At 40.8% G+C, this 72,089-nt stretch overlaps 1 long non-coding RNA gene across 1 annotated transcript; it reads right to left on the bottom strand.

The window, feature by feature from the left end:
- Positions 1-34,006: 34,006 nt before the first annotated feature.
- LOC109144814 lies at positions 34,007-41,769 on the bottom strand. The gene is made up of 3 exons (XR_002045810.3): positions 41,615-41,769; positions 40,727-40,814; positions 34,007-36,796 (listed from the first exon to the last, which is right to left on the bottom strand). It is a non-coding gene; the product is annotated as an uncharacterized LOC109144814 (long non-coding RNA).
- Between the last annotated feature and the right edge of the window lie 30,320 nt (positions 41,770-72,089).

Genomic DNA, 72,089 nt, shown 5'->3' with positions numbered 1-72,089 from the left:
GGACAAAATTAACTTATAATCTTAACAAAATACGATGGTATCTTCTTTCTTTAATGGCTCAATTAATGCAAAGTGCACTTTTGCAAGACAGAAGGTTCTAATGAGTCAAGAAAAATTGCTTGAAAAATGAATCATGGTTCATACTTCCAACAATAACTGCCTTTATTCATGCATTAGAATCTTGGATCTACTATTTTCTTTGGGTTTTCTCCTATGCACATTCCAATGCACCTGACAACAGAAGGAAGGACAGTACTGTCCAGCCATTGTGTGGGCAGATGTTGTGTAAATTTCCACAAGAGATTCTGCCAAGCCTTCCTCTTACACAGACCTCTGACACCTGCATTATTTGGAAGGATTAGTTTCTGTATCATTGAATTTCCCCGAGGGACTGAGGCAAGATGAGCAACTGAGAACCTGGCTGCAGAGCAGTCATGCAGAGTAGATATGAACACACTTATCCTTCCCTATTTAAGCAAAATGCAGCAGCCCCAGGTTCCCAGAAAGACAGAAGTGGTTCACCTCATGCATCTCCTAAAGAAGTGGAGATTAACAAAAGTCTATTAAGTATCCTGTCTACAGTCATTTAAAAATACAATAAAATCAAAATAGACTGCAAGAATAGTCTGTGTTGTAATTGCAATTGAATATAACACAAACTGCAAACTTGGCATTTCTGTTGATAAAAAATATATATCAGTAATTCCACTGGGCTTATATATATTAAATTTTTAACATCTCAGTAGCATGCTCTTTTTGATGCCTTTGACACCTGCAGAGAAATTACATCAAATCTGTAGCAGCCGTATTAGGTAATGCACCAGAGTTCAATGTTCAAAACATCCTGTTCTTTACATAGCCTCCTGTCTTACACAAAAGCAGTTAAAAATAATAGAGCTTGTTCAAGAGCCAGATTTACAAGCTTATGTTCATAGACTTTTAAGGCTCATCCTGCAAGGCAGTTTTGTTATACCTGTGGACTGGGAAAGGGGAGGCAGGAGAAGGTGCATGAGGGAGGAAAGATTTGTGAATGGATTGTTTCAAGCTTTCAAAAAAACAAACTTCAATCACTCTGCATTTATGGCAGTTAATTTGAAAAGCAATATGAATAAGGAGTGAAACTTGTAAGAAATGAGTAACAGAATAAGTACCCTGTAGCTGGACTGGAGATTGATTAAAGTCATGGGATATTTATATCTGTAGTTTGAAATGTGGAGGTTTGGATCAGCTAATTAGTAAGATAGATACCATTTGCAAAACTTGGATGTTGATCCTGAAGCAGATTTTGAGTTCATCAATCGTTTGGAACATTTAGAGGAGAGGAAGCTTGGCTCTCCTCTCAAATTTCACACTAGAAGGCTCTAGCTGCCTTCAGTGATGAAAGGAAAAATGAATAGGAGAAAAAAAAAAAAAAAGAAAAGAATGGCTCTATGTAGGCTTCTACAGCCTTGCTATGTAACATGTACATTGTAATAACCTCAGTGCTGCTGTTACAAAACTACTGCGAGTAATCTGCCACTCCTCACTGGCACCTTGGGTTCCTGTTGTTGTTGAGGGAAATTGGAGCAGAACAATGCAATCCACCAGTGCCTTTATGTTCTTGTCACATTCATGAGTCCTACGACCAATCTTTCTGCAATCAAGATACAAAGCTATAATTGACTGCTTTATTCTTGTTTTCACAATCTGTTGAGAGCTGTGCTGTTCTTCAGTCTGTTTATGAAACACTCATTTACACTGGAAAGGAGTCTATTGATAGCACGTTGAACTGGGGATAAAGGGACCTGGCTCAGCAAATCATTGAAGTCTGCTACCAGTCCTGGCCTTCGAAGCACTTCTTAGGCATGGATTGTATTTACTGTTACCAAGTCTAAAAACTGTAAACACCTTCATTCTTGCTTAATAAGGTTCTTTGAGATCACAGATGAAAAGCACTAGGAAAAAAATAACAGTAATTTGTACCAAAAAATAACCAGTGCTGCAGAATGAAGCACCAGGTCACAAACAAGTTGAATTTCATACTTCCTTTGAAGGATCTTCAGTTTGTACCAGATCAGATTTGAGCCCAGCTATTTTGTTCAAACACCTACATACAGTCTATTTGTAATGTATCCCTCATAAAGCTCTTCCTCTTACTTCCTGTGAATAGGAATATTGCAAAACTGCACAGAGGAAGTGGAAGTTTAAAAGCTTTGCAGACACCAGATGGAAAATGTGATAGGAAACTGAAAAACAAACATTTTGTGTTTTCAGATATATTAATTACACTTCAGAAAAATTAACTACCACTCATATCTTTCCCTCAATTTTTTTACCCGGAACTTTTCATTCTTGTATTAACAGTTATGCACTGCAAGGGCTTCTACCAATAAAAATAATAAGAGTCTGGTATATGTTTTATTATCAAAGGCAGCAAAAATTCTTCTTTTATGTAGAGGAAATAAGCCAGAATCAATAGAGATATAACCTGTTGCCTTTATTAAATCACTGCAACAAGACTTCTCATTTGACTTCTACCAAAGTGCAGTCCCCTTTACTGAGATTCTCCGGGTGACTTTTACCAAGGTTTTCTCTGCAGGAAATAGCAGACAAACTCCAGATCTCCAAAAGAATGACAAATAGTATGAAATACAGAGTCTTCCACAAGAATGCCAGGGACTTCATCTCTTATGGACCTGGGAAAGACCAAACAAAATTTACAAATGGCCCAAATCCAGACTGGGGTCTGGCATTTGAATCATCCTGGCGTATTTTCAATCCATCTCACCCTATCCTAGGATCTGCTTCCTTTTCTTTAAGTCATTTAAGCTCAAAAGGTCTTACTTGTACTGTTATATCAGCTGATTTTGAAATTCTTAGCATCCACCAGCAAATCTGGAAACTAGAATTCTTATTTTGCATTGTAATTGTGAAATAAAAATTTGAACATTTTAAGTCTGTAACATCAAATTGTCCTGAATCGTTTGTCTTTTGTATTTACTGACCATTAAAGATCGATGTTGCCCTGTAACTCCTTGCTGATGAACACATTCCTCTGAATGCCTAATTTGTGAGAGATTTACACTGTGCAAACATTATCTACAGAGAGCACTTGAATCTCTCTAAATCAATTAGATATGCCTTTTCAGGCACATGTCTGTTGGAGGCTGACAGAACAGGGTTTTCCTTTTTACCTGAAATGGGGATTCCAAAACCACATCACCTCTGAGAAGCCACAGGGTGGCTTGGAAATAAAATGGTCCTGCAAGGGCAGCCTCCTGTATAATTGAAATGCAATTTAAGGGGTCTTCAGAGGAATTTCTCCAACTCTGGAGGAGGCCAATCAGCAATCTGACCTCCAATAAAGACAACAGAAGGAAGCTCCCTTTGAAAGATAGAGGAAACTTTTTCTTTGAAAAGCATTCTTGGGTGCCGTCTGCTGATACAGTACAGACTTATCTCCTGAGGTCCAGACAAGTCTGTGTTACTGATTATACCAATATACCTCATGTGGTCCTCACTGCCTTTATCTAAGAATGGGAAAATTCAAGGAGAGCAAGTGACAAACAAAACAGAACCCTACCTAACAGAGAGGTTTATCATTAGAAGTGTTCTCAGAGAAATCTTCCTGCATATATGCATATATTGGGAATTTTACCAGTTTATTGCTTGCTGGAAACCATGAGGCTGTCAACAAAAAAAGTGGTAAAATGTGTCTATAAACCTATAAACCTGATGGATACATGTACCAGCAGATAATTGTATTTGCAATAATGCATTGTGTGTGCAAAATGAGCATCTGTTCCTACAGGTATGCATGACTTCATGATGTTCAACAAAGGCAAATACTAAGTCCTGCATCTGGGATAGTCTAGAGACCAACTGACTGGAAAGCAGCTTTGCAGAAAAGGACCCAGGATTCCTGGAGGAAAAACTGAACATGAATCAGCAGTGCATCTTTGCAGCATTAAAAGCCAACCTCATACTGGGCTGTTTTATTAAGAAAATAACCAGCAAGTCAAGGAAGTGATTATTCCCCTCTATTCAGCACTTGTGAGACCACATCTGGAGTACTGCATCCAATTTTGGGACACTGACAAACTGGAGTAAGTAAAGCTGAGGGCCACCAAGGTGGACCAAGGGCTGGAGTACGTGACTTGAGAGGACAGCTGAACAAGCTGGGTTCTTTTGGCCTGGAAAAGGAAGAGCTGAAGGAAAGGGTCTCAACACCATTGTCACAACCTAAATTATTCAACAAGCTTGTATTAGTACACAGAACTCCTCATTACCATGGCTAGCCTGTCATCCATCTCACATCAGAAAGAAAGTGCATTCTCTGTGAGTACACAATTTGTGGGACAAAGTGACCCACTGCTGGGGCAGAGTCAGACTAAAGAAGACCTGGAGTCAGGCCAACCAGCACGCCTCAAGCAAGCTAGACCAAAGCAATAAAATAACCAAATCCATCCAAACTACAGTAAAAATTCCCATGACTCAACCGCCTCCGTAGCCTGTCAGCTCTACCTCCCACCTCCACAGCCCTAACACCGGAGCCTAAGCTGACAGATGCTTCAATTCAGACATTGTGGTTATACTGGCCCCCTCCAAGCCCAAGGCCCATATCCATGAATCCTGCTTTAATCTGCTCCTGAGAATGTGTGTATTTTTTGGTCAGAATTTTGGTTGTCTATATCTGGAAAGTTTCACCCACAGTCTTGAGCTAACTGAAGGAAGCCAAAGAAAATTCAAGATGTAGTCATTACCAAAGCTGAAATCCTCCCTCAATGTGACCATTCCATATGTATTTGTACAATGTTTATGTGCCTACCAAACCTTCAGGAACTCAGTCTTCTCCTTAGTTCATTTATAGGAAAGAGATGAGAAAGATTCCATTTCTACAGAATTCCCCAGACAGAATCTACTGCAGAATACATCATTAATAAAGGATTTTTCTATTTATTTGTTTCACCCAGAGCAGCTGGTCAGTCATGTCTCTCTGGGGCATGTCAACTAATACTTATTATTTCATAAGTCGAACATTTTTGAATAATACTGTCTTGTCCCTTCCATTTGTATTCCATTACATGTGAGTAAGGAATTATGTTTGCATTATACTGTAGAATTTTAAGGGGGAAATATTTATGAAATGTTAGAAAAGGATTGAGCAGTTATAAAAATCCTGATAAACCTTTGTATGAGAGGTTTTGTTTCATACTGGTAAAGAAGCAGGCTAAGAATAAATCTGAATCATGGTCATGTGAGGTAAAACTAATGAAAGACAAGCAAGGAAAATTTATTAAAAGCAACAATTAGGGTTTTTTCCCCCTCACAAATCTCAGAGCACTGGAGTGCCACTGAACTCAGTAAGAATCTATTATTGATTTCAGTGAGAAATGCTGGCACACCAGCCTCATTGTCACAGTTGGAGAAACTGAGACACGAAAACATTAAGTGAGTTGCAGGATATTAGCCAGCAAATGGCAGAGCTGGGAATACTACCCAGCTCCCCTGGAGGCAAGTCCATGCATCATCCACTGCACCACTTCCTCATATTAGAAGACAGCAACACAGCACAAATTCCAGGGATTTTGTTTAATGAGAATGGGAGATGGAGAGATCTGGAGGCTCACCTATAAAGTAGAGGAATGCTGGGCTTGTTTGACTTTATATCCATGTGCCACTACTGACTAAAATATGAGCATGCCTTTGCTCAAATGCAGACTATAAAGGGAAGAGTCAGAGAATAAGGAAGGATCCCATGAAGAAAATATATTACCCAATTTAATTTAAAGATAAACATATAGCAATGCAGATTCTGTGCACTGAGTCAGGAGTCAAGTTTGCAAGTCATAATCAAATGTGATTTAAACACTGTTTCTGCTAAAGCAGTTGAATCAACTAGTTGGTTGATGTAAAAGGAGTACAAAGCAGGGGTCTTAGCTTAGCATCAGATGTCTACAAATCCTGTTCTTCACAGATTACTTCTCCTCAGTTTGAAACAGGTGATATCAGGCTCTTTAATAGAAGACATGACTTGTAGCATGATTATTTATGTCTCACCACTGTATGGGTGGCCTATCACTTTACTCCTGAGACAGATGCACCAAGTTTGCAGCTCATTCCAACAAGGATATTGTAACCATTTAAAATTATGAATACAAATCTGTTTTCATGGCAAATACTGTTTGATTATTTCCTCTCACTGGGGTCACTGCTGCACAGGATTTCTTATTTGCCTCCTGTTCTAGGAGGTTCTGCATCCTCAGAAGACCACAAGGGATGGGACAGGACTAAAAGACACCAACCTTTCATTGTCTTGCTGAATGGTTTTGTCCCCAGTACCCAGAATGTCAGTACACAGGATGAAAAAACGCTATTAGTTGAGAAACTGGCCAAGCACATGCTAGTCCCAGGTCCCAGGAGTCCTCTCCCTGCCCCTGGTAGGTGTCCCCATGTACTGGGAGAAGAGCGGAGGCACTGCTGACACTGGCTTGGAACAGACCCGGCCCCAGTGTTCAGTGTGGCTGATGGCTCTGCTCACTTAGTTGTGACGACCTGTGCAGCACATTTTTCCCAGGTTTCAAATCACTTCACCAAGCTGACTGCTACACATTATTATTGTGATGGTTTTGTGAAAAAGAAGAGAGCGGTTATGGCCAAGACTATCTGAGATGGTTGCTAATTTCAAGTGATTCAAATTGAAGGACATGGTAAATCTTTAATATGTTACCTCATGTGAATGGCAGAGCAGCAAGAAGATTATAGGATTCATATCTTACAGTTCAGCAACCTTTCAGATGGACCACGCCATGATCCAGGGGCAGAAAATTCCTGCTCTTCATTTCACTTCAAACCTTCTGACTTTGTTGATTTAATACAAACATAATCATCTTCATGACTGTTAATGGGAAATAAGTTTTACTGACGCTTCAGACTATGAACATTTCAAACATTTCCTCTGATTTTAATACTTGAAATCCTTCAGCAAACACTTTCTTCTTAATGACATTTTACTCACTACAGTGTTCACACCTACCAGGAGATTCACTTCTGGACTGGGTTTGGCTTTATTGTTTTGATTTTTTAAAAAAAACCTTGCCATCCTGCAGCTGTGTAATATATGACAATAGAGAGTGATAAACACTGCACAGCTGAAGCTGAAACCAAGTTGAGTTAGTGGAATGAAGTGAAGGTGATGACACATTTTTTTAACACAGAAAGTCACGAGATATTTTAAACAATATGTTTTAAACATATAAAAAAAAGAAATCCTTCATTTTTCCCTAAAGATTCTCTGGTGGAAAATTAATTCCCACTGGAGAATACACAAAAAAAAAATTCCTAACCTCTATTTAATGACTTCATGAATTCACACAAAGTGGGATAACATTTATGCTTCTAAAATCCCTACGAAGTAGCAGTCTTCCATTCTGCTTGCTAAAATCCTCTCTATTCATGGTGGCTGCTGGAAATTGAAGAGTTAAAATGGAGACCACTGGAAAAGAGTAAAGCATCTGTTACATGCAGCACATTACTTTCTCACTGGGCTTCCCATGGGCCAGTGAAGTTTGGGAACCACTTCTGTAAAGGAAATGTATATGGTGTCAAATTATTGACAGTCCTGTGTGTCAGCTCCATCTCTGCAACTGATTAGCCCCAGAATGACTTTGGCCTCACATAGTTTCTTACACACATTATTTAGTCAGGCTTCAAAACTTAAGTAGGCAACACTGTTATTCCCAGTTTACAGATTCCTAAGTGCAACAGGGTTAACAGCTACTGCAAGGGGACACATTAAAGGAGCATCAGGAGCTGGAATAAAATTCAGTCTCCCAACCCTTGCCCACTTAACCATAATGTCCACAGACTAAACCACTTAGATTAAAAAATAAAAATAAAAATTAAGCTCCTTCTCTGAAACCATGTCCCCTGAAGCCATTTCTGATGCCTAAGTAAGCACTGTAATTTTTAGAGCTACTGTGCACCTGCAGCTTCCAAATAGTTTCCAAAGGTCACCTACTTATCCTAATTTTTCCAAGCCTCAATTTCTTAAATCTTTCAAAACATGGAAAGAATAGCAACCTGTCTCCCAGTTTTCCTGCCCGCTTAGGTCAATAAGAGACTTTTCTTTTACTTTAGTAGCTGTAAATCTTCCCTCCCATATTTTTTTCCTTCAGTTTTGAGAGCAATTGTCTCAGGGTGGACAAATGTCTGCTTCAAGAGAAACTGTTGTGCTGAGAATCACTATCTAATCATTACCACCCATGCACTACACAATGCAAACAGTAAAAATGACAAGCAAATGAAACAGCATAAAACTAAAGAAAAAGAAAACAGTACGATTGCCCTAACAGCAATGGCTGGAAATTCATCTTGGAAGCCTTAACTGCTCCTGTGGCACAGAAGCTAGGAGGGATTGCTCTGTGCCACGATGGCATTGCCCAATAACCCATTCTGTTAAAACTAACAGAGCTGGCTAAACTATCCTGCCTTGTGTTCTTTTTTAATTGATTGTTTAGTTTAAAGGGAGGATAAAAAAGGCTGGCTGGCTCAATTTCCTGCTGCTAGGGCAGGAAAAAAAGTACTGATCAGAATATTTCTCTGCAGAATGAAATGTGCATCTCCTGGGTTTTTTGCAATAGCAAAACAAGTTTACATTTCTGTCTCTAATATGATTCTGTCCTCTCAGTCATTAACAGTTCCTTGATCCCTTCTCTTATTCCTGGTCCCTTTATCTTATTTATTGAAACTTGTAATATAAACAGCATTTCTTCACCTACTGTCTGTTTTAATTGTTGGTTGTCTGGAAAATGGCACCAGCGCAAGGTTTCAAGGCATTTCCTCTTCACAGCAGTGCTGTTTCATTCACATGTGATACTCTCGGACACCAGCTATCACTTGGGGCTATCAGGGGCAACTTTGGGAGCCAGACACTGGGTCAGTGTAAATGAACACAGTACAGTGTGACCTCAGGAGCATCGGGCAGATTCGCACAAGGCTGAGGATCTGACCATGTGACTGGTTCCAGCTAAAATTACATTCTTCCCCCACCACACACTGGAAAATTAGAGACTGCAGATCTTTCTAAACATGCTCATGGATGTAGAAAACCCTTTCATAAGGTAGGGAGGGCAAAGGAGGAGAGGTTTCTTCTGCAAGGCAGCATAGGATGGGATTGGAAGTGCCAGCACTTTTGCCCCCTCGTTGTCACATTCCTGTCCCAGGCCCGGACGATGAGGCAGCCTGTGAGCCACAGTGGCTGGGAAGGATTGCACTGCTGAACAGGGACAGGAAAGGGAATGTGGTTTCCTGAAAGGTTTCCAGCAAGTACATGGGAATGGAGCGCTTGAAAGAGACATGGAGCTGGAAGCACTTCCCTTCTGAGAAACACTTCCAATCTATTCCCAGGGCCAAACGTAATAACAGCTCTGACAGTATTATTACAAGGGGGAAAAAAGTCATTCTTTCAGCTTGCTGCTGTGATTTCTCCATTTTGAAACCACACCTTCTCTGAGACCTGGAAGTCATGTGGTTTAACAAGCAAGCCTGCTCACAAGGGATGCTTCTTGGGCTCCTCTACCACCACTTATCACCAACTCTTTCTGAAGGTGCCAGGAATGCTTCTGGCAACAAAGAAAATTAACTTATAGTTATGTTTTTCTGCTTAGGTCCCTCTCTTGATTTATGTGGAATACATTGACACAAATTGTCTGCAATACGTGCTTTTTCCTGTCAGTCATGAGCCAGTATCTAGACAAGAGGGAAAATTCTGCATGAAAACCATCTATTTTGCCAATTGATGTAGCAAATTTTGGTAGAATCCTTCTACAGCTGCAAACTGTCTCCCTTTCTCCACTTAATACACTACATTGCACAAAAAATTAAAAGAAACTATTTGAAGCATCTCCCTAAACAAGGTGATAGGAGCATACACTTACAGGAGAATACGCTTACAAGAGAATACACTAACGGACTTGTGCTAAATATTCAGACTACCTCTAAAAGGGTTAGGAAATAACTTATGAAGGAAGAAATGAAAAAGCAAAAGCTGCAGGGACCCGGTTTCTGGTTTACCATCCAGGAATATGCTGGAATATGCACAGAAGAGTTACAAAACAAGTGCTGTTGACAGCACAAAGGGGGAAATACAGCCATTAGAAACAGTATAAATTGTACTGGCATGAATAATGCTTCTCCCCAGACTTCATTCTAGAAAAAAAAAAGGTGGCATTAATTCAGCAACCTCTGTGTCTAAATAGGTTCAGTTAAATTGGTACCATTTTTGTTTAGATAAGGCCTCAGACTCACTGACTCTCTGGAACCCCCTCTTAGTCTTACCTCTAACCACTTTTTCCAGCCCATGGCAGGGAAAAATGTACCACAGAAGGCAGAGCCAGACACCAGCAGTATCATAAGAGCCTCAACCAACAGTGTCTCAGCAAACACTGGGCCAGAATCCACCCTCACACAGTGAGCAATTCATTTGTTTGGGACTACTTAAAGAGGCAACTTTTAAACTGCCAGCTTACTGACACCTGACAGCCATCAGCCTGCAGTGCCTAAGCTGCTATAAAACATGAGTCAGTCAATGAATTACATGATGTTTGGAAAATAATAGTAATTTAGAACATTCTTTTCACATTTCTGTGTATGCATCATTTAATCTCGTGGGTGTTTTGGTTTTGGGGTTTTTTTATTATTATCATTTTAACTAAGCATATGAAAGGAATAAGAACACAAAAGTTCTTATCAGTATCAGGAAAAAAGTTAAAGATCTTTTTTTACAGAGTTATATTCATATTTTAGGTTAGGACAGGAATCTCTTTTGAATTTTTTTGAGAAAAGAATCCTTTTTTTTTTTTTTTTTTGAGAAAATATAGGCCTAACTATACAGTCCAATTTTATCCCTTAAAATTTAAAATACAAGATTACGAAGAGTTGATGACAAATTTTATCTGATGTTAGAAGTTCAGGTAACAACTGAGAAAGCTATTTCTGTGGTATTTCTGGAGTTGTAGCTAACTCAAACATCCACACACTTCACAGCCTCATTTTCCATAGAATTTATTTTCTTAGGAGAAAAATCTCCTAAATCTTTGGATGAGAGTTTCTTCTTTCAATTTGTTTCTTTCAGTCAAATAGAAACAGCGAAGAAATCAAAGATTCATAATATGATATTGAAAATACTCTCCTAAGCCAAAGAACTCCTAAACTGCAGTAAATTTATGCAAAAAACTGTATAAATATGCCTTAGAACACACAGAATCTTGCAGTCAGAGGTGGGTGGATATGAGACACCCAAATGAAAAAGTTTGGCAAAAAAAGTGCCTAAACTTAAGGATGGCTAAAGTCACTGGAACCCTTCTTATTGATGTGAAATAAACTAGGCTGCAGGAGATTACTTCTACAAAAGTGCAAGATTGCCAGAATCTGCGTTGATAAACAATTTATTCCTGAACTTAGACATGATTTAGAAACATGGTTTCTAGTTTGCATCCTTCAAGGAAAGAAATTCAACAAGTGCTTTCAGGACAAGCTCAGCACACACTGATAAACTGAGGACTCCACAAAAAGTCAGTTGTGGACACTGCATTTAAATGAATCAGGAAGAGGAAATTGCATCATTGATATCTTTGTGCTTCTCATTCAACACCAGGTTAATAATAATGGAAGCCCAATAGAGGACCCTAAGCGCTAAGCAACAGACTCACACTGCTTTTTCCTTGCTTTGGTTTGATGAATCTCATGGTCCTTGCAAGCACCAAACAAGTGCACCAAACGGTGGCACAAACAAGAAGCTACTCCAGGTCATCCCATCTTGCACAGGGTAGAAGGACACCTGGGGGAGAGCCTAAGAGGAGGATTTGATTCCTCCCTCCTCCATAGAGACTAAGGAGAAGACGGAGCCCATGTCTACCCCATTCAGACAAGCACTCTAATCTGCAGGCCTTCCCTCTGCTTACACTGTGGAAGAGAAGTTACCCACTTGCTTTTGCACACTTCAAAGAGGATGCTGGGCTCTGGATCATGGCTAGATAGAGGAATCTTCCCACAAACCCTGCTGAGGCTTGGCGATGGCTATGACTTCAGGCACATCCTAGCTAAAGTTCAGTGCTTCCTCCTGGCTCACTCTAGACATCTGGCTATTCACTGTGAGGGTTTTCCGACTCATCCCTATGAATCACCGCTTTTTGGTGTACAGTCTAGTGCACTCAAACTGATGGTTTCCCATCTGGTGAAAAGATTGCTGAGCACATCAGACACAGCATTACTTAACAATGCAAGTTACAAACAAACTGTTCTGGATCAGTAAGCACCTCTTCACATTTGCCTTGCTTTCTGACTGACTCCTTTCCTGATGAAAATGCACTGGAATGGCATGCTATCGGCGTCCTCTGTTTTATTAGTATGACGGTCCTTGTGTACGTCAACAAGAGATTTACATGGCAGGCCAGCACGACACTGACATTCTGAATCACCAGCAATCCCATCTGGTTCTTGCAGGGTCTCATAAAAGCAGCATGTATGCCCATAAACCCAGAAATGCCATCAGCACCATGGAGGAAGTTCCCTCTCAGGCAGAGTTACCTTCATGTGATCTTCAGGGCTGCATTTTCATCAAACCAGGCTCAACAATTCTGACAGTGCAGCCTATGCACAAACCAGAGGAAGAGAACTAGAGGACAAGCCATCAATAACCATAAAATGCAAGATTAGGTGACCAATCAGCAACTAACTTGACCAAGTTTAGGAAATTTATGTCATCCACTTTGATGTCGTATTTGAATATTTCCTAAAGTCCTCTATAGTTCTACTTCAGCTCCCATCACGCTTTACAGCAAATACTCCTCAGAGACCTCACTGTTCTCCATCCCTGAGCTTGACACCATGTTCCATGGTGAATTAATGCAGAGTCCCTGCTGGCCATGCTGGGCTTGACACTCCAAATAACAAAAAAGGAGATGAGAGAATGCAGCCACCAAACCTAGCAGAAATATGGCTGAAATTATTCTGAAATGTTCCTATTGCCCCCACTGCTCCCGAGTCTCCCCATGCTCTGCTGTCATTTTATTCTCTCTTTTAAAAGAGGAAATGGATGCTAAATCAGCAAGCTAGGTTTGCTCTTTAACATAACAATTATTAACAATATGCCTTTTCCCCTTTGTTATAAATTACTTTAGTGTGTAATTCAGCCAAATGAGAAGACAGACACCACTTATACACACTGTCTCCATCCTTTTGTGTGAGGCTATGACTAGCTGCATAGAGATCTGCAAAACAGCAGCTGTTTCCTTCCACTCTAGTGGCATTCATAGCTCTCCTTCTGCTACTACCTCTCTTCATCCCCAAGAAGTGAAACCGCTGCATACAGAAAAAGGATGAGACTTCAGTCATTCAAGATGCTGAAGACTAGAGCTTAAGTTCCACTTATTCCACAGATTTTTTTTTTTCCTCATGTGAGGTTGGCCCAAAAAACATACTTAGCACTGTCCTACTTACACACCAAATACTATTTGAGTTAAAAGTATAAATACCTGTGGAAACTGTCCTTAGCTTCTTCAGCTATATGAAACGTGGCCTGTTAGGTCACTCCAGCAATGGTGGAGCACACCATTGCACAGTCACCTACAGCACACTTAGGCGTGACGCCAGTCCCACAGAATCTGGTGGCATCCCCAATAACCCTGTTCTAGTGCTTTGCACTATACCTTTCTCACGTGCACTATGCCTAACTCACAAACATAACATATGGCCCTACACGACTCACACCACCATTTGCCAACATTTTCACCCAGGAGAACCCAGGGAGCATGAAGGGAAAATGTGAGCCAGAGGAAACTGTGGGTCAAACAGCTTCCAGACTCCCACTGCAGCTTAATTATGTCAGGCAGCTCACATAAGAGAAAGGAGTAAACACCTGCCTCCATAGGCTTCATGTGCCTTAGTATCTTCATGGAAAAGGGTTGTCCTTTCCCAAAGACTCTGTACTGTGTTACAGAAGCAGGGTCTATAGGTATTTACCTTGTTTCCTTAACATATTCCCAAAGGCGTGGATGTTGTCTCCCTGTAAGAAGCCTACAGATCTAGACAGGATCAGGGGGACTCACCAAGACCCATGCACCTGGCAAAGCCCAGATAAAGAGAGAGAGCAATGGAGAATGTCCTCAGACCATTACGTGTGCATATGCAGGGAAGACAGAGACTGAAGATGTTGCAAATGGAATTCACACAAAGCCCTGGATAAGGGAAACAGCCTTCCAGTCCATCCTGACCTTCTTTGCAGCCAGGCAGCTCACAACTGCTTATGCTACTAAAACCCTGATATGTCAGCCTTGCAAAAGATAGGAAACATCAAGAGAAACCTCTTTGTTCATGTCTCTGCACAAATGTCTTGTCAAATCTCTGTGTCAACAGCATTTGTCTCGAAGTCTTGCACAATTCACTGTTAGTCCTGGGAAACCTCTAAACTAAAAGCAAGGAGTGACCGTCCAAGCTCTGGGGCAGTAGACTTGGAGCAAATAGCACAGAGGTCCCCCTGAAGTCCACCCCCTGGCAGAAGAGAAAGGAAAAAGAGATGCCCTACTCTGTCCTACTTTGTGGGGACTCATTTGCTCCAACACCTTGTGCGGAGGAGCCACCGCAGGGGCTGTGGTTTTGCCTGCAGGCCACACAAGAAACCTCAGAACAGCTGTGGGGAATTTGCCACAAGGCTCAACACTGATCTCCAGCTCCTGCCAGCCCTCCCAGCTGTATCACTCCAAATCTGTTTGAAACTTGCCAGCAGGCTGAAGAGGTGAATTTCACACAGCCTTGGGACACCAAGTGGGGGCCCTAACTGACACCATGATACTGATCTATACGAGCTAAAGAACCATCTATACAAATTAGGCAGATTAAAGGCATAATTACCCTCTTGAAATAGATCCCGAGAGCATGTTTTTCTGAGGACCCAGGCCTTGGGTGAATCACACAACGCTGCAGACACTAGCATGTCCCTGGCATGTTCAGATTTCAGGTCCTTCACTTCCATGTCAGAATTTAGTCAAATTTAAAGGCCATTGCTGCTCACAGTTCACTTGAGAGAGCAAGTCTGAGGTTCACAGCTGACCACATTTTCTTCACTCGCATAATGTGTAATTTTAAATCCCTCTTGACTTGGTCTGTTGCAGATCTATTATTTTAAAATGAATGTTCATTATTTTGAGATTTCTTACAGTATTAAACATTGAAGGCTAGTTCCACAATTGATTTGATCAGCGTAGCTGTGCTGAAGTCCTTGAACGATCACTAAGTTGCACCAATGGATAGGTAGTCTTGTACTTACAGTATCAAGATATTTGAAAAGCTTTATTTTATTTTTATTTCTCTCCAGCTGAACTGGTGTGAGGAGGGAGCAGTGTCATTGCTCTTGGCAAGACTCTCAGCTTTGTATTTGTTTTCATGAAGCTCCCAGTCAAGTTTTTGCAAACTCAGACATTTAGTTACTGTGGTTTCAATACACACCTCAGTCTATGGATGATTAGCTGAAGAAACCACCAATTCCAATTCTCTGGTAGATCACCTATCGTCATTAGTGTAAACCAACCAGCCTTTCCTCCACCAGCAGCCTAAATTCCCCAAAGCACTGTTTCCAGATGGGGAAATTGCCTTCACAGACACCTGTTACATCTCATAATATCAGATAGCACAACGTCTATAATTCTACCTCAGACTCATCCTACAACTTTGTGAGTCACACTGCATGTTTCATGTGCCCAGTGAACCAAAGCAAACAAACAGGAACTATTTGTATTCTTCTTACTTATGCCAGGACTTATAATAATCCCCTTTGAAAATACTTCCGAACAGGTAGCAGCCGGCACACAAGTTTTGCCAAGGATTTAAACTAGTCTTTACCTGTTGCAGCTGTTGGGAAATTTCTAGCTGTTGCTAGAAATGTACTTGTACCTGCATGCTGGGATTGGGAGTGTGAGCAGGTGTTTGCAAACCACAGTTACATTGCTAACCATGTCTCAGACTCAAAACCAATCACACCAGTAGTGTCTGGCACATTACCTTGCTGCAAAGATTCTCATTCAATTCGTCTTACAACAGTGATCAGAACTGCTTTAAGCTATAAAAGCTTCTCCAGCCAATTTCTGAGTACAGCGTGATGCTCCTTACCCTGAAGGCCCTTTAAGATCTGACCTCTTTCACTGTTTTTCCTGCTGTCAGCCAGGACAGCAAAAGAAGAGGTGGTATGCAGGCTGAAAAGCCTAGCAGTCCTCAATCAGCCCTTTGTCTTTCATGCTCAGCTTTTTATCTGGGGCAACAGTCTTTTTCCATTACCAGTAAAAATGAACCCCCCAGTAGGGGTGATGAAGAAACAATAAAACTAATCATTAAGCCGGCCTGCTGAGAAGTGAATTCCAGTCCCAGGTCAGATCTAATTGCATTCTGACACTGAAGTAATGGCCTGGTCATTTATATTAGCAATGTCGTGTTTCTTTTTATTTATTTGTCTCCATTCTGCTCTCCATCCCCATAAAGAAAGAAATATAAACGTGTAGATTGATGAAAAGATGTACATAGAGATCAAAATACACATATTGTCCTGTGGTGTACTTTGCAAGTTTTTAAAAAACTCTCTCTTTAGCCAAGATCAATTTTGGAAAAACTAGAAAATAATGTAGCATTTTGGAAAATGATGAGCAACTTTAAAAGGAAGACTTAGGAAAAATTACGGTGGTGTCATGTCCTATAACCAAGGAAAACCATGTACACAGGGAAGAAAAGGTGAATTTAATCATGCATGTAAGGACACAGAATATATAGGTATAGCTGTGATTTTTGAAACTAAGGAGATTTAGATAACTACCTTTGAGTAATTACAGGAGAAATATGCTACTTTTGAGTTCAAGTGCGCCACACGCATGCACATGGTATACACACACATCCACAAATATATTCCTGAAAATAAAACTAATTTTAGGTCTCTTTCCTCCCTTGCCACCTTCCTTCTATTGCTTTTACCATTAATGATGTTTTGTCCCTGTCTGCATCCTAAGCCTCCTCCCCTGCTGTTTTTTGCCCAGACTCCCAGTCAGCCTCACAGCCTATGACTTCTTCCTTCGAGAATCTAAACAAGATGGCTTTGCATCTGAGTGAACACAATGGGCCTCTCTTCAAAGCCAAGCAACATTTTTCCTATCATTGTTTGCAGGGGAAGAGTCACTCTGCACTCTGCTCACATGTTACGGTCACACAAGCCTTTTTAGCTTATGGATAGATTTGCTGTTCTAAGAGGGTTCGTACAAATAACAAGGTCTCTTAATCCCTTTCTAGGTCCCTCAGCATTTGTAACAAGTTTTGTAATCGCTTTTTAAATAAAATGTTCTGACCTTGCAAACTCACTTGCAAGCCAACTCAATCCTCTGGCTTTTTTCCCTCCATATAGCTTTTATGACCTCTCCTATCTGGATAGAAAGCCCTTTCCCAAAGTATCTTAGTCCAATCCTCTTGATGCTATCCAGAGTTAAAAGCCCTCAGCATGTGCTTTGGATCCGATCCCTACCTGGCTGCTGTGCTCAGAGAGGCGTTGATCAAATCTGGTAACAACAAATCAGGGCCCAGAAAAAGTAGTTGTAGAATCTGGAGTTGTTCCATCTAATTGCAAGCAGGCTTTCACAACTCATTTACTGAAGAAAACTTCCTTATCAGGTGAGGATGTGACTAACTTCCACCCAGATTTCATGCTGTGGTTTTTATCAAAAACATATGAAAATATTTTTTTCTTTATCCATAAAATCAGCTTTCCAAACTTGTCTTATCAAAAGCCGCAGGATGCACAGTGACAACCTTGCCTAGTATTTTCCACTCACTTCGTGTTCTAGGGTTAGCCCTGCTAGTGAAGCAAGCCTGCACAGGTATGCCACGGTTATTTTTTTGCATTTAAGCTCCATGCCATGATGAATACACTGCCACCAGTATCCTAGGTAGCAAGTTTAACAACTCATTTATTCCGAATAATTCCAAGCTTGTGAACATTCATCATTGTTAGCACAGGCATGCATTCCCTGTTGCATTTGTCTGCCCACATTGGCTCTTTTTAGTTACCTGTGGTGAATCTCTTAGAAGTCACCTACGGGTGTCAGGCTGTAAACATCTGTGAAGGTCTGGTGCAGTCCAGCCCTCGCTGTGCACACATGCCAGAAGAGCCAGGCTGAAACACCTGGGCCTGCTTCCACCTCTGCCACTGAATTGCTGGACAAATTCCAACAAATCACATTACTTGTGCCTACATTTCAGCCTTTCATCGAATATAAAGGAGTTCTCTAGTTCTCTAGGGTATTCTGTGGCTTTAAAAATGCTTACAGGGTGGGATGGATCAATGTGCAACAAGGTGGAAAACACTGGGAGATTTGCATCTAGAACTAGTAACCTACCAAGGATCTAAAATCGCATTAAAGCTAGAGGGATTTTATTCTCGAGAAGGTGAGCAACCAAAACATTACAGACAGTACTGAAATGTAATTAAATAGTAAATACTATTATAGCAATAGCTTAGCACTTTGCTTTCCAAGACTGAAAAAAACATTTTGGTAAACTCTAATTAAGACTCAACTCGTGAACCACAACTGCTTTGCAGTGGATAGCAATATATGTGTCATGGTGTTCAGCAACATGACCCAACAGATTAGAACAGGAAAGCGAAGAAAATGCCACATCCAACCTGCAAGTTCAGAAAGAATTAGGTAAACAAGAAGGATCCCAGGTGGAACCAGGATTAGGGCAACATGGAGTTGCTACTGCCAGGGAAATGATTAAGAACACTTAAGACCAGTAATTGTGAAGAAGGCACTTAATACCTTTTCTGAAAAATATTACCTGCATCAGCAGTGTTCCCTACATCCTATTGAGACGTGAGCACTGACTCAGGCGCGGATGTGCCGCCTCCAGAGGAACTACTGCTGAGTGCAGCACTTGGGAGCTGCAGGAGCTGCCCGCCAGCACATCGGCACGGCACTAGGCAGCCAGAGCCTCCTGCACAAGGCACTTCACAGCATCCTCTCTTCTCAGTATCAAACTGCCTGGAACCTTCTTCTTCCACAGTCCCACACATCTCAGATTAATTGCAAGAGGTTCCATTACTCTTTAACACATAAGCTGCTATTTCATTTTATACTTTGCATAAGTAAACTAAATTCATTTTCACCAATTATTTTCCCTTAATTTCCATGCCCTTCCCTAATCTTGATTAAAATATTTAAAACTTTTAATCCATTTGATTTTTCAGTCTTTGACTGTCTTTTTCCTAAAATAGCAAATTGTATGTTAGACTCCTATTCCTTTATGCTTTTTATTTTTATTTATGTAAAACAGTTTTGCACCAGAAATTGCTTGATTTTATACAAAACACACCACTTAAAACTACTATATATTATGTATCATAAATAAATGAAAACCTGCCATTTTGTTATATTTATTAAGCATATAACACATCACAACACAAATGTGCCCTGGTACAAAAATTGCAAATACCCCCAAACTCAACTCTTTCAGATCTTGATCCAAAGTTCTTTGAACACAGAGAGAATCCATTCATTGACTTTTACTGCTCTTGTTCCATACTTTTAAAGGTAGCACTAGACTGTCTGGAGATAGAGCTGAATTTTTACACACAGCTAACCCCAAAGCCTGGGAAAGCCTGAGCTTGGGAATGACAACTCCATTACTATTCATAGAAATGATCCCATGTAGCCAGAAAACGTAGGCAATTCCTGATACTGTCTTCCTCTTATCCCAAAGAAAAGGCTATTGGGAAGAGTTTCAATGTGCCATATAAAACCTGTTTCACAGAGCATCTTCTGTACAGAAATGCAGGACAGGGTCACATCACATTCAGTTTCAGGTGGACACCAGGCAAACTTGGTACAATGTCACGGCCTCCACCCTATATTAACGTATCAACATTAATGAGGAGAAAAAATAAACACGTGAGAGAGCTGTCCAACACATCTGCCCTCAATTTAGGGTAACTGCAATTAAAGGTACCAGCAATCAGGAGCTTTCTAAGAGTTCTGAGAACAAGCCTTCACTTACAAAAGCTTGGTTACAGCCTTCACAGTATTCCAAAAATCTGGTTTGTAGGACAGTTACTCCAAAGTTGTTTTGTCATTTATGGTTTTTATTAACATCCATATCAGCTTCAGCTCCTTGTCATGGACTGAATTTGCAGAAGCTCCACTTCATAAGGCTTGTTGGAGCCTATTGTACACAAGAAATTACTTGGATAAAAAATGCTGGAGTCAAGACAGAAAAAAAAATCTCCTCTCCTCTTCCATCCTCCAAATGATTTATAGAGACTTAGTGTAAGAGCATATTTTACTAGTAGTTTTCTTACTCAGGAGGATAACTAATTTAGTAATTCCATTGAACAAATGACAAGTCTGATTGTCTCTGGGAGGGAAGTGAAGGAACAAAGAAACCTTGTCACACTATGTTTTTCAGGATGATGTTATACAACCCCCGTACCCTTGCCAGCAACTTCTCGTGACTCATTCTCCTCTGAAAATGCTGTTATCGATCTCATATTGAGACAATGAAATTTGACTTATTTGGTGTCTGTTTCTGTTCAGTTGGCCTTTCACAGAAGCCAGAAAACATTTATAAAAACTGGAATGTAATAAGAAGATTTGGGGAGAACTTATTATGGATAAGTATGATAAATAAACAGAGGGCAAAAGCTACAGAGAAACTGAGGTTTCTTCCAATTCTTCCTCTTCTGAGGAAGCAGCAGAGACTTTTCATCCTCAGTCAGAGGAAACTGGTTTCAGTCTCAGTTATGTGTTAGGAACCAGCAGCCCAAGGCCATTATAATAGCAAATGCTCCATCACCACCAACTATGTATTACTCCACTGGGGATACCAACAGAGAAAAGGCAAAGCCTTGTTTACTGTCCTTGCACCAGCTAAGTACTCACAACCATTTCAACCAGTTATTGCAGGCCTACAGTAACACCTGAACAGGCCATTTTAAAACATGATCTTACTTGAACCCAAGGCAACAGCAACTTGATTTTGCTGTGAAGGCACTTTGGGAATCACTCTTGCTCAAAGTCACCAGAAACATACTCCAAAACTTACTTTGATAGGAATGAGGAATAATGAAAAAATGGGTCTTTAAGCCTAGGTGCTCTACCAAGATTTACCAGGAAGCAGGCAATCTGCCAAACACCCCTGTACTCCTTGCCCAGCTCCAAGCCTTCAGCCTTGCTCCAAAAGACCCAGGTTCCCTTCAGGCCCTTTCCACTGCCAGAGAGAGCTCTTGAAACCTTGCTGGAGCTTGCTCCCTCTCCTGCAGCACCAGTTTATTAAAGAGCCTGTATTCCTCTGCCTGCCCCCACAAACATAAATCCTTATTTTACATTGCCTCTCCTCTAACATTGAACATAAAAGAACATACTTTTTATTGAAGTTTTATCTTTGCCTGGGCTTCTAACAACCCACACTGAACACTCTTATTATGGCCCCTTCTGGATTTAGAGGTATATAAGCTGTTTGTGCTTGGCTGCATGCATTGGTATTTTTATGTTCTTATGTATCTTTATCTGTACAGTATCTCTGAATACGCTTAAAACTGTTTCAAAAAAACTCCCTAAGACTTCGTTCAAGTAGAAGTGTGGAAAAGTGATCTGCTACACACATATTTCCACGTCACTTGAACTTTCACATTCAGTGAGGGCTGGAGCGTTCAATTTTGGCCATTTGTTTTAATTTGGCCATTACAGTTTAAAGGCCGTGCCCCAGATTTGGCCCTGTGAAGACATATTTTTCTCCAGTTTAAATAGGTATGAGGCATAGCATTTTCACATCATAGAAATGCTTCTCTCTCCTCTTTTTTTTTCTTAATGTAAATTTTGCAATGCTAATTCCTTTCATAAGAGACATAGGAATAAGTGGTGGTTTACAGTTCAACCTTCCCCTGGTGCCCATAAATATTTATTGTTCCTTGCCCTGTTTCAAGGCCCAGATGAAATTCATCTTCCTGGGGGGAGGGAGGGGTGGTGGCGGTGGTGGTGGAAAGAGAAGGGATGTGGAGGGGCGAACATCATCTTTAAAGTATAAATGTGAAGAAAACGAAAACAGATGCGTGGAAAGGAAAAGAGAAGCTGGTGGGAACACGGCAGGGCTGGAGCACATTTTCCCTGGGAGACGGCCGTGCCGCGCACTTCCTCGGGACGCCCCGCGGGCGGAGGGCTCCCCTGCGGACACATTCCCGGGAGGAGCGGGGAGCCGCCGGGGCGAGGGGCGGGATGGCAACGGGCCAGCTCCCCGGCCAGGTCCCGGGCTACGCAAGTGCACCATCCGCCCTCCAGTCAGACCTCCATCCCTTACAGCCAGAGAGGAAAATGCCTCCCACCGGGAAAGCTGAGGCGCGGCCTGTGGCGCTGCCCTCAGCCAGGCGCTGGGCAGGGCCGTGCAGCGGGGCACCAGACGGGGCAGCCCAGCTCCAGCGGGCACTGCCGTGCGAGGACAGCCCTTCGCAGGCGGGCGGCGGCGGGGAGGAAGAGGGGGAGGAGGTGCCGGGAGGGGGACCGGGAAACTGTAACTCATTGTGGATGGGCTGGACTGGCCGGGGTGGCGAGCGCTCGCAGGCCAGCACATCCATCAACCTGCCGAGCGGCCGACAGGCTGGAGCCGCGGCTGCTCCCGCGCTCCCCGTGTCAGGAATGATCCAGCCCAACTGCGCCGCGCCGGCGCTGCCCGGCCAGCGCTCCGGCCAGCGCGCCCCATCCCGCCCGCAGGCCGCGCTGCCCGCCGGGCTCCCGCACGCCTGCGGGGATCCCCAGCCTAAACCCCCTCCAATCCCTGCGGCTGCACCCGAGGTTAATTTAATCCCGTCCCGTCCAGGCGCATTAAAGGCCGCGTTTGGTCTCGCATCGCCTCTAACTCAGCCGTAACACCGCCGGCTCCAGCAGTCCCCGTGTGTGCGCGGGAAGAACGGGGCCCTGGGGCTTCCTTCCTCTCCAGCGCTTCAAACGGGGCACACCAAGTGGTCTCTTTTTTTTCCATTTTATTGTTAAGGAAACTTCCCAGTCTGACGACTCACAAGACTCTCTGGTGGAGACACCCTCCTTGGAGGCACCAGCTCGAGCTGTTTCTCAGTTGCTGCGCCATGAATAAATGGCTTTATGGAGCTATACATCTTAGACCTTGCCAGGAAAAACCTGGGGTCGAACTAGTGAGAAGCTCCCTTGCTGTCCACTGGTAAAGCCATGACCTTAAGAGCTGCAGAAAGCCAAAATGCCTGGGCACGAGACAAATCGCCGTTTGCAGCTTGCCCCCCACCCAGCTGGGACGCTGGCACAGGACATGAAGGCGCTGGCTTTGCTGCGATGCCTGATAGGCATCAGCTGCAACACCTCCTCATGTCACGGGGCCTTCGCTCACAGCTCCCGCTCTAAACTTCCTGCACTTTGTCTGCTTCAAGCAGAGCCAGAGCTCTGCTTTAGTGAAGGGGGCGGTGAGAGTGATTTGTCTGATTTCAAAGCTTTTGCTTGAAGGAGTTTGGTATTTTTTACTTTTTTTAGAGGTTGATTTAAATAGGCACTTTGAAAATATAGATAATAGCACTTGTTAAATATATGCAATTTTCTCAACATGGCAGACCATTTATATATGATACAAATCTGTCTCTCACATATTTTCCACATCATTTCCAAATTTTCATCAATCTTTTTGTTTTGTTGGAGTTCGTATGTCCTAACATGCCAACATAAATTAATAGATTTCTTTATTATTTTTATTATTATTATTTACTACTCAGAAGCATGGCTGTTATCCTAAAGGAGAAGACACAATGAAACATGAACAATTCATTCATCTCTAAGAATACCAATGTAATTTATAACCTTAGGTCCTGCATTAGGAACACATTAATACTCAGGAGAGCAGTTAACACATTTTAGCTTTAGGTATGTTCTCGCACCCTTCTGAAATCAAAAGTGCTTAAGTACAGAATGAAAATAGGGGAGGGGAGCTTTTTTAAGAATAAACCTCAAAATATAATCATAGAATCATCAAGGGTGGAAAAGACCTCCAAGACTGAGTCCAACCATTAACTCAGCACCGCTGTGTTCACCACTAAACCATGTCCCCAAGTGCCACATCCACATGTTTTTGAAGACTTCCAGGGATGGTGATCCCATAACTACCCTGGTCAGCCTGGGAAGCAAGCTTGCAGTGCTTGATTACCCTTTCAGTGAAAAATACTCAAACTGCTTTCCTGCAGCTGCAACTTGAAGAATATTTCTGCGATAGGATTTATTATTCCACCATCACCAAAATGTTCTTTCTTTTTTTTATTGGATAAAATAAATATGTAGTGTATCGGGGGGGAAGTTAAACATGATTCTGTTTTCAAATGAAGTGACAGGGTGGATTTTAGATGGGCAAATACAATTATTCAAAGAGGAATTCTGCTAAGAAAAAAAGGATTAATATCCCTATGCTTAAAGAAATACACACTCAAGAGTTCAGCACAATATTTGTCCACAGTACTGAAGCTCTAATGGTACCATTTTAAGCTCTATCACTCTTGCAATACCAGCTCAGGAGGACTAGTACAGACATAAGGATGATTTCATTGTGATGTATGTATCTTGATCTAGCATGACAGTAATATGTATTTCTAGGACACAAGAAAAGGAGGAAGTACAGAAAATCTGATAAATTCACCTCTCAAATTTCATAGATTATTACTGAAAGCATTTCTTGCAATGTCGAAGTGTTTTCCAGGAACCCTCTGTCTCTGATACAAAGCCAGTCCTGTCCCTGTTCAATCGTGTGCTAGATCTGACAGGATAAGATTCCAGAATGATTCCCACTACCTCCAGTATGAAATACGACATGCACACTGTGAAAGGTGGCTCTCATCTTTATGAATGAGCACACCTTGGCAGAATCAGGCTCACCTCCAGCACTCTGATCTTTCTGCACATGTAACTAGCACTATCAGCCTGGCATTTTCCTAAATTATGCCTCTGCATTTTGAGGACTGCACTTTTTACTCTCAGCATTCCTGCAAGTGGAGGATTTTAAAGGATCTTGGTTGCAGCCAGCAAGGGCAACTGTTTCTGCAGCAAGGCAGGTGGGAAACTAGTAGAGGAATTAGCTCTAGAGTGGTGTCATTCCAGTTAGTGGTGTAGCTGCTGCATTCTTAAGAAATAACATCAGGCTTTCACTGGTGTCTGGAAAACATCATTTACTGTGCAGGTACTCTGTCAGCTGTTGCAGGACAAAGGACACTAGTGAAAGATTACATATGATGTGTCATGCTGAAAGACTACTGTTCCATCAAACTTTTCCACTTTCAGCAGTACATAGTGCTGGAAAACACAGTGAGGAAAAAAAAACCTACCAAAAAGACCTTGAAAATATGAAAACAAAAAGGTATTACTCTCACCAGCGCAGCAGTCTCACCAATGCAGTAAGTCTGCTAAAATTTACAGAAAGGTTGAGGTATTATACACGGGAGAAATTAATCTTGCATTAATTCTCAAAGGTGACCATGCATGTGGCAATTTTGTCAAATCATTCATTTTTGACTACAAGGAAGTTTAATATCTATTAGAAGAGAAACATGGTTTCCTCAGAAAATCTCTTAAAAAATTGTTGAGATTGCTGGTTTAAAGTGAACCTATTAAAAGATGAGTATAAGCAAGTCTTAAAAAATAATTTACTGAAATACCAGCAGTCACACAGCAGTATTTATGCTCGGTGGCTGCCCTGTATTAAATGATACAGATTAGAAAGGATTCAGCTACTCAGATAACATGCAAATTATAATTGAATCCGAGCCAGAATTCTAGATCCAGATACTCACGTAGATATTTATGGAATCCAAATCCAAATGTAACATGGTTTTGTAGCTAATGAAAGGATAACAAGTAGCTGTTGCTAGTTACTGGAAGTGTCATACATTATTAATTGTGGATCATCCTTGCCAGCTCTCATGGTTATTCTGTGCTTAGCTCTTACACTAATCAGTATTTCTCTTGAAGTACTAGTTCCTGGAGTCATATGAATATATACAAATCTCATCTTTCTGTCTGTATTCTTTTAGCATGTCCTAACAAATTCTCACAATAAAGTAATACATCTTGTGTGTACAGAGAGGGAAATTCAGAGCCTTGTCTTACTTCCCTTATAGTCTGCAGAGGAATTACAGGGGTTTTTTTCATTAAACTTTTGGTGCGTTACCTGGGCCTGCATCGCAATAGGTCTTACATGAGAAGACACAACCCAAACTGATCAAGATACTGCATATTAATAAGTAAGTATCAAGTAAGTAATATCTATCAAGTAAGTAATAGTAACTGCCTGGGGGAGTGTTCTTGCCATGTCCAAACTGTGAGGTACTTTTGAATTAAAATGCCTATTCTGCACTGACTGTTCTGACATCAAGAATGCCCCTGACTCAGGAGCTAAAAGAGATCACAATCATGGCAGAATTAACAGCAGAATCCAAATCCATTCTGAATCTATACTTTTTAATCTTTAGTTTAGTAGATAAATGCTCTGTAATCTAAATTAAGTACAAAATAAAGTACACCTGGCTTCTGGCCATGTAGAAAAAACTCTGCATATATTGGTCCACTGATTCCGCATCCATTTATTAAGGAAGAAATAAGCCCATTGTAACAGGAGAGTGCCATAGGATCCGTATCTCCAGCTTTGCAAATGAACATGCCTTGATGTTTAATTTTCCGTGAGTTCCTCTGCATTTAGGTACCAGCAGGAGACCATTATACTGTGACAGCACTCAGTTCTGATGACATTATCTTAAACTTTTCCCAGTTGTCTGTCCTCACCCCTGTTGTGCTGCCGTCATCTATTAACATTCCACTGACAACAATGAGAGATGTTAGAGCACAGCGCGTTAACCCGGTAGCCAGGCTGGGGTGCTTTCACCTGGACATACGTTTGGCAGTAGCTACAGAGATAATTAGCTGGATGACATTGTGCCAGTTCCTCACGAGACTCGTCTTTGCACTTATAATTCATGGATTTGTAAGTTTTTATGGCCAGAAAAAAATCATTAGGTCATCAGGCTCTCCTCCTCTGTTATAAAGGCCGTACAATTGCACTTGCTCCTGTTGTTAACCCAATTACTTGTGTTTCACTGTCTTCCAAAAAAGACATCCAAAGACTTCAAAAGATGGCAAACCCACTTCTCCCTTGGAAGTTTATCCCTACAGCTAATCACCCTGAGTATTACACAACTAATACAGGCTTGGCACTAATAAAGCTTAGTCCCCTATGGATTCGTGTTTCATGGTTGATTGACTTCGATGCCTAACAAGCTGTGAGCTCTGATTAAAGTTTCTTCCTATATACAGAACATTTTTAAGGTCCTTCCCCAACTCCTTGTGGATCCTCTGTGTGTTACTAATGTGACAACTCACATTATGGCCCTGACAGTACTTCAGATCACTACGGATCTCTCTGTCAGGATTGCTCAAAGAGATGTTTCACCTATTCTTGACCAAATACTTTCATGAAAGCTGTAGAAACATAATTGCTTTTCAGACCCCCCCCCCCCGACTGCAGAGAAACACGTTCAAAAGTTACTGGAGGCACCTGTACAAATAGTGCATGCACAAATACACATGGCATCATTACTTGCATTTTTTTCCTAAATAATTGTGCCTTATTTCTTTTTAATTGTTTGTTGCTCTCTTGCTCATTACGTTTTTATTTTCCTCCTCAGTATTACTTTCATCTCCAAATCATAGTGCCCCTTAGCACCCAGAATTTGCTCTGAACTGAAAACATTAATGCACTCAGTATTGTTTTTAATATGATGAACATCTTGTGTTACTTCTCATTCTCTTGGGGTTTTTTCACAGGTTGGAAAATTTTTATTTCTCTTTTCTGTATTCTTGCAATTTTTTCCTAATACAGACATCATGATATGAAGATGGGCCCATATGCCCGACTGTTTTTCTGTATTTTTCCAAACATCTGAGCTGGTCCAATAAACAAAAATGCATCCCTTGCTACAAATCTTTCTCATATTCTTAGACCACTGTAGTTACAGCAACATTGCTAAGAGACAGCAACAGTATGCCATGTTTTCAGTGTTAATCTCCCCAGTGTCAGATAGAGGTAAAAACACCTCCTTATGCTACTCACAACTCCCCTTCTTATATATCAAAGGACCACATCAGTCTTTTCCCAGAATATCTCACTGGGAACTCATGTTGAGTGACTTGTCTTCTTTGACCTCTAAATCCTTTCCAGAGCTTTCTAAGACACAGTCTTCCTATTGTTCAGAGAGAAACTGCTAATGTTCCCCCAAAATACTATACAAATTACACTAGAAGAAAGGTTTGTTGCAAACAATTGTTTTGGACAGCAAAAAAGAGTCCATAGCCAAGTTTCCCAAAATCAGTGTAAGAAATATCTAACAGAAAAAAAATTAAATTAGGAAGACTGAAACATACTACACTAATCTTAATATGTCAAAATACCTGCTCTGATATTGTGGGAGAGATAGAAAGAATAGAAATGGGAATTCACATGCCAATTTCGATGATTTCTATTTTGGACCAAAGAACAGAAAAAACTATGTTGCAAAGTTCTGTATTTTCCCCTCTTCTTTCCCCTATTTTAGGCAGGCTTTATTTAGTAGTACTGATAATCAAGCCTTGTGTGTCTGAAACTAGTGAACTGAAATGGTATGAAGCAAAATCAAGGGCTGTTTTGAAAATAAAGGGCTTGCTTTCCTTTCGGTATTTATAATAGTAAAAGTGAATTCATAGCTCATAGAGATGTTGAAACACTCAGATTAACTGCTTTGACAGTCTTCGAGAAAAACAGATCTATAACCCCTGAAACCGTGTTTAAATATTTTTTTTTGTTTTGCATATTACTCAACTAAATTATCTTTTTCAGAATTCTTTTTATTAATCAGTTTCTTCTCACCTAACCACTGTCAGTTTTGCTAATTAAAAGTCAACTGTTTGACACTATGTTCTTTTGCATCTACAATGAAATCTAATAAAGACTGAGGAGAAAACTAGTAATTTTCTTGTGGGAAAACCATGGTTAACTTCCACTGGGTCATCTGACGAGAAAATAGCACTAAGTGACCTTCATTTTGGTGATTACATACCAGTTCTTGAGACAACCATTCTGCTTGTGGACCAGCTCCTTGAAGAGCTGTCTGTCTCCAGGAAAGGACTGAGAATGCTCAGCTCCTGTCAGATAAGAAGGAACTTGCTATGCCAAGTCCTACCTTTGAGAAAATGTTTCAGGTGACAGTTAAGAAAAAAAATAATTATAAAATGACAGTTAAGAAAAGTTCTTGTAGAAAAGGAGCATTGATCAAGTTGCTTTCAATTGAAGCTTGCAGACAAGAATAATTTTCAGTTTAATCTTTATTTACAGTAGTAGTAATAAAGGAGTAGCACGATGCACTAATGATTTTATTTTTCTTTGTACCTTGTTGAAGAATATGCAGATGTCCTTCAAGGAAAATGAGAATCAAGCCTTTTAATTGTAAGAAATTAATGTCTGTTCTCTTTTCTGATGAATTTAATGGTTGCAGAGATCTGACTCTGAAAACACTAACACATAGAAATATATGCATCAAGTTATTTTCATTATCAGAACCCAATATTGGCTTGTTTATACAGCTTTTAATAGTAAAGCCTAAGGAAAAAAAAAAAAAGAAGTTAGAAAAAGTCTAAACCTCAGGCAATACATAAATCTGCTGATACTGCAAAGTCAGCACTCAGTGCATCCATGAAAGAAGAAAGCCATTGGAGGCAAACAAGGCTTCTAACTACGGAAGTTAATTAGCCCTATTTTTAGCTAGAAGGGAATTTCTGTAAAAAGCTAGATAAAATACTAAGGCCACCTTAAGGATTCATCCATATATTCCTTCCAGCCATACAGGAAAAAATATTTCCCATGAGATTACAAACAAAGAGGGATTAATTAGTAAGAGATAATTCTCAGGCATTGCACAATGCATTCATGTCCCTCAAGTCAGCACATTTTACTGGATGACAATGTCAACAGCATAGGTTCTTACTGGTCAAAATTACATATGCATGATGCCTCTCAATTTCAAGACTATCAAAATCTAAAGGGATTTGAATTTGTATCAAGGCACCGGAGACATCAGTGATATGATACAATTTCTAATGTGGGTTCATTCTTGACTTGAAAACTTTTTAGTTCAAACTACTGATAATGAACATGGGGGGATTTGCTTTTGATTTTTTCAGCTTTGGGAACAAGCCTGCTGGAAAGGTCATCAGCGGAAGCTGCAGGTGCACATCGCCTCTGAAGATGTTAACCTAGAAGTAAAGCCATGATCCCCCTGAGATAAATACAATGTGATAGTTATAGGAAGGCTTCTAAACAGTAAAGGAGGGAAGTTCTGCTACAATCTTATGACAGGAACGTAAAAATTTTAGCTTAAATTTTAGATGAAGCTCTATTGGTTCATGAAAATGCCCTGTGATTGTCTGTGACAGCAGAGGACTGCTGACCTAGAGGTCTCCTCCAGTCTCATATTCCTGTATTCATTGGAAAACACCCACTGACATCATTGTAGATAAGAGCTGAATTTGTTCTGAATTTGACTGGAAATCTGTCTCTTAGATACTGAGGTCAGATTTGGAAATACAGCCTTAAACTCTTTGCTTCTTTAGTCATGAAATAGGTATGCCACTGGTGTACTACAGTAGGCAAAATCTTAATGTGCACATTTGCAAAAAAAAAAAGTGATGGGGACAAAAGAATGCCATGTGTATTCCATGCCTAGACAGTGCCATTTGAACTCAAAACAAAATACAGAGCAGATGATGTTTGTGAAAGAGGAGCCAGTCCTCGCAGTCATTGACTGAAGAGAAATCTCTGGCAATCTTTAGTTCGAGTTCTCAGACAGCTTTAAGGAAATCAAGGGTAGATATCTTTATCATTAAGCAATAAAGCTCGAAGGAAAAAGAATATCCTTGTGAACACCATCTCTCTAACCATCTCTGATAAATTAACTGTCTTAATCCCTTTTCCCACTCCTTTTTTCCACCCATCCTTTTTTTTAAGTGACTACGCCCTTTCACCTGCTTCACTCTCACCCTTGCCAGCTTCAGGACTTGGAGCAATTCAGAAAGCCCTGCCAGCAAACCTCCCGCTCCACTTACTGCTGTGCTGCCCCACCTCCCATCTGCTGCTCCACGGCCTGTCTGAAGAGACTGGGATTGGCAAGGGAGCAGGTGAAACACTCTGGAAGGCAGACAGAGGGAAGCAGCAGGTTCCCAGCTGGTAGCAGACGGAATAGGACTTAACTTTTCTCCCACGAGACCCGAGCAACCCATAGCTAGATGGAGTTGCCCTGCAGTCACTATTCATTTTCCAGAGACATCAAAGGTCTAGCATGCTACATTTTGCACTGCTTCTTCAAAAAAAGTAAGATGCTATTGAAAAATCTAGTAAATGCACTGCATTTTCATGATAAAAATTGTAATTGCAACTGAAGTGGGGTTTAATAATTTTAAACAAAGCTCTGGGGCATTCTAAGAAAAGAAATACAGGACAAAGGATTCTTTTGTAATATAATACAAACCCCTCACTCAATAATATGTTAACGAAATTTATGTAATTAATTAGTGGATCTTAATGAACACTTAAACATACTGTGCCTCTGGCTATCACAGGGAAATATTCTGGTCAATGAATGGAATCAAATTAGTTAAGGAACAGTAAGGAATTTTTTTTCTTTAAACAACATGAAAAGTTATCTATTAAAAAATTATACCTAAAAATGAAGAATAAGTAATTGGTATGTAGTGTTTGTGTCTGAGATCACTCTCATTTAGAAGCTCACTAGTTCATTGCAATTAAAAATGAAAAGCTTTTCATTAATATTCATATTTGTGGAGCTAAATAGCTGCATTTCTGGCTCCAAACCAAACCAGGCTTTAGACAAGTGATTCCTGAGACCACAGCAGCAAAGTACAATATATAAACAATGTATATGTTGATAGCAACAACCATACATTTCACAGAAAGTCACATTTGCCTAAATTTTCCACTGCGCTGCAACACAGCAGGGATTTTTCCTGTGATCTTGAATTATAGATGTGTAGATATTTTGCCAAATTTTATTTTCCAGTTGAATTACTAGAAAACAACAGCAAAAAGTTGCAATGTATAAAGGAAAACATAATGTCTGAGTCCCATTGGGAAAGTCTATCAACAGCATCCTTTTGGGTAGGAATTTCAGCTAGGACAAACTTCCTAGCCTTTTGCTTGCAGCAACTAACCATCTCAGCTAAAATCATAAAACTTTCTGGAATGCCAAGGTACATGAAGAAAATTTAGATATGAATCATGTTTATTTAACTTTTATTTAAAGATAGCAATAACTCCTTTGCACTCTTTGGCAGCCTAAGGCTGCTTACAAGTTACACCTGTATCTCCCATTACGTTAATGAGATTATACCTACTCATTAACCTCTAGTGTATTAATGGCTAATTATGTGTCTTATTATTTAAAAGTGGATGCCCCATACAGGTTGTGTGGGATAGGGGAGGGATAGCTGAATGTGAGTGAAGGTTTAGGTGTGTGAAATGAAAAGGTAAAGCTGTATCTACAAAGGGTTCTTAGAGGTTAAATATTTCACATTAGGAGGGTATTCATTACACTATATTTAGTTTAGATGAATGTGCAGGTGGAATAAAGACAAAGCACTGATATTGTAACTTGCAGCAGGCATTTGCTTCAAAGATGCTCTTGGTATCAGGGTGAATTTCTTTAGTTCCAGTTTCATCCTCTCCTTAGAGCACTCACATGTGCCCTATAGCATGTAAAAGCACAAGATGTGCTAAAAATATATATATTCCTGGTTTGTCTTCTGAGGCAGTATTAAATTCAGGTCATTTTGACTGAACTGTACAAATTTTTCAGCTACAGTCCTTTTTCAGAATAGAGGTGTTTAAGTGTTCTGAGTAACATACAGCTATTTTACCCAATTATTTTGTGTAGAGGGGAGATAAGAGTATCTTTTAAAACATTTCAATTATCAATAATATTTACCTATTTAAATGTTTAACAATGTTTCAATGTGAAGCATTTTGATTCCTGGATTAAATAAAAATTTATTTTTAAATTCTCTTGAAGTTATTGTCATGCAATAAAAAATCTTCCTCAAAATCTTACCCACCCTCTTGTTACTCATCTCTTTTTGAAACTGCTAGAAAGCCAAACAACCCATTCTACACAAAGTCCTTTTTCTTAAACAGAACTTCTCAGACAGGGCTTAGCCTGCTGAACAGCATTTAATCACTACCACCAAAGCACAGTTATGGTGTCATGCAAAAGATAATGTCACTGAGTCTCTAGGTATGAGAAAGATGATTTGTTTGACTTGATTTTTTTTTTCCTAATAGCACTGAGAAATCCCTTTAGGCAAGACCCTTTTTTTTCCTTTGTTTTAATTTTTCCTTAAGCAAAAAGGAGTGGGACTCATTTGTTAGGTGTGTGAGACTTTGCAGGTCTGGTTTTACAATACACCCTTTAGTCTTTGGTGAGGCTTGTTAAACCCTGAAAGAAAAGTCATGCATTGACTGAGTGACGCCACCCTGAGGTTGATTCCCAAGGGAAAGTAAAGATTCGGTCCTGCCTTACAATCATTAGGGTGACCGAGAACAACTTCTAGCAAGTGATAGCGTACCCAACCTTGGCAAGCTGCATAATAACATTAAACCCAGTGATCTAATTATTCACTTCTAATATAAAGGGCAGGGTTCCCTGGGAAATCAGGAGCAGGGCTGAGAAATACATTTCACAATACAAACGGAGGCAGTTTGTCAGGATTCTAACCTGGGAAAATTAACTTATGAAGCTGTCCTATGCATCCAGTGTGCCCAGTTCAGAATAATTTCATATTTATGCAGGGAGGATCTTTAAAGCACTAAATTATCAGGCTTGAACACCTTGTTTGAAATATCACTTTAATTTGTTGTGGCTCAGAGATCTTTAACTTCTTATTAACTATGGAGATGCATAATATAAATATATACATAAGTTTAGCATAGCAGTTTAAACTAAGCCTTACTGACCTGTGAACATAAGAGAAATTTATAGGTAGAAAACATCTTTCATATAAGCCAGTGAGAAAGTTAGCAGAACTGAAGATAGCATATAAGACTTTTCTTCAATGTCAAACATCTTTTTCATGATCATTTCTTCACTTTTTCTTTCTTCTGTGTAACCTTGTGTGCTGCCAGGTAACAAATTTTTGCTGTGTAAAGGTACACATTTCCAAATATATCCTTAAATACAAACTGAAAATGTTTGCACGTTCATTCATTTGTACAGCTACAACTTTGGATTTGTTTGCAGAGGAATAGCTACACATGCCAAAGAAGTGACTGTTCTATACCTCTGTACACAGAAAAATAGATTTTTCTGCAAGTATATTTCAAACTGTGGAATATTTGAACTACAGCCTAAGCAATTACCTGAGCAGTCTACTGGGAATGTACATATTAGAACAAGTTGTAAAATAATCTCTTCCAAATTGCTATTAAAAACAAAATTACAGATCCTAGGCCAGATCCTCAGCTGTTACAAATTGGTGGCTGTTACAAGTCTCTGACTTCATGTGTGCGAAGTTTGAGCTCCAAGAGAAATTTTACAGTAAAACTACAAGTTACTGAAAAATGAGGTTCAGAGTAGAAGCACAGGTGGTATTTGCACCATCTCCTTCAAATTCCTTTAGGCATTTAGCCCGGCTTCTCTAAATCATGCCTGCCTCCTCTGCACTGGCAGTATGAGGAACCTGGGTTCCTCCAAACTGCACCATAACAGATGACTAAAGTAGAATCAGTCAGACAATGTAAATGCCCTGAATACCACAGAAAGGTCATGTCTTCTGTCTGTATAACTGAATTGCTAAAGAGACTCTGCTTTCAAGAAAAAAAAAGAAGTATCAAGCCATTTCATTGTAAAGGTTGTGGTTATTTACAAAAGCAAATCAGTTGTTGCTCCAATTTCTGCATCGCTTTCTAATTTCTCTGGGATTCTCTTAATTAAAAAGTATCCTGAATATTGTCTTGCTGTCTATAATAAGAAAGATTCTTATTTTCTTCTTTAATGATGGTCTAAATCTAGTGTAGTAACCAACTGACTAACATAGGGAAATCCCAATCTTTCAGCTCCATTGTATAATTTATACAATATGTTCAACACTTTCCCACATAATAAACGTGGGAATCCCTTACAAGCAGTCCAAGGTCTGAGGTTTTTTGTATGAATCATGTTCGCTGCATCCTGGCTTAACCACACCCCCAACTACTTCTGCTGGGAGCCAAAGAGTTACTGCAATCACCACTGGTAGGAGATATCATGTGCAAAGGCATTATTTACAGCAGGATGCAGTGAAGATGAGAGACAGAGACTGATAACTTTATCTCAGGGGTTACCTGGGAAAGACTGCTCTAGGTCTATTTAAAAGAGTAACTTTAAATAATGAATAAATTAAGAGATATTATCATTCAAATATTACTTCTTGCTATGACAAATCTTTCATGTAACCCTTAGCCAGGTTCTGTTTATTTAAGGTGATGCTCATTTGAATAGTTTGGGAAAGAAGTGCTTTCACTGTACCTGTTATTCAATTTGACAGTTCTTTGCAACATGGGGGAGTCATGTTTGAACTTGTACAGAGAAATGTCATTGTCTTGTCTTTAGAAAAGATATTCAAGATACCTCAGATAATGTTCACATGCATTTAGCCTCCCTCACTGGAAATTTAACGTCTGGGAGAAGTTTTTATGTAAGTGAGAGGGCAAATGACAACAGGTTGTCCCATTATTAATGCAAAACCAGCAATTTTAATCAACCTTCAAAAACTAATGTGTAGTTACTGAGTTGTGCTCAGTACTGAGAATCAAGCTAGACAGCTGCCTGTAACATAGATGTCTCCACTGTACATTTATTCCTATTGCTTAGAGCCCTCACATAGCATAGGCATAATCGCCTCTTCTGTCAGACATATTTCACTTCTTTTATTCTGTGTTGTCAGATGAATCCCAGCTCCACCTATTGCAAACAGGAACAAGAGTTTGTCAAGGCTTTAGGCACTCAGCTCAAATCTGACCACCTGACTTGGACTTTTGCTCTGAATCATCCTCTGGAAGAACCTCCTAGATACACACCTGTCTGTTGACTCCAGAGGGAACCAAATCTAGAGGCCAGTCGGCTAACTCAGCCACCTATGTCAGAAACCGGATTGTGAATGTTAAATAAAGCCACTCACAGTTATAGGGGGGTAAAAAGAGCAGAAAAGATTTGGTGCGACATTTTTAAGAGTGAGTTTTTTAGAGCGTTTTCCTTGTTGGAAGTGGGAGGAGGAATTCTTGAAAGGAATTGCTTTTGCACTATCATGCAAAGGTGCACTAGTTACAATCCAGCCATTTGTTGAACACTGAGAGTTTGCCATGTCTGCATTCTGTATGAAGCAAGGAAGTCAGAAATAGGGATCCTGTGTTTGGCTCTTATCTACATCACTGATTCAGTTTGTAATATTAAGCAAGTCAAGTAAGTGGTGTCAGGGAGGCAGCACAGGTTTTCCCACATCACAGAAATGCTGTTTGGCTGAATTAATTTATGCTTATGAAGCACTTAAACTTTTTTTGAGAAGTCAGTGTAGTAGTATGAAAAGGAGTTTCTCACAGGTTCCAGAGGTGCTGGGATCCAGAAGAACTGTGGCAATTAATCAGCGCTCTTACAGAGTGAGAGCACTGTGCCTCTCTGAAAGACAAGCATACACAAAAGTTAAGAAATTGTTTATTCCAGCTGTAATAGGAAACTTTTGTATATAATTTCCCTGCTTACTCAGAGGCACTTTAACATCTGTCAGGCCAGGCCTAGCACTTAGCACACAGATCTAAGGACAGAAACACATGCCCCATTTCCTGATAGCAGCTTGCCCACCACTGCTGCCAGACTCAGGGACCACGCATAAGACACCAGGCTCAGTTCCACCAGTGTGTAGCTGGGCTTCATGGACCAAATCCAAATTTGTGCAGGTGTAAATGAGAGCCACACAGTCTGTTCCATGCCTTTAATGAAATTTCAGTTCTCATTACATGGCACTCTCTTCCTTTTAACCATTCAAGAAGGTTTAAGGACTTCAGCCAAAAGTTGTTCACCTTCCATTCCTTGCTTCTTTGAGGCATGCAGCATCAACCAGCATCCTTATCAACAGCTCCAAACATCATTCCCACCTGTTTCCCATTCAGATAGTGCCAGTCAGGTCAAACAGCAATCACCACAAGATTTGGAGTTGTTCAGGGAAAGAATGTTTAAGGGGATCCACACTTTCCTTTCAGATCCCTGGTTTCAGTCAAAATCTCTTCAAGCTCTGCTATAGAAAAATCGCATCTTTCACCCAAACACCACCAACCCACTCTTCTTTCTTGTATTTAATCATAATTCCTGTTCACTGAGTTGTTCTTTCTCCTGGGTTTATACACTTGTGCTCCTCTCCACTTTTACTCAATCTTTGAGCATCTGGTAACATCCAATGCTGCCAAGTTTTCCTATGAGTGCAAGCACGCTCAGAGGCCAATAGTGACAGTAATCACTGTAACAGACAATTTCAAATATTGTGTGCTCCTCTTACACTACAGGGACTGCTTTCCCAGCCCAAAGGGAAAAAAATAAAAACTGAAAACCTTAGAACTATCCAAAAATATGTATTTTAAGCTGGTAAGGAAAGCTAATGCAGTGGTTTCATTTTTTATTCTTTACACCTACAGACCTCTACATGCATTCACACATCTATACTTCAGAGCACTTTATAACTTCAGTCATAATTTAGAATTTTTAAAAGGCATGCAATGCAAGGCATTGCAACAGATTGCAGTTTGTTTCTATCACCCAGAGTCTGGAAGCATAAGCAATGTTGCATTCCTTATCTGCTGTATTTCCTTGTCTCCTTTTGAACCCTGACAGAGGATTAATCACCTGATGGGAATACCACAGACTGCAGAGATCTGGTGGGAAATATATTTCTGAATGACTTCACACTAGTCAGAAGTTCATGATGTCTATGATTTATTGTCTCTAATGAATTTCTCATTTCTTTTGAGAATTTAAACTAGTTCAGCTGCTCCTAGTGATGAGGCACAGAATGCAAATACAAGGCCACGGTAACTCTGTGAAGCTCATATTTGGAAGGCAGCTTCTCCAAAATATGCAGAGAAATTATGATTTTAGACCTAAGGAGGAGAAGAGCAACTTACTTTTCAGCTGTTTCCACATTCTTTTCTGGCTGTGCTGTAAAGACTTATACACAGAAAAAGAAATGTAGAAGAACTGTGGCCAAACTCTGAAGTCCTCCTTCAATTTTCATCACATTTTTACATGGCAAACTACCTCTCAGCATACTTCCATGTAATAAGATACACACGTGGAAGAGCAGAAAGAAAAACAAGGCCAAGATGTCAGGACTGCTCTTTGGCATATTCAGGACGTACCAACTGCAAGGTGAAAACGAGAACAGCTCAGGTAACAGACACTGTTGGACAGATGGGGTTTATAAACCCCAGGAGGGTAGAACTGCTCAGTAGGATCATTCAAAAGCAAAGGCAGATGGCAACATCTTACAAATTCTACCCTAAATAAGGATTTCAGGTTCAGCGCCCTGATCTGAAGGAGCAAATATAGCTTGGCCGACATCACTCAATGTTTCAACTAATTCTTAAAGCATTTTTATTTCTTAATATCTTCCTCACTGTTCAGTTTTGATGTTCAGTGCTATGCCTCCTCTTCAGCCTTGTGTATGGCTAGTAATTTCTTTGGGATCAGAAAACTATAAAAGCAATGTTAATTGTTAAACAAACACTTAACATTTTGCCACCTCTAAATATACTTCTGAAAACATACAATATCTTCTTCGGCCCAAAAAGACTTTAAAGGCTGTCTTCACTGAGCAATGTGATAAAAAGGACTAAAAACATTCAAGATAGTGGCAGTGTTTTAAGTGTTAAAAAGTAAAACACATTTGAGCACGCATGTGAGCAAGGGTCTGACTCCTGACTGGTCTGCCCCTGTGTAAAGGGGCATAAAGTCTTTCTGTTCTGATATGAACAACTGCAAGTGACAATGCTAAGCAAAAGTACTGGAAAACTAAGGTTATCAATAAGTCAGTAAGCTATAACCAAGCTAGTAAGTCAAGCAGATGTTTATCCATAGTCATATTTATATAAATGCCATACACTTATAAGTTTGAGCTCACAACAAAGCCAGAGAATTGTCCTAATGCTTGACTTAGGAGAAAAGAGACACTTTAGAGATGAATAATTGGTTAGGCTTTCTTCCCTCTGTCATTCCCCTAACAGTCTGGATGTGCTTGTCCTCCATGTTGAGAATTTATGTGTTCCCTGCAACGAAGAGAGGTTTCATCTCCTTTCAGCTATCACATTCACCTCTTTCAGAAGTTTTGCTTTGCCCAAATTCTTTGACAAGGAGTGAGTGAAATCTCAACCCCGCTGAAGGCAGTGGGAAATTTGCCATTCACTATAACAGAGCCAGGGTTTCAACAGAAAGTTTACATCTGTAGAAGACCAGACTGAATCTAGTCCAGTGTTTGTGAAGTGCTTTGAAGTAGAGAGTGTTGCAGCACAGAAAGTATTGGTATTATTACTATTGCTATTGAGTGCAAGACAGAGAAGGTAGAAACCTGAGAGTGAACTGGGAGGAAACACTGATTCTGGAGATCTTTCTCAGAGGTCAGTACATGGCATTTTTCTAAACAGTTTCCTTTAAAAGTGTCTAGTAAAATTCTCTTTCAACTTAAATACTTTCTTGGCATGTTAATCAGAAGCAGATCTTCCTACCAAGCACAGCCATCCTGATGGAAAGCATCCTATCTTTTCCTTTCCATACTTTTCCTGGAGTTTTATTACTGGTCTCTAAAGATTAACTGAAATACTCCACAGAGAGTTTAAATTTTTTTCAGAAGCACTGCAAAAGCCACGCTGGAAGGGAGAAACTGTGTTTTGCTTTCAGCCTGTCTGTTCTTCCTCTGAACTACAGTGTGGCCCGTGCACTTCACTGGCCCATGGAAAAGAAAGCCTGGGATCCAGTATTGTTGGCAGTTATAAGCTCTTCCATTACTTGTGGTTGTCGTGTGTTTATTACCGCCAGACAAGACAACAGTTGGTCATCAAGGAAAAAAAAAGCCCTCTCCCATGATCTCATTAACTAGTTTATTCTGCCACAGACTCATTCAGAATTCTTTTCAAGTTACATGGACAACACTGCAGTTGGGAAATGTGTTAGCTGCTACCAAAGGAACTAACATTTGGGTCTTGGCTGTTGCTTCCCCTCAGTATTCTCAGATCACAGTCCCTGCAGTTCCCTCAAACATCTTGCTCATTGGAATAAAATGCTCCCCATAGGGTTCAGACACCCAGGGGCTGATCTTCAACTGGTGCAGACTGTCAGGGCTCCCTTAACCTCAGGCAACCCAAGGTTTTCAGCTTCAGAGGATTTATCAGCAACTCAGCAGCTGTGAGGAGAGCACAGCGTTAGGTCAGAGAAGGAACAGGCCAGCAGTTGTGAATCAGCCATTGGCACACTCAGCTCAGCTGAGAATTCCCAACCACAGCCTACAGAAGGGGGTTGTTACATCTTGATTAATTTCAAATCACACTGTCTTCTTTCAGTCTCTACCTTTTTTGGTTATCTCAGTGCACAGCAATGGTCCCAGTGGTTGAGATCTGCACAGTTGTGTTCTTGACTCTGATCTTAATCATGTGCCCTGCGATGGAAACAGTGACAAATTACTTTTACCAGTCAACTAAAAAGAAAGGACAAGCTGGTATAGTCTTCCAAATTTAATCAACTACATTACAATCCAAATAAAGGTGGTGATACAAAACATGCTATTAAATACTTCACTATTTAGCAGGTATAAGTGCAGCTACAAAGAACTTTGAAATACCATAACCTAGGAATCTTCCAAAAACAGTTTCTTCTTCTGTTTTTAGCCCAGATATCACTTACTAACAAGCTATTGCTGCTGAGACACAGCACATTAGCACTGAATTAATGCACCTATACATCTTCTGGAATGGAATCTGAAGTGGATCTGGTTTCTATATGAACAACTGTGATCACATCCATCTACATACAATCGTGTCAACACCTCACTTGATGCTCATACAATTATTTTTCAAGAAGTCTCTTAGCCTCTCAGTACTTTGGAAAATGAGACCACTTCTTAGTAAATTGAAATATGGATCTAAATGCCTAAGTTTATACAGATAGATTTTAAAACATTGGCAAAAGTGAATAACTGCATTAACAAGAGCAAACCCAAATATAACCATCTATTGAAGTATTTGCTGCAAGTATATATGTATTCCCTATTTAAAGTTACCAGTATAAAATGGTATGTTCAAATGTAACATTTCAACCAATAAACACATTCCTAAGGGAAGATATGGCATGCTTTTCCACCACTTATCACAGTCAAACACACCAGCTGCATCTGTTCAGGGCAGTTCATATCTCACTTAGAGCTACTTTTCATGGCCTGTGACATAAAAAAGAAAGTACCTGGGCTCACTCTCTGTTCTTAGGAAGATCCACAACACTGCGCAAATCAGTATTTCCTTCATGCAGCACTGCTCTTAAGCATCCGTGGGTGATTTCAACACCACATACTGGTCTTTGACTCCAACAGAACAGGCAGGGGGAGAATTTAGAAAAGGAGAAAGATAGAGTATTGATCCCTTTCTGTGCCCTCAGATGCCACACAGGAAGCTTGGGCTAGAGAGACTTAGCAAGAGGGGTAAGTTAATATTCTACCACTCTCTGAAATCAGCTGTAACATTGTTATAGATTTAAGGTGGTCAGGATTTCACTTGCCCTGTTTTTTCCTGACAGAGAAAGTCTACTGTTTTTGCTGAATTAACTTCTAGTGGGGCTACTTCTTCCTTTTCTGGAATTTTGGGCAGCAGAAGACCTGGTGCTGCTAAAGCCCTTTGATGAGCAGCCCTCTACAGCTTCCAGGTCCACTCTGCCTCTGGGGGTCACACCTGTTCACAGCCCTATGGCTGAACAGTACCTCACAGCACGTCTTCCCTGCCTTCCCTACTGGTGGAAACACACAGGCACCCTCTAGTCATGCATCTCTCCTTCTCAGCAGCTCTGGAGGCCTGTGGTGGGTCGGCTCCACTGATCAGCTGGAGATTTTGTTTAGAAGGCTTCTTTATGCTGTTTATGCTGCTGTCAACACCACAAACCCAACACTGCCACCTCGTTGTTTACATACCTCCGCTCCAGGACACCCTCTGCTAACACTGCCCAGTGTGTGAGGGTGCAGCTTCTCTTTATTATTTGTATAAGGTTTGTTAACCACATCGCTATAAGATATTCATTCAGATTTCACCCAAACAGACCTCTTGCTGTCAGCATTTAATTATGCTTGCATTCCTATGTAAATAGACTGTTAGCCAAAATAGAGCTTTTTATAGAAGATAAGGTCAGGCACATCTTTACAAGAAAAGGAAGCTTTGGAAGCTTCTGTACTTCTGACAAGAATAAATTTCTAAATGCAAGGGGAAAATGCATAGAATTGAGCATGTTCTGTTGGTGATAAATCACACTACTGAAAGTAGTACTCTTTATATATCTTTCTTTGGAGGCTTAAGAGTACATATTTAATGTGTGTATATAAAGTACGTCCTTGTAAGACTACGTCTTTTCAGACTTCCATTGAAAAACACTGTGCACTTAAGATCACTCTTTTTAAAGATTCACAGCTCAGAAAAGATTTCAACCAAGTTTTTCTCCCAAGCCGGGTATCAAATTATTTGACAATCTTTTTCTCAGTTTGGCTCATGTATGTAAACATCTTGAGAAACATTATGTTCTAAACTTAACCACAGATTTTATATTGTACGATAAGCATACATTTTAAATACTGATTTAAAGCTTAAAATACTGAAATCTCATAAATTCAAATAGGTCCCTAGTCTTCCAAGTATAAATGTCCATTACCCTTTCAAATATGTTTAGAAGAATAACACAATCCTTCAAACAAAAATACCAGACTCCACCGTGTTTAGACTGGTGGGAACTGCAGCAAGCCTCATACAATTTTTCCTCACCAACATGAGTCTTAACTCAATCGTCAAGATTGTTGTCAGCTCCAATCTAGATTCTTGTGAAAGGTTGTGCAAATCTAATGCATTGGCTCAACTTTTATTGTACTGGGACACTGTGGTGACCTTCAGATTCCCAGCTAGCATTCTCAGTAACCATACTGAGAGGTAGAACTGAAATCACATTGAACAGAGCTATTTCCATGATAACAGCTTTTGAAGAACTTGGGCAAGTTTCTGGATGATAAGAAACTGCATCAGCTGTGTTGGCTCTTGATTTGGTCACATTCAATGCAGCTGAACAGAAATTAAGTATCAGTTAACCTGATGCTGCTCCAGAAATCTATACAGAACACAATTTAGTGTTCTCAAAATGAGACTTGGCAAGTTATTTTCTTGTGGCACATTTGTCTCGACAATACAATTTTGATTTGTCCAAAGGTTCCTATGTTTCTAGTCGTGTCAGAAGTAAGCATAACAATAATTTGGAGGCTGGTAGTTCATATGGATCACCCAAGTTCTTCTTTCTGAGACACCATTAGGAAATCAGAGCACAATTTGGCTCACCACGTTTTCACTTGCAAACCTTTTGGTACCCTAAAAGTGCTTCATGAGGAAGATAATAATGAAACATTTGCAATTAACTCTTTTTATTGCTGAGTACTGCCCCAGTACTGTGATGTAATTAACCTGTGCTGTTTGACCTAAAGGGAAATTTGGCAGTTGAAGCAGAGATGTTCTCACGGATCTGCCCTATTACTTAACTTTACCTACTGCTTCATTAGAGAAGTGTAAAATGATTTACATATAAATATAAAATCAATTTTATACAAAGCACTCTGAACAAATGTCTTCCACTATATGAATTAAAAAAAAAAAAAGGACATTTTATTTGGCTGGAAACACTTTGATAAACAACAGGTCTCATTGACTACACCATTGAAATGCTCTAATGAATTTTTAATGTCTTTAGTTGTTTAACTGGATCTTATTAGAAAGAAGCTGAAGACACAGGAGCATGATGTTTCCTCCACTGGTACATTTAAGAAATCAGGGTAGGCATGCCAAGAAAACATTCTGTTTTCAAAATAAGGCTCCAAAACTGAGCTCGGGAAAAAATAAAAAGCATTTTGTTGTTCTTTCTAGAACTAAACTACTGCTGCTGATTTGAACTGTATATTACCATTTCCTCAAACTGACTACACTTTGTTCTGTTCTCTAACTCACTACTGATATGGTATTTCATCTGTGGCTGGCTGACAGGTGGCAGAAACTGATCACATTTGAAAACAAATTAAAGGTCAGAGATCTCTGACTGCACAGACAGTAGAAGGGAAATTCTGCTATTATAATCTATGTGCCATTTCCCCATGAAGTTAAAACTTGATTTCCAAGACAATGACGTGCTTCACTTATAGCTACTATCACACAGGCTTGCCAGCTGCAGAGATCCTCCCTCTCTGCTTAGTAACCCCGTACTGATTAACAAGACTGAGCCAAGAAATTTCACCTTACACATTTTTGTCAGGTCCTTCATTTACTACCAATGTCCCTGTGTCTGCTGCAGGTTTTAAGTCTTATACGCAGCCCTGAGCTATAGGCACTCAAGCACATTAAGATGATAACTCCTCAAGCATTCTGCTGTTTTTCTGGTGACCGGCCCACTGTGCCTTGAGAAGCCCCCCAGCTTGTATGGAGGATTTCTTTGCTGGAAAGCCCTATGTATTATCTTCACCAACAGAACAATGGAGTTGGCTGCACATACAGTGGTAACCCAGTGCCCCAGTGGAGAGAAGAGCCCCTTGCAGAGCTTGCAGAGCAGGGATCGTGAGGAGTGTAACACAATGAGGCCCGCGGAGCATTAATGCACATAGGGGTTGCTGTGCCAGGGCTCCACTCAACAGGCTGCATCTCCTGGCAAAGTGACAGGGTAGGATTAGTGCTGATCAGAAAGACAAGCTACTTGCTCAGTTTCCTCATGTAAGAAAGAGAGGAGTAATACAGCTGGGACTTCAAAGCCTGCAAGGGCATGAGAACTCTTTCCACACTAAAAAAAAAAAGTAGAGGTGCATCTTCCAGCAATTTTTCTGAGCACAGTGAAGAAGGTCCCAAAGTTCACTTGCCTATAGATTTCCCTGAATGAGAAATAACATGTAGAAAGTGGGTGTCTTCTTCCCAGAATACACTCCAGAGTGTTTGAGTATGTACCTCATCCTCCCCCACATTTGTTTGTTTTATCCATCTGTTATTGCCCCATATTTGATTATGAATTGAAAGCATTCTCCTGGAGCTGCTCTCTGAGCTTTTTAAACTGAAGTGTTTGAATAAGGCTTGTCACTACAGGAAGGATACAGAGGGCATCACATTCCCCAGCTGCCTCCCATCACCCTTTCCCCCTCCCTGCACCTCAGGGCCAGCAAGCAGCTTGGATGCAAAAGGGGAGAGCTCTAAGCAGCTGCTACCTCTTCCCTGTTTCTCCTGCTGAGCAGCTTCCATGCAGGGAAGTGGCTCTGTTGCTTGATTTCAAGTTGAAGGAGCCTGAGGGCAAACAGAATGGTTCATTGGGCTGTCTAAGCCTGCAGTGGCACATTAGTAGAGGATGGATTCCCCCCGACGTCCTACAGAGCCACAAAGGACAGGCATATGAGAGAGAGGTCATGTGGCTCTCTGATTCTCCCTGCCCCAGCCACAATGCCTGATTAAAGAAATTATCCTGATTTTTCCCAGATGAGTGTCCCAAGGAAATGCACACAGTCTTACAAAGCATTTCTTCTCAAAGAGTCTGCAGAAATAGGATGTTCTGGCAGTAGTTTAAAGTTGGGAAGTTCCCCTGCCTTCCAGAGGACTTTCCAAGAAGAGGCATTTGAGGGTGATTTTCGCTGTCTCTGCACTGGCTGAACTGACATATGAAATAACCTGTTGAAGACTCAGGCTATGGAGGAGTTTCTTTGCTCCAGCCAAATGTCCTGCAGAACAAGCTAAAGTTTTTCAGCCTACAGGAGATCTTTTTGACACTGACAGAGTGTGATAAACACCATGGCAGCCAGCAGAGCTGGGAGCACCCATATTGCTTGTGCACTGTTCTGGAGTGAGAAGAATATAAATCTTTCAAATGTATAGCCTGTTTCTTAAGAGGTCGTTTTGGTTTTTTTCTTGAATTACTACAATAAACCATTTGCATTTGATAATTTAACTGATATGGGGGCTGTTTCAGGTAGCAAATTTGCTGCTTTGTTCTTCACAACATGAGGAAAATTATTTTAAAAACAAGTTTTCAACTTCAAAGCTTTACAACCTGACACAAAACACAGCACGCACACACCACCCATGCTTCACATTTTAGCCATTTGCAGAGCTCAAAAGCAGTGTGGGGACAGCTGACAGTGAGGGGATTGAAAGAGCTTTTCTGCATGGGCTCCTGCTGCAGCCAGATTAGATGAGGGAATTAGAGACAGGGTGCGGTTCCCACCTCGAATGCCTCTCCTGCAGTTCACAGACCTTCACATTGCCTTATTAACACGCACTTCCCTCTCTCCTTCCAAACATGCAAACTGCACCCTCTCCCAGGTCCCTCCTTAGCTTAAGGGCGCTGGCATGTTCTCTGCTGACTTTCTGGAACCCAGGGATTTCCAATTATTTCCACATCCTCCTTCTGTTTCTCTTCTGGCTGTGCTGCCTTTGGGCTGCCTGCTTGACTTCCCACCCCACAGGTCTGCAAGGCAAGGGCAGAAATGCCAAAATTAAGAGAGCAGAGTAATATTTGCACAAGGCAGAAGGGAAGAGGAACAAATATAAATTGCCTGGGGTCAAATTTGCTTATTCTCTCTAGCTTGCTCCTTTCTAAAAAGGCAGCCTGTTTGTCTCCTCAGGTTCTTGTTAAGCTTCCCAGAGCATCCAGCTTTGTCTCTCTCAGTTCTTAGGGAGCAATGAGGAGTGTCCTCTTTGCTTTTAGGCACAAAAAGCTGCATCAAGGTGAGGTACAGGCAGCGTGTTTTGAGTATGTGGCACCACACTGCAGCACATCTGAGAAGCCTTGAACATACTATTGCAATATTTTAAATTCTTGCATTAGGTTACATCTGCCCAGAGCAGAAGTTGATCCCAATCTGATAGGCAATTGTTGCAGAGCCTGCACCTAAGGCCTGTCCAGCACACAGTCTGGCAATTCCCTCACAAAGATACCTGCTTGGCCCATCACACAGCCCTAACACACTCCCTTTGCTTTCCAGAGCTTGTTTAACTGCTTTTCTATTTTGCTGTGTATCAGAGACACTCCTCACTCCATTCGTTCCAGACTAGAAAGCTGGTGGCTGTAAGCAGCCTCCTCCAAGCCCTTACCTGGCCAAGGCTACAAAGGGCCTCCACCCTCTTGCTTGCTGTGGGTACTACTACAAATAACCCCCTTCACCCTGTTCCCAGGCCAAGTATTGCAGGGAGGGAAGGGGAAGGAAGGAAAAGGAGATAGCAAATGGACTTACTGTTCACAAGAAGGGTGGGGGAGACATAGAGAAAAGCCGATCTGAGATGCAAGGCTCTTTTGGTTTCCTCCTTCTCCTGTAAGGACGATTTCTGCTGTTCCCACTCTTCCCCACTCCACTCCCCCATTCTAATCCACCTCCTGCCCCTAAAGGAAAGGGAAGAACTGTGCCAGTCTTTTGCAGAAGTCCTGGCTTGATGCTCTTCTCTAGGAAGTCAGTCAATCAAAACAGCTATCCACACTGGCAGAGCTGGGCATGGGGTGAAGGCCTGAGGTCAAGTTATCCATAGCACTTGCAGGTCTTCATACGCACATCTATTAGATTGCCAGAGTAAGACAGACAGCAAGCATTTATCTGGTTAATTACTCCTTTCATTTTTCATTATTCCCGTTTCAAAATCTGTATGCATACACTTGCAGCCCCTAACAATAGCATGTTTGTGTGATTCCAGCTGACCAAACAACAGAAGTTATAAATAACTACAGATGACCGGACTCTGCTGTATTTTCATTTATGTAATTTTACTTAGATCATCCATTGGAAAGGGGTCATACTTCCATGTTTCTCACATGCAGAGGCTCTGTAGGTTAGCACACAGGAGATGAACCTTGGCAGCCTGCACTGCTGGACTGCCTGAAGAAGAATTCTCACTGCAGCTGCCTGAACCAAGAACACACAGGGGCTGAGGGTGAGGTAGTTGTTCACAGTGCCACACCAGGCAGCAGGTGGCTGAAATGGCAGGACCAGTGATTCTCAGATATAAAGCTTTGTAAAACTGTTACTCATTTGTGGTTTTTCTTTTATCAAGGATCCCTGGCATTTCAGAGGAACAGTCAGTGCCTGAGGAATTCCAAAATGAGTGGAATATTGAGAAGTGGCATTAAGTAAACAGGATAAATGACCATAAGGTGAAACCTCTTATTCTTAGACAGGAAACAGCCACAGCACGTCCATCCATGCTAGCAGAGCATAATTTCCCATCCACATCAATGCACTGAATTAAAAAGCACTTTTTAAATATTTTTAGATGCTTCTCTCTGTACAAGCTTAAATGGGGACAGACTTGAATTTACTTTGGTAGTTGGGACATCAAAGGGTACCTCTTTGAGGCCCTTCTACCTACAGTCTTTTCACATTATATGGAAGGCTTACAGTAGGTAAAGCACTGTCTGTAGTTCTGTCACCATGCAACAATACTATCCAAGCAAAATTAATTCAAACAAACATACTATAACCAAAAAAAACCCTCCACAATTTGCAAAATCCCTTGCTTCTATCTAGTAAATAGGGCAGTTCTCCACAAGGCTTTTAGAAAAGGCAAGAGAAACAAAGGGAACAGCTATGTCCAAGGTCTCCTTTTAGGGTTGCACATCAAGATCCAGAGCAGCCAGATGGAGACAGCAACATATTTTACAGGATACTGATGTATGAAATAGGCCTCACAACTAATCCTAGCAGATACATACCCAGCCAGACCATATCTACAAAATAAAGCTGCAATATCTTTTCCTTAAAATAGAGAGTATTAAGGAACTTGGTGATTAAAAATTCATGATAAAACTCATAGGTGGCAGTAAACAGGACAGAAATTAGTTACCAAAGTTTCATTCCTTTATGTTAAAGTACCATAGGCCTTTTTAATTGGTCCATCTGAAATAACAGAGAAAAATGTATCCAAAGAAAAAGCAGGGGTCTTCTTTGGAGTCCTTAAATCTTAACCTGCACTGAGGAGGCTGTGTCCATGCAACTGAAGAGTGGTGCTGTTCTCTAGTACAAAACCTTTTCCTGCTTACAGGGGGTTATCTTTCCCATTTGATTTTCTTCTTTATCTGTGGGAAATTTAGGCATTTGCTAAAGATTTCAGAAAAGGGAAGTCTCCTGGTGTTGGGAATTCTGATATCACAGCCATGGAATGCCACACACTTATTAGCCAAGTGTTTCCATCCCTCTGTATACATGACTCCTTCCTCAAGCCAATAATTTTCATAACCTTTTGCCCTTTCCATGGCATCATAGCTATTTAGTAATATTTACCTTTTTTCCCATCTTGTAAAATGTATGACGCTGTTGCCTTGCTAGTTCGTGACTGATCCCCACATAGATCAACTCAAACTCAACGAGCAGTTCACAGAGTTTGTGTTCCCAAGTATGTTAGTCAATAACTCCTAATTTATCTAAGGAAAAAGATATCCAAATTGTTAAGGAGGAGGTACCACAGCTTTTTTTAAGCTTCTGTCTGGTGCCATTAGTCTCAGGCACCAGTCTTGCAACTGAATTTAGTGGAAGAGCTTTTATCTTTTGGAAACCAGTGCCCTCTGGGCTAATACTGAGAATATGTACTTTGTACTATATCCAACATAGGGTTGTAATTAGCAGCCAGTATAACACTTCTGTTCATCAAATAACCAGCTTATTACTAAGGACCTATTTGTAATATTACTATCTACTAAAACTAGACATTATTGTAGCTGTGACATGGTCTAGGCCAGATAAAGTTATGTCTACTTGCAAGAACCATGAGCACTAGCTAAAGTGCCAAGTTGTCAGCAAGTTACAGATTTTCTTCAGAGAAGAGCAGGAAAGATCCAGCTGCTGTATTTACATCAGAAAGAAGACTGAAGTTGCTTTTAGCCTAAACCCCAATGTAGAATGGATTGTGAATGATTTTTCTCAACATACGTATTAAAAGAGATGAGTCTCCTGAAGGACATTCAAATAATCAACTTGGGTGGCTACACTTCCAGTAAAAGAAAACTCTGTTGCCTACTGACTGTTGAGAAATCATCTTGTAGAGAATAGTGAAAATTTAAGAATATAGTTGTATGTCTTTGCAGCCTGGAAAGTCTGCACTGAAAGAAAAACTGATTTGAAATATGCACACCTAATTTTTACTGATTCCAGAACATGTCTGTAATAATATGTGCTTTAAAATGCTTATTTTGCCAGGAGACTCCAGGAATATAGACCTTCTATATTTCAAATCAAAACAGAAGTGTCACAAACCTGCCAACTTCCATGTGGTGCCCCGTGGGTACTTCAGAAGCTTTGTGCTTTTCATCCGGTCTCCTCAGCATGAGGTCATCTGCAATCTCTGCCTCTGAGAAAGGTCTTTTCCTCTTACTACCTCTAGCAGACTCATAGAAGGGTCTGAAATACAAAAGCATAGTGTGTGAATAGAGTAAACCAGAGAAGAACTATTATCCCTCTAGAGTAATGGATTTTCAAAAGTGTGAAAACTTTCTTAGAAATCTTGCAGACTAAAAAAATTTATAGAATGAAGTGTAATACTGATGCTCAGTCCTTCTTTTACCCTTAAGCAAAAAAAGTAAAGAAACAGTCGTCTATGGGGAGGAAGCTGTACAGAGCAGGACCTGCATTTTCCTCCAGGATGCTCACACTGGATGACACACTGCCTGTGGTATTGCTGCTAGAGACATTCCTGAGAAGCCTGAAAGAACACAGCAAGTGCCTGGTAAAATATGCAGGGACCTCTGCAAGATTCAGGCCAAGCACTGAACATTTCCTTCCTGCAACATTACTGCCCTTTATTTAGTTTGCTTGATAAAAACTGTAGTCATTCTTCTCTGTATGGTCAAAGAATAGAATCATAAAATCATAGAACCGTTTCGATTTGAAATTACCTTTAAGATCATTGAGTCCAACCATTAATCCAGCACTGCCAAGTCTACCACTAAACCAACAAAGACCATTTAGGCTGCCCATTGCATATGGGAAGCCTTGGGTAGGAAACCTGTCATACAGGTTTGTGTAGCACCTCTCCCCCAGCTCCAGATGTTGGAGGGGAAGCCATACAAGACAGAGTTACAAACTTCAGAAATATGCTTGGTCTTGTCTATCCCTCATCCGCCACCAGTATTAACACTGCAGATCTGTCCAGTGTGGAAATATGAGTTCAAAAGCCTTCCCACTCTCTCTGCTGACTTCTATACAGCTGCTAAGCTTATGCATGATATGTTTATGTTAAGGGTTTGGTGTAAACGGGGCTTATTTTGCATAGCTGTCTAAAAATGTCCCATCCCCTCCTTTTCAAAAATGGGCAAAAGACCAAATATTTCTGTAAAGCTTTTAAAATCCTATAGTCTACGGAAGACGTTAAATCTTCTAAAGCAAAATTGAACATTTGCAGAGAGAGTGGACATTTTTTCTGGGAGAATGTTATATTGTTAAAAATGCTGATTTTAAAAGCTTTCAGATAATCCTGATCACCAAGCTACACTAAAAAGTAGAGAGGATAATTCTGCATGAATTCTGCACCTTCCAAATGGTTATAGATTCCTTTAAAGATTTGTCTAACACAGGCAGCATAGTGTAAATTCTTAGTAAAAATGAGGATTAGTAACAGCATTGCACATAGTGATGGGTTTGTAATGTACCTCCTATTTATTTTGGTCTCAGACTCATCATGAGAAGAGAAAGAGCTTGTAATTTCTTGATGAAGTAATTTAGTGAATGGGGGGCAAAGAAAGTAATTTAATTACTGGGTTAAATAATTTATGTGACAGCCATGCAGTTCTTTTATCTTCTGTTAGGCAATGTGTTCATTTTTTTTATGTCTAAAGCTTTAACACAGTGTGTCACAGTGCTAAACTCAGAATGTGTGGAAAGCCCAGGGTCTCTGTGACAGAAAATCAGACTGCAAATTAATTAATTCCTCTTTGCTGCTTGGAATCAGGACTGGTAGGCACAGCTGTTTCCAAGTTAGTTTCACCCTGAACTACATAAGTATACTTAAGACATTTTCCAGTGGGCAATACAGTATCACAGCACCCTTGCATTGAGCAGTACTGAGGAACTCCAGAGACAAGGTGTGGAATAGAGTGAGCTGAGCTCAGCACAACACTCAAATGCCTTTCTCTGGGCCAGTGAAAAGTCTGGTGAAGAGGACCACGTGCACAGCTCAATGAGACCTCATAAAAAGAAGCTAGAACACCATAAGAAAATACCACAGGCTAATCCAAGGCCACAGGTGGCTGGAATCTCAGCTGGAGTATACCCACTGATGTCATTAGGAATATTCATCTCCAGCATCAGTGAATCTGGCTCTCTTTAGCTCCAAAACTTGCAGGACCCTCTGCAGAAACAATTAATACCCATTTAGGTAATTTTGGCCCACGGTTGCTCTTTCTCTGAAGTACAGATTGTATTCAGGAGGTCTTGTTTCTCAGGTGTTGAAAACCAAGAAGTAATCCAGTGTTATTACCTCTGTATTTATCTTCTAGACAGGAAAAAATGAAGCATGAGACATCAGTGAACCAAGCCCCACTACCTCTCAGAAAAGATTACACGGGAATTCAAATGTCCTGGTATAATTCACAGATTCCTGAGTTCACATGAACAGCAGCAAAAGAGGAAAATTGCTCCATATCCTGTAGAGAGGAAATGAAAGGTATCTGGAAGAGAAGAATGTGCTGTGTGGTGCGAAAATGCTGTTTTGATTCCTGATGCTAAACATCTGCCATATTTTTGTATGGAATCACTTGACTTAGTGAGAGAATAGCATCTTCAGGATTGTGCAAAGTCTATTCCAGACCCGAGCTGTCTGAATTGGCAGCTGTGAGAACACCCACAGGAAGCATGGGACCCTGGAAGAAAAAGTGTAGGAGTACATCCTGTGGGGATAGATAAAAGTCAGAGCCGGGCTATGGGAACCTCTTCAGAACAAACATGCAAATACAGTTTCGCAAGTCAAAGTCCCAACTGTTTGTTTAGGGATTTTTCAGTTATTTGTTGCTTTTATTTAGCTTTCACAGAACAGAAACAGAGAAAAGATCTTAGGGGAAAAAAAAAGAAAAAAAGGAAAAAAAAATAAGATTAATGAAGTCAAAACCTTAAAACCTTAGATGTTTTCTTTATTGTTCGGTGTGAGTTCACGTGCTTGGTGTGCAGTGCCACAGCTTGCTTCATTTGCCTCGTGATAGGAGATTGCCATAATATACCTATTTCTGGTCCACTGAATTTGATAGTTTGTCTGCACACACAGCCAATAAGAGCAGTGCTAGGACAGAGCTGCCTGTAATTCCTCGCTGTCGTCGTTTCATGGACAAACGCCCCCTCTCATCCACACGAAATCTTACAGCTTGTGAGGAAGTGTAACAACGGGAAAGAATTTAATCCATTTCTTAATTATTAAATGGTCCCAGTCACCGAAATCAAATAACAGTTGGTGTCATGGATACAGACAGCTTCCCATACCAACAGGTGGCCAAGAGACCCCCTGCCATAAGAACACACGCTCCCTTGTGCTCCCATCATTGTGGTAATGTGCTCATCTTTCTTCTTACCTTTATATGCCCTCCTGAATAAAGCTAGATGGATTTGTTTTTATCTTGCCTAGATGGCATTTTCATTTAATATTTGTACACAGTATTTTTCTCAGTCTTTCAGGCAACTTTCTGCTGTTTGTGCAAATGATACCCTGTAAAATCAATGCCCACAGATTGATTGCACATTGTGTCAATTAATATTTCCTTTTGTTTCTGAACATTCCTAATTCCTATATCACTGACAAGGTTGAAAAGGAGGTTTAAATTGGCTTTCTGCATACTATCTATTATTCCTTGCATTACACATGCTGCATGTTCTCTTGTTCTTTTTACTTTCCTGCATAAATAATCTTAATTTTTTCAATTTCTTCCTACAAGGAATATGTTCTCTGTAGTTTTCTGCTATTTTTGCTACCTGCCTGGAGTTTTTTTCTACTTCTGAGTCTGCCTTTTTTTTTGGCATGGAGTTCCTAAAACCAAATGAAAGAATGAAAATGAGGACATGGCATCTTAGATGTAACACTGTCCATTTGATTGTCTACTTGCTTCTAATGTTCAGTCTAACAAGTTCTTTTTTCTGTCACACACCCAGAAGAGACATTGACTGCGTTGTGCATCACTGCTTAAGCCTTCTTGTTTCTCAGGAGGTTAGTACTACATTCAGAACCCACTTATATGAAAAAATAATTTAAAGTGTATTTTCATGTCCTTCTGTTGTTAGTTGCCAAAGAAAAGAAAAGAAAAGAAAAGAAAAGAAAAGAAAAGAAAAGAAAAGAAAAGAGAAAAGAAAGAACCAGCAGCTCAGTAGAAGTTTAAAGAAGTAAACATTTTACAAGTTATCATGCAGTGTAGAGAATTGGTGACCATCTCTCAAAGTGCCTTTTGATTCCCCAAATGCTGATGGGAAATATTCTGGAGGCACAAATAGACTGCAGATGTTGGAGAATACATCTTAGAATTCTGCTGAACATATTACCCTACTGGGAGGCTGTTTCAAGTCTCCAGGGACATTCCTCTGAGAGCCCAGCTGATTGTCTCATATTGAAACAACATGTCCAAGATACATTCCAAGGAAAGGAAAATAGAACTGGGGTACTCTGACCAAATATAAATCATGGGGCTAAAGGGCAGTTTATCTTCCGTCCTTCTACTATTTCTTTTCTCCCCCAATGAATATTCCCCCCAGGGAAACAGACCACTGAGTAAAGGACTGCCAAACATGATGACTCAGACATTAGGCACTGTCCCCAAGTGCTTCGCAGATGGTGTCTGGATGGAAAACCCAGATCTTTCGGCACCATGAGCCTTGCTACATTTTTTTTTTTTCTGCTTTTTTTTTTTTAATTCACTGCAGCATTACTTCTGATCTCATGTCAAGCCCTTATAGCACTGTTGCCCCCCACAATGAATCCTGATCCTGACCTTGTAACAACCAATGTCATTGGCACATAAAAAAGATAGGAGAGAAATCCTAGCGGACCTTAGGGAGTGGGAAAAACAAAGCTAAAATAAACACATTACTTAAAAGATTATCCTGTGTGCAACTGAAAAAAAAAATTAGCAAAGAGTCTGCTGCAAAATACAGGCATATTTTGAAGTACAGTGCATTAGCACAATTGCGTAATTGTAGGTACTATGAAAGAAAGTGTTCTCTGCACAGATTTTATTGGTCTGTTTCTTTTTGTAGAATCCTGTTTGTTTCAGCAAAATCCTGTTCCTTTCAGTTTGCTTTATGTTTCCCCAAAGCTAGCACATCTTGGGATGAACATCTGGACATGGGCAAGCCTAAAAGCAATGGCATATTTCTGTGCTTCTTCAGTACTGTATGTTCACACTAGACATTGGAAAAGTCCTCTGTGGAAAAAAAACCAACAAACCACCAGCAGTTTTTCCTCCCATGAAGACAAGCTCAAGAAATGCTCTGTAAAGCCATATAGATTATGCACAATGAATCCTGCTATCAGAACCCCAAACAAAACTATCATGGGAAATGCGAAATACCCCTTCCTCTCTGTCTCCCCCTGTCTCACACACACACACACACACACACACAAACCCAGCTGCAAAGGATAAAAGAGGAGGAATTCCACATTGAGAAGAACCAGGTCCAGCAAGTATTTTTTTTCTTCCTCTTCTTCCTCTCCTTTTGTTTTTAAAGTTTACCACTAGTATCATCCATAAGAAGCAAAAGAAGAATTCCACTCCAACTGGAAAGGATAAATATCTAGGTTTTTTTGTGGGCTTCATTAAGTTCCAACGGTTATGTAGCAATTCATTGAAGTTCTCCAATTAACACAAATTCAGCTAAGTAGTAATTCTGTGTCAATCGAGTTATTTTAGCATGTATAAAAAAGAAACAAAACTCAGACATTTTGTTTCTAGATTCAAATTAAAAGGTCTCAGAACTGAAAGCAGCAACTTACGTCAGTTGATTTCTCTGTTTTTTAAAAAGGAGTGTCTGATAAAAGTTGATAGCACTCTGCAGAGCCAATGTCCCTGAGCCTGAGGCTTTACAAGCAGCAGGAACAGGGTCACAGACACTGACCACCACGGGATTCCTTGCTTGGAGACAGTCACTTCAGACTTACACCTGGAAATATACACTTCTTAACACCCAGTTGGTGAACTGCTGAGGAACCGACAGCATAAATCAGCATAAAACTAGCCAGGTTTCCAAAATGTGCCTAGCAGGCAGTTTTCAAGCCCTGCCTGGTTTTGGAAACAACTTTGTCAAAATTGGACCCTCTCCACAAAGTGCTTTGATGTTGATGAATCGGTAAATTCCAATGAAAACTTGTTTAGTCAGAATTTTTCTGACCAGCTCTACTTCCCCTTCTGCCAAGCCTATTTACTCATTCTCAGACTTTCTGTGTGGCTTCAGGCAAAGGTTTTCTGCCACAACCATCCTGGCTGCAGAGTTCAGGCACAGCTGAACACAAGCTCTTGTCTACTGGGATCCTCCCCTTCCATGTCCCTGTGGGAGAGAAGCTCCATGCAGCAGCACAGCTCCCAGCCTCCCTCTCCATCCACAGCACAGCTCCATCCAGACCCGTGTAGCTTTGTTGTGGGGACTAGAGTACCGTCACCCCCATTTTACTCCATTATCACCCCAGAGAAAGTGAAGCACAGAGAAATAACCAGTGTCACAGCAGCATTAAAAGTATAGCCCGGCCATGTGATGCCTGGCTTCATACTGAGCCCAGTGGTCCATAACATCTATTTGCATATTTTGAGTCACACAGAGGCTGTTGAGAACTCGAGTCCACCATGGATGTGGATGAACCTGTGCATAAAATGGGGAAAGGGGCTGGGAGAGAATAAGCCAAGATTATATTAAAGCATTTCTATCCTGGGCTTGCAAAAACAATGCACTGCATTGAGACAAGGTGTTATTGTCTGCTTTTAAGTGTACCCTCCCTTTCAAGTTTTTCTTTCTTAATAAAGTATCTGAGGTCATGCTATTGTCATTAGAGCTTGGCGAGTGCTCAGCAGCTGTCACCGTGGCAGCAGAAGTGTGCCTGGTGCCAGTCCCCTTTGTCACGACAGCCACAGCAATGTAAGGAGAAGGGCCTTGCAGGATGCAGCACAATACCGGGAAGGAAAAGGAGGGAATCCTCGACCTTGGGCCAGGGCCTGGTGGCAGACTATTGAACCCTGCGCATCTCAGCAAACCACAAGGAGTAAAAATTCTTGGAAGCTGCAAAGGTTGCAAGTGAAAACAAAAGATTCTATCATGTAGGAAATAGAACAAAACACAGAGAAATTTGTTTTGTTTTCAGAGATAAAACAAGCAAATAGCACTCTGCAAGGGTCAGGAGCACTGCACCCCGCATGCAGCTCTCACGGAAGGGAGGAGGACAGAAAAGCTGGAGGGAATCTGGAAGCAGGTAGGAAAGTGCTCTCTCTGGAACTTTCCAAATCTTGTGCTGTGAGCAAGGGACTCCCTCATGAAAAAAGGCTGATGACGCTGTCCACTGGAATATAAAACATAAAATCATCTATCCAAACAGAACCCTGATTATGTAATACAAGCAAATAATTGTCTTTTGAGCCCATCGCTGAAGAAAGTGATAGAAGTAAATAAATCACCACTACTGAGTTTTGCCAGTTGGGTGATTGGAAAAGACCAGAGCAGGATAACTAGCACCAACTTCCTCATGTTTCTGTTAAAGCAAGATTAAAGCCTGTGCCTGTAAGTGACAGCAGGAACAACCAGTGAGGATGGTGTTATTGGTCCTTGTAGACTTGTTAATTTAATAAATGTTTCACAACTGACATGTTGGAGCATTTTGTCCCCTTTTTTATTTGTATTTGTGTATCAGCAACACCCTTGACTAGGAGCTGCTTAGCTATTTTTTTCCTGCTCACTTCTCTGAAGAACCGCTCCAGAAACACCAGCACTTACTAAGCTAACCCTCACCTAGCAATCAGTGCAGCCTCCTTTGCACTGTGTACTCTCTGCACAACTTTCACAACTTTGTGGGTGTTCCTTTAGGACAGGAAGTGAAGAAATAAATCATATCCCAGTGGAATCACTGGTGTAGCTCTGAACTGGTAGGATGCTACCCAACCTGCAGTTTGGCTGGGATGCCTAGGCCAGCACTCATGTATTTTGAAAAATACCTTGGCATTTAGAAAGACCACAAGTGGTCAGAACCTCAGCTTTGTTCCTTATCCGAAAGAAAAATACCTCATGAAGCAGAAAAGCCCCACGGTGGGTGAGCAGGACTCACAGTGCCACCTGCTGAAGCACCTGGCCTGCTCAGAGCCACAGCCAATGTCCCTCCAAGAGGCTAAGGAAGGCCTTGCTCCACAGCCATTGTAGTCAGCCTGGTATTAGCACCAGCGCATCCTGCCCAATTTCCTACATGTAAAAATCTCCTCTTGGAAACAAAAAAAAATGCACCCCAATACATGAAGGGAACCGGGTGGGTGGCACACACTGGATGCTGTGGCACTGTGGGAAGACAGCAAAGGTTTGGGTTTTATGACATGAGAAAGATGATTGCATTTGGGTCACAGCAGCCTCTGTGCCAGCAGCCTTGCTGCTTATTACCCTAAGACAATACTAGTTGTTCTTTTTCTTTCTCAGTAATTCCACAGCTTCCAGCCCCTGCTGGAGTCCTTCACTCCCGTGCTCCCTGCACTCTGGTCCATGGATCCACCCAAAAGATGGTAAAACTCCCTTAGACTTGAAAAGGGGTGGTTAATTTAAACAGACTAAGGACATATATTTAACCAGCTCCTTTTGTGTTTTTCCATCCTCACTCTTGTCAATATGGGACTGCAAGTAGCTAAGACCTGAAAAAAAAGGACACCTGATAGAGTGCTCTCCCTCTCCCAACAGTGTGGTGTAGTCAAGCACCAGCTCCTAGGAGCTCACATCCAGCAGCAGTACTAGGATCAACCCGTATATTCCCCAACAGCAGGTGCATTATTCCGCTGAACTATTTACTCGTAACAGCCCTCATGTAGACTGTCCCTCTCTAGTGTGATACCACTATCTAAAATGATACAAAGCATCTGAAGAAGGGGAGAATGTCCTTGGTGCAGTCAATAACAGAGAGGAATGGACACCAGGACATGAATAAACAGGGCTGGTTTTGTCTAGACTCAGATATTGTCAGCCTCTCAAGAGAGCATGATAAAACCTCAAAAATGAAGCAGGAAGGTAAACATACAGCATCTTCCCTTTGAGAGTAAGCAAACTGCATGGACGATCTACTGAACTAAATGGTGCGGGGAAAGGGGGGTCCAGTTGGTGGGTGAGAGAGACAATGTGTTGTATGAAATGACTCGGGAAACATGAGTGTGGCATGTATTTTTCCAGGCATGCTTACAACAAAGAGGTTCACATGATCCTCACAAATCAGCCATCCTTCCCCTTGCACCCTGCTTAACCTTGTTTATGCTTACCATCTTTTCCACTATTTTTTTAACATTACTAGTAAAAACAAAAAGAAAAAAAAAATTCCATTTCTTGGCTGCTCATAAACTGTTCTACAACCTTTCTGTAGAGAAGAAACAGAAGGGGGAAGGGACGAGCAAATGTGGCATGGGCTCTGTGACTGTGGTTTTTGTTTCCATAAACCTTAGAGCACAAGAATGCATGAGATATTTACACAAATCTTTCCACAATTCCTGTGGCCTTTGGTAGCATTGCATTTGCATGACTTCACCACTGTGGCTGGTTTGTGCTTTCTCAGCAGCATTGCCTGCAACAGGGAGAAATCCTGGCTATTCCCAGTAGTTCTGTGTCTCCCACCCTCAGATACAGTCATACCACTGTATGTTTAATAGAAGTTATGTTAATGCAGGAGTTCCTGTCCAGTTTCCCAGGGATGGTACAGGAAGTTTCCCAATTCATCTCATAAATGCAAAAAGAGAAAAATGTTATACTTGAAGAAAATATTGGTCATTTAGATCCTGAGGGAATATCAAGGGATATGAAAGGGAGAAGGATGCTTCTGAAAGGTTACTGAAGTCAGGCAAACATAAGGAAAAGTGCAAAACAAAGATTTTGCATCAAGAACTCACCTTATACTTGCCTGCCCTCCTGCCATCACAGCATGGTGGGAAGCTCAGTGAATGGAGAGAGTGTCTCCAAGTGAATGGGCTACTGAATAAGAACTTGGCTACTGGGCCTCCATCCCCTGCTGCCCTCGCTGGGGACTTCCAGCAATCGCTCTGGTCTGTCTGTACCTCATTTTCTCAATCTAATAAAGGGACGTTGCTCAACCTTGCAAAATGCTTTGAGTCAGTGCACAAAAACTGTTGTGTTAGGAACAAGGAATTTCTTCACTGAATGGGAGTATCAGGTCACTCAACAGACAGGCTGCCAGTTGAGGAAACAAAGCCACGATGTCTTACAGGTCAAGGTGGTCTTGTCCCTTCTCACTATTGCAGCTGTGGCAGCCCTGGCTTCTCCAGTGTTAGGAGATGTCTTTAAAAGGGAGGTTGCATCCTGGATGCTTCTTACATGTGATTTGAGGAGGGAGACTAGTGAAGGAGAGCACACGCCACAATGCATAAGCCTCAGCTCTGTTGCTGTGAACTGCGCAGGGCAGGTAGAAATTGATTAAAATTGCATTCAAAGCTGTGCTGCATCTCTCTTCCCCACTCTGGCTGAGCCTCAGGGAGATACAGCCCAGAGGCAGAAGTAATAGCAGATTCATTTGCAGGAGTTGAACACTTGCTATCAGAACCAGTGTGCAATGACATAAGGCAGAAGCATAACCACAGACAACTTGTAAAAATTCCGCTTTGTCCCTCACAAGTGAATCCATAATTAAAACTGCAACCCTAGTCCACTGTATTTATCCAGCAGAAGGACTCACCCCCTCTACCACTTGAGTCAGCAAGTTTCTCTAGTTGCAGCAATCCTTTACTTTGACTTTCCTTCATTATTAATAAAACAATTTTAAACTCTTCAATGTGTCTAAATGGTGTTTCAAATTATATTTTCCAGGGGGAAAAAAAAGATAGTTGAGTGTTCAGGGGAGAACACTTAGTTATATTATAGTTCAGCCTGAGAGACTCTGGTGACTCTTAGAAAGTGTTGAAATTACAGGTTCATGACGTACACAGTGTTGAAACACCATGTTTCTGCAACACTTGGTCCAACGTGAACTTGCAATTTCAACACTTCCTAGGTCTTTTGTAAAACCTCGTAACTGACCAGAACAAATGTAAATTCCCAAAAAGTCTAAAGCAATGTGCTGCACAATAGAGAGACTGGAAAACCCATTTAATTTCCAGTGCTGCTACCCTTACACAGGATAATCATTCTCAAAGTATGTTTAATTTGTAAAAAACCTGTCATCCAGGATTTGCTACTCTCACAGCAAAATAGTGGTCTCAAGGCACAGCTGGTCTGATCTGAAATGGTAATATCTGTATTCCTCCAACTTGTTAACTTTTCCCTTGGTGTCACAAAAAAATCCATCAGGAAAGTACCTGCCTCAGCCTAAGCAAAGGACATTCACCAGCAACCTCCAAAATGTGCTGTCCTGGAGCTTAGCAGAGACCATAATAACAAAATGTTAAACACAGGGATAAAACCTTCTTGACCAAAGGGAATCTGCAATTTCAAAACACAGCAGAATTTGATATTTAAAAATACACTATGGCATTATTTCAAAATACCATTTGTTAAACAAGCAGAAGGCAGGAGAGCCGGCAGAATCAGGGCTTACACAGTGCTTTTATGGAAGATGAGAAGAGTACAGGATTTGTCCTCAACAGGTTACACTTAGCTCATTCAATTTCATTAAAAAAAGGAAAAGAATTGTCACTCAGGGGAGACACTCAGAAACAGCTTTATGCCCCAGCTCCTGTAAGCAGCTTGGATCAGGAGACTCCTGCACCTGAAGCCATCAGAGATGCAGCCAGCTGGAGCACTTAGCAGGATGAGGGTGCCCCAGTTCCTGCTCCTGTAAGCAGACAGGGGACCATCCATGTGTATCACCACTCAGGCATGGGAAAGCGGTCAAGTGAAATAAACCCTCAGGCTGAAAGTCCACACAAAAGCCAGGTCTCACGTGGAGGCTAAGTGGGACTGGATGTGATGTGTGCCTGCTGGAGGAGTCCGGGAGGAGTCCCAACACCAGCACATACCCTCTTGAGCACTTACACAAAGCACCCTCCAATAATGAAGATGAAACAGGAGTTTACCAATACATTTCTTTTTATTTACCTGGCTGTATTTTGAATATTTAATGCTAATTTTAGTACTTGGGCACTTGGAAAGGGATAACACAGAATAAATATGTTGTGTGTATTAGGCTGTAAATATAGAGTCCCTTACATACCAGGCTGGGTCTTTTTGCATCAATCAAAGCTGGAATGACAACAGAAACAGCAGTTTTGATGTTATATACGACTAAAGTTCTCATTTATTTTTAGAGAACATAATTTCTTAAGATAGCAGAGAGCTTACTTGGAAAATCAGGATAAATGATTACAAAAGTCTCTCTTCTCCACAACCACTTACAGAAGCTGCTTTTTTTTTTTTTTTTTGGACCATTGCAGTGTGCTGCATACTAGGAAGAAGGTACTTAGGACAGGATTTATTCGTAGCTGTGAGCCAAAACACATATTGCCTTAGACAAGAGTCAGTATTATCACAAAGAACCATGCTGGCTGGGGTTTAATGAAATTGGACCTGGGTGTCAGATTTTAGCTTGGTAAAGTTAGCAGCTGGGATGAATTGGACCAGAAATGTGCTGTGTAACAGGATTTCACTGGAATTCTTGTGAAAAAAAAAAAAAAAAAGTATGTGGAATATGTCATGCAAACAGTTGACAGTGTAGCTGCAACACCAAACATTAAATAAATAAATTCCATACGTAACACAGGCACAGAAAAACTTTTCAAGAAAGTGCCTCAGAGCTGCATAGCCTCGCATGTATAAATCTCCATTAAATCAGTTTGAGCAGGGCGAGTGTTAGAGACAGAGCTGCCAGAAATAGCCCTTTTCCTGCAAGATGTAGAAAAGATTACAGCTGAGATTGAGACGGTGGGGTGGGGAGGGAAGACAGGGGAGGGGTGGGGGAGAAAAGAGGCAAATGAGTTGAGCTGGAGGAGGCAGGGGAGCTGTGAAAGGCATCTCATAAAAGTCCCATTTGTTGGAAGGCTGCAGGAAGTGGAGGCAGCTTTGGCACACGTGTCCATGGTGCTAAATTAACTGTTAACACAAATAATCAAAGTGCAAGGCCCATCAAGCCGCTGGCGCCAGCGAAATGAGGGAGAGGCCAGGTCAGCGCTGCCTCTGGAGTGAGCCGGCTAGCAGGTGGAGACCAACCAGGGACCCAACAGGATGGAAGTGCTTACAGAACACACTGACCCACTGACAGAGGAAAACATGGCTGCACTCCTGCTTTCCAGCTATTGTGTGCATAACGTCTTCTGTGTGTATTTTTATTTTGTATCTATTTATTATATTAGATGTAATTTTTTTCCTATTTTATTTCTTTTTTTTTTTTTTAAGAAAAAAACCTTTCTTTCACAGCACTGAAGTGCTTGGACACCCCAGGCTGAGTTGTAGTACAGTTCAGCCTTTATTTGGCAGCATTGGTGGAGGAATAGCTGAACAGGACAAAGGAAGAGTTCAGGCACAAAAGCACTGATTGCCCTCCAGCACTACTCTTCAGAAGGAAAAACTGCCCTTTAGAAAGAGATCTGAGAAATAATGTGGGCAGGGGTATTTTTACCCGGTTTGTTCTCTTTCACTGTCAGAGAGTACACAGCCCTATTCTGTACTGCAGGTATGATGCAGATACTTCAGGAGGTGTCATGGCATTGCAGCCACCCCAGCAGTGAAGCACACAAACCCACCGCAGCCCATGCTGCTCTGCACAGAGCAGAGAGAGGCAATGTGGTAGTACTTGCTCCCTCTGAGTAGGACTAGACTTGTAAGCAAGCAGGACTTCTCCTACAATCACTTTGAATATGCTGAGGTCCACTGAAGGTCTCAAAGGATCTCACTGTTTCGTGCTGTGAAAACACAAATCGTTCCAACTATCGCCCAGCTCCATTCTCAGTGAGATGCTCGCTGGAAAGGATGCCTGGGGAGCAGTTTCCGCCACACCAAAACAGCAGGAGTTCTGTGCTGAATTCATTGGTTGCTTCATTCAGCAACCAATTCAGCTCCCTGACACAAGACAGCTGTAAACCCACTTTAACTGCCCCGTAAAGCCAGGTTTACAATGTAGTGGTGAATCAGGCCCTGGAATCACCGGGATCTTTCGCCTCCTTGCCCAGGTACAATACACAGAGCTACACACTCTAACGAATCACACATATATCATATAAATGTGCTACATACATACATGTTCACATTACACACTTTGGTCTGGTGTGGCTCTTGTTGGATATGCATGCATTCTCTACAGATACAGTTGTGGGCACTTATATTTACCAAAAAAAAAAAAAACCCACTTGCAGTTATAAGGTGTTACAATAGAAAATGTGGATCATTGCTTAGCATAAAATTTGCTCCAGAAAACAAAACGCAGAAATGAACACTCCTGCTGAACCAAATTACTAGTACTTATCATTACTTAAGATACATAATGAATAATATGATACAAAAAGGTATCGTTTCATAGAATCATAGAATGGTTTGGGTTGGGAGGGACCTTAAAAATAATCTAGTTCCAGCCCCCCTGACACAGGCAGGGTCACCTTCCACTAGACCAGGTTGCTCAAAGCCCCATCCAACCTGGCCTTGAACACTCCCAGGGATGAGGCATCCATAGCTTCTCTGAGCAACCAGTTCCAGAGTTGAAAATTCACTCTCACAGTGGAGAATTTTTTCTTACTATCTAAACTGATCCTCTTTCAGTTCAAAGCCATTCTCCCTTGTATCACTTGTAAAATGTCCCTCTCCAGCTCACTTGCAAGGCTCCTTTAGGTACTGAAAGATCACAATAAGGTCTCCCCAGAGTCTTCTCTACTTCAGGCTTTTCAACCCCAATTCTTTCGGCCTTTCCTCATAGGAAAGGTGCTCCAGCCCTCTGATCATCTTCATGACCCTCCTCTGGACTCCAACAGATCCATATCTATTCAGTAAGGATAAACATCTTCTGAGCATCTAAACTTTAATTATGTCTTTAATTCATACCTGAAAGTATAAAATTACCATGTATCTTTAAAAAATCTCATTAATTTTTTCTCAGACAACAGAGAGCAAAATGCCCAAGAAAAATATGGAGAAGGTGAGTATACAGTAATCTTATTATAGGGCATAGTGAAGAATCTGCTAATAACTAAAATTAAAAACAAAAACCGTCATTAAGTGTGGCAGAAATATTCACACATCTCATAGAAACAATGTTTTAATGAGGTTTAAATCTAAAGAAATTATATGTAATCTTCCCTACATGCCCCAGGGTCACTTTGACATCTATCAGATATGAACTCTCTGGTAAATCCAAAGATGTATCACAATTCTAACAGTAATTTAGACCAGCACCTTTAATATAGGAGATCATCCTTAGTTAATGTTGTAAACTTTAACTGATCCATGGCCAGCTGCATGATCTGTACGAAGAACATTCAGGAACGTTAGCAGCACATGTTTGATGTGATCCAAGGAGCAGGTATAAAGATAATTTGCTCCTAAGTCAGATTTGTGTAGACTTTTACAGGACAGGAAAATGTAAGATCTCTCAGGAAAAGAATTGGTTAGAGACACAGAGACAGAAAAACAGACAAAGAGAAAGAAACAAAGCCAGAGGAAATAATACTGCCATAGGCCAAAATTACTTATTATTACCCTCTGCCCTCTTCTTAATAAGGGTTAAACCAAATTCACTGAAACCTTCCATGTGTAAAAGTCAACTTGACACAGACAGAAGTTTTCTACAAGGGGAATGGACAAAGTTACAAAAACACTGAGAGCTGTGACTTACACTAGAGGTTAGGTGGCCTCTGTTTATCAGATTTACCTCTGTGGACACACTATGGGCCCCTTTAAAGATCCCATTGTATGTGAGTGGGTGGGTTGATGGGTGGGCGGGTGAGTGCTTGTGTGTGTCATGGCAGATGGCAAGTGCTATCACAGCTACCAAATTAATGGAAAAGTTACAATTGCTCTGAAAAATGGAAGCCAAGTACTTCCTGAGTAGGCAGGAAAAGGGTAATTGAAAATTTTAAAGACTGGAGAATCTCTGTTAATTGAATAAGAAATTAAACAAATTAAACAAAATGTGTATGTTTAAGAGCCCCTTTTCTGACCCTAAGCCAAATTAGAGAAAGAATGTCATTGTTAACAGTTTGATAAAGACTATTGGAGATATAAAGAAACCAAGTCAGAAAAACAAAGTACCAGACATATAAAGATGAGATCGCTCCAAACACATGAAGACTAAGTAAGAGCTAACTTGGCTCCTGTCCTACAACTCATAAATCCAGTCAAAATTTGTTTTTGGAGTTTTCAGGGTATATTATAGATAGTGCTAACTATAATGTTAGGCATTCAGCCATAGGATAGGTTGAATAGTTATCCCTTTTCCCATACACTCATTTGTAAAGACACCCCAGCCTTGCTCCCCGTGGTCAAACCTTGCGGTAGGGCTCTCCACAGTATTTGTCTCTCTTCTATGTCTCCTGCTGGTTGTGCGACCTATTGAAGCATGACACTGTTTCACTTTGGCCCAGGTTTTCTTCCAATGAATATTCTGGCATGAGAAGACCAGTCCAACAAGAATTTGGGACGTAACTGGTCCAAAATCCTGTGAGAAAAGATGGGCATGGAGCAAGAAGATTTCCCATGAAGTGATGCGACGGGCGTATATTCCTTTGACCCTGCTGCTGATTTACACCAGTGCGGTATAAGAATGACAACCCCTGCCCTCCTTTAATGTTTATATTTCTAAATTTTTCGTCCTTTCAACTGTCAGGAAGGAATTCCTCCTCCCCACTGCTCAAAGCAAAGACAACAAGAACTAGGCCCGCAATTCTGTGTGAGAGAAGGAAAACAAAAATTCCTGCTCCTCTTTACAAGGACCTTAGACAAAATAACTCAGGAGATTGCTGTAGATCCAGACTGGGAAGAAAGCAAATCACTCCTTAATACATAGGAAAGAATGTCTTCTAGCCTGAAAGAATAAAGGTTAGATAAAAGGGTAAAGTGAGCGTGGGCCCATTTGAAAACCTTAGCCTGGGATTCAGAGGGGTTTTTAATAACTATTATCTAGTATCAGGAAACTTCCATCAACATCTGTACAGGAAAAAAATAGAAATTATCATTCAACCATACAGTTCTTAACAAGACTCAAAATATTCAGAATAGGAAATATCAATACAGCAAGACATCCAAAACTATAATAAACAAGGAAGAAAGAAGCAGTAAGAGTTTCCCAGACGCAAAGAAGTGGGAAGGCACAAAGTATTCTGTGCAGAAGTAAATTCTTCCCACTCCTCATTGTTGATTTAAATAACTTCTGTGTACCTTTTACAAGATCAGTTCTAAATTCTCAAGAACCCAGAGCTGTAATTGGAGAACACACAGTGTAATAGGCCAGTTCACTTGGGAAAAATCTGTGATTTGGCCCTTATCTTCTATACCAGTAATGAATACCTAATCTGTGCAAGAAAAGAGTCATAAGTCCCATATGACACCAACATTGTGTAATGTCCATCTGCAATGAAAGCTCTTAGGTCACTGGCAGCCAAGGTCCTGAAGCACAGGGGTGCACGGACAGCAGAATTGGCACAATTTGAGATAAAGGCCATTTACCAACACACTTTCTGGAGAACAAACAAAAAATAGAAGGTTTCTGATGATTATTTCTGTGTTTAATTTCCTTTAGTCATTCTCCAGACAGTATCACTGAAGCCTCTTCCTCAACAGGGTACTACAAGACCTGTGGCCTCCTGTTACAAACAAGTGGATGCAGCAGCACACACCCCAAAATTCATGTTTGTTGAAATTGGAAGTTCTCACACTTACATTAAATCCTTTCACTCAATTTCTCCAAACAAATGTCAGTTCTTACAACACACCATCCAAGGCAAGAAGATTTCCAGATCCAATTCCAAGCAAATTTTTGCCAGCACACCTCTACCATTCCAGAAATGGAGCAGCAGAGCAGTCAGAACCTTTAGCTGATGCAGAGAGAAGCAAAAGCCAAAGTGAGATGTCTGCTCAAAAGGCAGCTTCTGTCCCAGCACAGAGAGAGATGGATATACTCCACAGTACGCTGACTTAAGTTCTTATTTTCCCAGGTCCTGCCTGACTGTGAACTGCATTTCCCAGCAAAGGTTTGAAAACTGTTTGCGTTTGACTCACAGGAAAACACAGCAGAATGGATTTGATGACGAAAGCTTTCCCCTTGTTCTGAAATGGGTTGACAAGGACAGGCTACAACTTTCAAAAATTACCATTTCCAGCTCAGCCACATATGAGTACACATAAGAATAGTGAACTTGATTTAACTTTGACTTCTTGTATCTTCAGCAGAAGTCCAAATAAAAAAATAATCACTGAGAACGGTCACTAAGACTCTGTTTTCTAGAGTTGAGTAACATGGCTATTCCTCTGGGAATTTCAGAAAGGCTGACTGCAAACCACCATTTTTTAAATTTCTTTCTTCAGAACCAGCAATTCTGTAACTACTGACAAGCAAATCCAAGAACTGCCTGTTTCATAACCTAGGTGTCCACCTACACTAACCTAATGTGGTTTGCTGTCTTTGGTTTCCAGGCTACATGTGATCCTAGACTAACACAATAGGCAGTACTTAATATTGCCCAAGTGGCCTTAAATAATCCTTTCATTTTCAGTTGCCATTAATCCATGAAAGAAAAGAAGAGGCTGTCTGAACTAGCACTTTCTCAGTTTGTTCTATCATGAACTGGTTTTTCTCAATGGAATTTTACACAAGCAGTAAAGATAAGTATGCCAGGAGACGAGGAGGGGAAAAGAAACAGGCTTTTTTCTCCTGAGGGGTTTTACTCTTTCCTCCTCATTTTCTGCATGATATAGCTCCTCTTTTCATTGCCCAGCTGGGAATCCCAGAGGCCAGAGGCAAATTTTCCCTTTGGTCTGGGAGCATTCATGATGGATTCTTGTTTTAAGAAGAGGTTATTAGTTGTTTGCTCTTGAGTATTATATCATCACCATTACAGCAAAGCTGGTCTCATTCTAAATTTCGTTTATTCTTTGGCACTCACAAGATATCTTGGGTTACACAGCTAACATCCCTTTACGTGCCAAAGTCAATGAAACCCTTTCAATTGGCTCCAATGGTGGCAGATGAAAAGTTGCAAAGGTGCTGAAAAAATGATCTCTTTAGGGCTTAATTCTGTTTCCACTGGTAAAATTCGCTCTGACTTTGACAAGAGTTACTTTAAGTCCACTGATTTAAGTAGCTTTTTAGAAATCATGAAACTATTCAACTATCATATAAACTTCTGCTTGATAAGGAATGCTCACATACCTTGAAGTCTGTTTATGTTGTACCTTGTTAATAGAAGCTATCTCTTAAAAATGTCTTGGCTACTGTTTACATTTTCACTGCTTATAACACAGTTCATATAAGTTCCTGTAGAAATAGCAAAAGATGTGATATTTAGAAGAGATCTCCAGTTAAGAACAGTATCTAGTTCAATTTTTAAAATACCATTGTGTTTCCACATTCTTGATAAATAATGGAACATTGTTAATCCTGATCCGAAATTCAACTAGTGAGGGCTTTTTATTTATATATCATCTTCTACAGCCATCTTTAGTCCCATTTTTGTCTGCTTCACGGTTTGGGAAAGTATAACCTAGTCTCCTCTCAGCACTTAACTTCCCAAGGCTCATACAGCAAGCAGAATATTCCTTTGATGCTTCTCCAGCTTTGTAATAACATTGATGTGCAGGAAAAGATCCATTATTCAAAAAGACACTGTAGTAGCCGTATGCATGGATTAAACATCATTTTCCTTTTTTTCACTAAGTCTTTTACTTAATAAATTAAGACATTTAATCACACACACAGAAAATCAATCTTCTATATACTTAGGGTCTGGATAGGAGGAGCTTTCCTCTTTGTTTTCTTTTTTTTGTTGTTGTGCCTAAAGGATTACTCTCCCCATCCCAAAATAGTTTGTGTTATCTTGTATTAACTTCAACAAGTTCAAGAAACTACAACCAGAAAACTCTCCATGTTCAAAGAAGAAAAAAAGCATCTTTTATCTTATCTGTTCCACACATACTTTTAATGCTGAGTCTGACATCATTGCTGGCTAAACCTTAAGAGCTGCCAGAGAACTAGCAAGTTCACTATGGTAATGAGCTTCAAAAAGTAAGTTACCAAATCTCTGCTTACAGATGTCAATATCGAAGAGTTTGAAAATTCAGAGTGTTACCTGATATTTCTCAGAATACCAATTTTAACATTTCCACTCTCCATTTCTTTGTCATCTTTATTTGCTCTTGAAACAGAGAACTCCTATTCAAATGATCAGGTTTAATTTGTGAAGAGTTTCAGATCCAAACACAGTTAAAACCAACCTATCTGATTTCAAATTGTTTCAAAACTACTCTGTAGACCTGATAGAATTAACCCTCCCTTCAGTTCTGGTCCCACCACCACCATCTGGGACCAGAGATTCTCACATTCCAATACTTTGATTCATAGTTTGCAAAAGAAGAGAAATTAAAAATAAACTTTACACAAATATTTCAACAGCTATTTTAAGATGTTCTACACATCTCTAGGTTGGCCATATGCAGCATGGGTGATCTAGCTATGCCAGTTACTTAGATAGATTGTCTAAATTTATTAACCACCTAATTTTTGTAGGGAATGTCAAGTATTGATGCCTGATGCTTGGGAGTAAGTGTTTCCACAGAGAAAGGGTTTGCCATACCTTTGAATTTTCTCCTCAAGGTTAGCAGGATGAGGTCATTAAGGGAAATCTGTGTCCTGTTATGCTTAACAGAGCACTCCCATCTGCTTTCTCTGCCTTTGCACAATATTCCTGTTCTTACACACGTAATGCATACTGCAGGAGCCACCAGCCAAGTATGTCTTGTGTGTTTACATCCCAGAGGATGTTTGGACAAAACTTTAAAATGTGAGCACCTGCCATTACACACAACAACAACAAAAAATTAATCAGCTTTTGAACACCCACTGAAATGTTGGGATCATCAGAGGTGCCAGCAAGCAATCACAAGGTTACATCTTACACTCTTCCTTGGGCTGTGAGACAACCCCACGCTCTTGTGCTGTCTTCCACCAAGTGCTAAGGCAAAGCAGAAACACTGGCACAAAGCCTGCAAAGGCAGAACTAACAGCAGCCTCCAGGGCAATTGGGATGGCACCACAGCAGAACAGCAGGTGTTCAGCTTTTCTTCTCCCACCCCACCACAAAAAGCTCAATTTCTGTCTTTTTTTTTTTTTTTTTAATTAGTCATGCTTCATCTTGACTTTATGTTTGTTTTGAGGAAAAAGGCAACAGCCTAGTCAGGGCTTCAAATACTGCCATTATATGCCACAAGTGGGAAGGATCTGGTTAGTCGGTTGGAGAGGGAGCCGCTTGGGAGGAGAGGAGGCAAGAGGGAGTACAGACAGGAGAGAGAAGCAGGATGGTTACCTCTGGGCCCCTCAAGGCTATTACACAAGCTCCTCTGCTCTCTCTAAGCACTATGACTTCTCTAGGTATT

The sequence above is a fragment of the Corvus cornix genome, chromosome 2 (assembly GCF_000738735.6).
Source record: "Corvus cornix cornix isolate S_Up_H32 chromosome 2, ASM73873v5, whole genome shotgun sequence".
Lineage (NCBI taxonomy): Eukaryota > Metazoa > Chordata > Aves > Passeriformes > Corvidae > Corvus > Corvus cornix.
This window is presented reverse-complemented; position numbering and strand designations above follow the sequence as displayed.